We start from the raw sequence: 60,948 nt of genomic DNA, 5'->3' as shown, positions 1-60,948 counted from the left end.
CATAGCCTACTATATTAAAAATTTGCGTTTCCTCTGGTAATATGTAGTATTTTTTTTCTAAGTACACTGTAAAACAAATGCCAATTATTCAAATAATCATATCAAAGGTTTCATTTCTGTCTCAGCCTGCATAAAATATGTATGATTGGATACTTGCATATCAAAGTATCCATTAACCACTTCAAGCTCGGGTGGTGGGGGGGGGACTTACTTAGCTTGATATTTTTTGTGGTACAGTATAATAATAATAATAGTATAGGGTATTTATATTGCGCACATATCCACCTTGTTAGGTGCTCAAGGCGCTCCTATATTACCCGGCTAAGCTAGGCGTTCATAGCGCACACAGCTTTTTAAGGAATTACTTCCTACCGGTACCCATTTACCTCACCTGGGTTGAGTGCAGCACATTGTGGATCAGTTTCTTGCTGAAGGAAATTACGCCATGGCTGGGATTCAAACCCACGACCCTCTGTTTCAAAGTCCGGAGACTAATCCACTGGGCCACAACGCTCCACATATCTGTAATGTATAAAGATTGTGCTGCAATGTTTAATTCTTTCTTTTCTTAGTCTTGCACAACTATTAAGACCAAATTCGCAATGCAGGGGTACGTAGTTCGGAAACATTTCTTAAGTGTAGGTCAGACAAAATATGCCTGAAATCAGGATTTCCTTAAAAATCCAATGCAAATTCTGTATGTAGCCAAAATTCATAAATGTATCATTTTTCTTACTTTTACTAAATTAAAGTGATGAATCTCTGGTTATTTATGACTGAAAAAGTGACACTGATTTCTGAAAATAGCCTAGGCCTACATAGGGTTAAAGTGAAGAATTATAGGAAATCATATAACACTACTCAATCATCAAAACAGCAGTTAACATGAACTTGTCAGACAACAAAGGTTAATTACATTGATAATGACACATGATGTATGTACAGATGTGTAAATAAGTTCACATTCATATATGCATTCCATAAACGTTTGAATGCGCTTGAGTATATCTAAAATTGTTTTACTTAACAAAATTGAAACATGATTAGCTGTAGCACCACTACATCCACAAACAATTATTGTTACTCAAATGGTTGTGTTATAAAAGCAACGCATGTATAGGCAAACCTGCTGACTTGACCACAGATTTCGGACCATCTCTCTATAAACAGACCACAAAATTTAGTTTTCCTTCAACAGTTTCCCAAAATTAAAGGGATGAGCTAAAACACAAAATAAATTTGTGAGAAGCAAGATAGAACAAAAATATACAAGGTTTATATGGTAAAGGTGCACAACTTGTCGAGTGATCATAATCATCACCATTTTGACATATGGAAATGAATTACAATCAATTATTACAAATTTTATGAGGCATAATTTTAACTTTTTATGGTATGCCATTATAGACATTTTACTTTGATTTTTGTTTCTTCTTGTATTAATCAGTTGCATCTTTTTGAACAACTGAAATTCTGTGCTGTACTTGAGCTGGCCTCAAGGACAATTACGTGGCCCTGTCCTTATCCATGGACTCAGACGTCTAGTATTTGGTCTTCATCTTCGAGGTCTAAACTTCTTGGCGTTCCTTACATTTATACAGAGTTGTCAAGATGCTGTCACAAAACAGCATGATTTTTTTTTAAATAGATCATTATTTTGAGATGAACCCAGTCAGTATGTATACTAGTAAGCTAGTCTGTATGTACACACACTGTTATTGCACTACTCTTCAGGTAATGAATTTGTTTTCCTTTGGCTTGATTTTGAATTGAATGGTAAACCTCTGGCAAAATAAGGGCACTGGCACTTCTTTAAGTATTTAGAAGGGAGGTGGTATCCAACTCCATATTCAAGGATGGAGGAGGTGGAAGTACAGCTTCAGTAAATACCTCTATGCAACAAGAAAGGTCAGGAGGTTCAGGGTAATTCTGTTGCATGTCTGGTGTCCAGTGACCCTCTGTTATTACATCCTTGTCAGCTTCAGAATCAAAGAAAGCAGGTTGTGGGACTGAATCACCCAAATCTGTTACAATGTCTGCTTGGATACTCTCTCTAGCACTCTCGGTTAGTGCACCAGGGATCTCTTCAACTGTGGCTTCTTCAATTGGGAGAGGAAAATCACAAGACGGTGTTTCATTACATCCTGGAATATTTGAAGGCTGGAAGCCGAATCTTCCAAACAAGTAATTGTCAGTAATAGGTAGTGGTACAGATGGATACTTCGGAGTAATCTCCTCACATTGATACTTCCTTGGCCAATCTCTCTTTTTTGCCAGGGGCTGGATTGCAGAATCTGGTTCAGAACCTTTTATTGGAGAAACAACACTACTAGGACTCTTATAAGGTTTTTCCTCCTGGTGTTTATACTCTAGTCTTTCAGGCTTTTTCCTTTGTCTTCCCTCTTTCTTTGTCATGAGCTGGATGTCCTGACTTGAAGAACAATTCTCAATCTGTTTCTTTAATTCATTGCATGGCTGAGCACCTTCAGATGTTTTTTCTGGATCTACGGTATCTGCAAGTATAGGATTTTTGCGAGGTCTTCCTCTTTTTCTTTTTACCTCACTGACTGATCTACAGTTCTTTGTAGAATCATGGATATCTAATGTAGGAGGATTTTTTCTGGGCCTTCCTACTTTTCGTCGTATTTTCCCACATGTTACACTGTTGGGAATATTTTTGTGAGATGCAACATGTACCCTTTCCTTTTTCTTCAGATTGTTCAAGGTAATATCCCTTGCAGATTTTCGTTTGAAACTGAACAAACGTTTGCTGATTAAGAGAGGCCCTCTGGGCTGATAGTCATCAATCCTCTGCTTGACACTGGTACCAAATGAAACAAACTTTTTGGAAGGCCTGCCTCTTCCTGTCTTCTCATAACTGATGTTTGTTCTGGCTCTTGCTGTTATTTGTCCAACCTTGAAATTCTTTTGGATTTCTTTATTCTGGAAATCACCTTGCAACATTGCAGCATCCTTCTTGATCCTATCCATGATCAGGCTTTTGGCACTGACTGATGCTCCCATAGAATTGAAGGGTAAGGGTGGATGTTTCAATATTTTCTTATGGGAATGGCTACATTTTCTGATTTCATCATTTACTTGGCTGGATTGAGCATTCTTGTCACCATAGGTCAACCTAATAGTTTTTTGAGGAGAGCTGGAGATGCTTGACTGAACATAACCATGAGCATGAGGTGCAATCACTCGTCCACCTGAGCTTAAGGGAGTTGATTTTGCAGGTAACATCTGATGAGGTAAACCAGACATCGACTGGGACTTGACATCTCTGCATTTCTTTGTCCTGCCCTGGGAATGTTTATCAGGGCACTGAAAGAGTTGTGCAAGCCTGCTTTGGTCATCAAGGTTAAGAGATCCATTAATCAGTCTCTTGGGCAACTTCTTGATACGAACTGACGTTTTTTTCATGCATCTCCTTTGCAATAATATTGACCTACGCTTACTCTGAAAAGATGGCAATGCTCTTGAATCTGTTGTTGGTACATCTGTGGAAAATCTGTGAGGATGTGGTTTGAAGGCATGTTGTTTCCTTCTCTGCTTGATAATTTTAGAGTAGTGCACTTCGGTCTCACTTGAGCACACAATTGAAATGACCCTTTGAACAGTCTCAGGTTTTGTTGATATCCTTGATGCTGAATCCATTTCATTTTTGACCTTTTCTGTTTCTTGGTTTGAACTTCCCAATAAGTTGCAATAAGCCATTTCATTCAAAGTACTTGGAGAGACATAATCTATTATACTGGAATTACTCAAACTTGCAGTGGCATTGGACCCTACATCAAGGTTTTTGTCCTCGTGATATAAAGATAGATGGCTGTCCGAAAAAGCATTATTTGTTTTCTCATTACTAATTATCACTTCTCCAGAAGGTCTGATCTTCCCTGTTCTGCTCCTACCTCTCTTCTCAGCAGGTAGACCACTGTCATCTTTTGTCACCTCCTTATCAATGAGCCTCATCTTCCTTGGTCTTCCTCTGCCTCTCTTTGTAGGGGTTTTACAACTGTCTACACATTCATCTTTAGCTGAAGTTTGCTCTCTGAAGCCAATCCTATTTGTATCTTTATGTGGCTTTTCTGGATGATCATGAAGCAGATTTAGTTGACCTCCTAAATCTCCCAAGGGAAGCACATCTGTTGGAACTGCCATTGGCAAGATCTCTTCTGTCATTTGCTGATCATTGCTTGGTAACATATCTTCATTCAGAGACTGATCTTTGGGTGGTAAGATATCTGCAGTCTTTGTCAATATCTCTTCTTCTTCTGACTCACTTGAGCACACATTAGTTATATCCCGTTGAACTACCTGAGGTTTATTGGTAATTCTTGAATCCATTTTCCTTTCACTTCTCATCACTTCTGTTTCTTGATTTAAACCTGCCTCTGAGTCCCTTCCTGACAATTTGCAATGAGTCATTTCATTCAAGACATTTAGAGAGACATGTTCATACAATTTTGAATCATTTAATAATGTTGTGACAGTAGACCCCATGTCATGGTCTTTATGAATATCTTCTTGATATTCCTTATCAGGCAATGAAGAGAGATGGCTGTCCAATGAAGCAACATTTGTTATCTCAATACCCTGTACAACCTCTTCAGACGACCTGATCTTCCTTGGCCTTCCTCTTCCTCTCTTTTCAGTTGGTAGACTACTATCATCTTTTGTTACATCCTTGTCAATTGGCCTGATCTTCCTGGGCCTTCCTCTGCCTCTCTTCATAGGGGTTTCACAAGTGTCTCTTGAAATGACCATTTCATCACTTTCATCTGTAACTGAACTTTGATCTTGAATGTCCATCTCACTAGCATTGCACACATTCTGTAGATTTTCTGGATAGTCAGGAAGAAGATTCAATTTGCCATTTACATCTCCCAAGGGAAGCACATGGGTTGGTGGCAAGATCACTTCTGTCATTTGCTGATCATTGATTGGTAACGTCTCTTCACTCAGAGAATGATCTTTGGGTGGTAATATGTCTGCAGTCTTCTTCAGTATCGCTTCTTCTGTCTCACTTGAGCACACATTAGTTATATCCCGTTGAACTACCTGAGGTTTATTGGTAATTCTTGAATCTGTTTTCCTATCACTTCTCGTCACTTTTGTTTCTTGATTTAGACCTGCCTCTGAGTTCCTTCCTAATAATTTGCAATGAGTCATTTCATTCAAGGCATTTAGAGAGACATGTTCATACAATTTTGAATCATTTAATATTGTGACAGTAGACCCCATGTCATGGTCTTTATGAATATCTTCTTGATATTCCTTATCAGGCAATGAAGAGAGATGGCTGTCCAATGAAGTAACATTTGTTATCTCAATACCCTGTACAACCTCTTCAGACGATCTGATCTTCCTTGGCCTTCCTCTTCCTCTCTTTTCAGTTGGTAGACTACTATCATCTTTTGTTTCCTCCTTGTCAATTGGCCTGATCTTCCTAGGTCTTCCTCTGCCTCTCTTCATAGGGGTTTCACAAGTGTCTCTTGAAATGACCATTTCATCACTTTCATCTGTAACTGAAGTTTGATCTTGTATAGCCATCTCACTTGCATTGCACACCTTCTGTAATTTTTCTGGATGATCAGGAAGAAGATTCAATTTGCCTCTTACATCACCCAAGGAAAGGACATCTGATGGATCTGTTGGTGGCAAAATCTCTTTGGGCAGTAACTGATCATTGGTTGAAAAGATCTCTTTTGTCATTTCCTGATCATTATTGGGAGTTGAAAAGATCTCATCAGTCAGTATCTGATCATTGGGTGGTAAGTTCTCTGCAGTCTTCTTCAGTGTCTCTTCTTCAGACTCACTTGAGCATATAATAGAAGTGTCCCTTTGAACCATCTCAGGTCTGTTGGATATTCTTGAAGCCATTTTCCTTTCATTTCTCATTACTTGTGCCTTTTGGTTTGAATCATTCAAACTTAATATGGCACTACTTCCCAAATCAAGATTTTTGTCTGAATATACATGAACTTTATTCTCAGGAACTAACAACAGATGGCTGTCCAATAAAGAAGCATTTGTTTTATCAATATGCAAAACCTCTTCAGACCTCTTCTCCTTAGTGAATTGACCACTATTATCTTTTGTCACTTCCTTATCAACGACCCTGATCTTTCTGGGTCTTCCTCTACCTCTCTTTGTAGGGGTTTCACAACTATCCTTTGAAATAACCAATTTATCACTTTCATCTTTAGCTGAAGTCTGTTCTTTGATGCCAATCCCACTTGCATTGCACACTTTCTGTAGATATTCTGGTTGATCAGGAAGAAGATTCAATTTGCCTCTTAAATCTCCCAAGGGAAGCAAATAGGTTGGTGGCAAGATCTTTCCTGTCAGTTGCTGATCATTGATTGGTAACATCTCTTCATTCAGAGAATGATCTTTGGGTGGTAATATGTCTGCAGTCTTCTTCAGTATCGCTTCTTCTGTCTCACTTGAGCACACATTAGTTATATCCCGTTGAACTACCTCAGGTTTATTGGTAACTCTTGATTCTGTTTTCCTATCATTTTTTGTCACTTTTGTTTCTTGATTCAAACCTGCCTCTGAGTTCCTTCCTAACAATTTGCAATGAGTCATTTCATTCAAGGCATTTAGCGAGACATGTTCATACAATTTTGAATCATTTAATATTGTCGTGACAGTAGACCCCATATCATGGTCTTTATGAATATCTTCTTGATATTCCTTATCAGGCAATGAAGAGAGATGGCTGTCCAATGAAGTAACATTTGTTATCTCAATACCCTGTACAACCTCTTCAGACGATCTGATCTTCCTTGGCCTTCCTCTTCCTCTCTTTTCAGTTGGTAGACTACTATCATCTTTTGTTACCTCCTTGTCAATTGGCCTGATCTTCTTGGGTCTTCCTCTGCCTCTCTTCATAGCGGTTTCACAAGTGACTTTTGAAATGACCATTTTATTACTTTCATCTGTAACTGAAGTTTGATCTTGTATAGCCATCTCACTTGCATTGCACACTTTCTGTAGATTTTCTGGATGATCAGGGAGAAGATTCCATTTGCCATTTACATCTCCCAAGGAAAGGACATCTGTTGGTGGCAATATCTCTCTGATCAGTAACTGATCATTCGTAGAAAGGATTTCTTCTGCCATTACCTGATCACTGGATGGTAGCATTTCTTTATTCAGGGACTGATCATTGGTTCGTAATATATCTTCAGTCAGAGCCAGATCACTGGTTGATAAGATCTCTTCTGTCAGTGCCTGATCATCGTCTGGTAAAATTTCTGCAGTCTTCTTCTGTCTCTCTTCTTCAGACTCACTTGAGCACACAATGGAAATGACCCTTTGATCTGTTCCAAGTTTCTTTTTGGATAGTTTTGATGCTTCCCTTTCATTGTTCATCACTTCTGTTTCTGAATCATTCAAAATTGTAGTATTCGACACCATGTCAAATTTTTTGTTTTCATCTTCATGAAATTTATCATCAGGGTATAAAGGCAGATGGCTATCCAATGAAGCATCATCTGATTTCTGTACATCATGTACCACCTTTTCTAATGGTCTGATCTTCCTTGGGTTGCTCCTAACTCTCTCCTTATGGAGTTGATCATGGTCATCTTTTGCTGCTTCCCCATTAATAGGCCTGATCTTCTTGGGTCTTCCTCTACCTCTCTTTTTAGGGGTTTCACAACTGTCCTTTGAAATGACGATTTCATCACTTTCATCTTTAGTAGAAGTTTGCCCTTTGATGCTCTTCCCACTTATATCATACGTTTTCTGTGGATGATCAGGAAGCAGGTTTAATTGGTCTCTTAAATCTTCCAAAGGAAAGACATCCGTTGAAACTGCTGTTGGCAAGATCTCTTCATAAATTGCCTTATCATTGGTTGGTAAGATTTCTTTGGACAGTGCCTGATCACTGAGAGGGTGACTGTCCATCGCTACTTCTGATTCCATCACTAAGGGACATTCTTCATCTTGGTGAACAGCAGGAACTTTGGTATGACTGACTTTTTCTGTTGAGTCTGAATAATAGATTCCTGCTGCAGCATCTCTCTCAATAGAGTTGTCATCTCCATCGGTGGCTTTAAATATGCTTATCAATGATTTGATTTGGTTCTCTCTTGTTTCAGAGCCCATCTTCCTTCGAAGTCTGAGTTTTGGTACTGTATCTTCCATGAAACCTTCATTTGTTCCATCCTGGACTGTAGCAGTGTCTTTCTCCCAAACAGATAATGAGCCACTCTGTTCTTGTCTACATTTTTCTTTATTTTCTTCAATTTTTTCATTTTCTAGAATATCATTATTGACTTTACAGCAAGTGCGTTCAACTGGAAACCCATGATTGTACCCCAAGTCCCCTTCTCTGTCTCCATTTGTTGTCTGAGTACAAACACCCTTTGGCCCGTGAGAGTGTTCATGAAAGTTCTGAATTATAGTGGTGCATGAAAGAGGGGATAAACCTACTACATCCATAGAAGCTGAGGCAACACCTACATGACTGGTATTTGTCACTGGGACTTTTTCTAGTCTTCTTTTAAGGTTTATATTTTGCACTGGCCGTTTCGGTCTCCCTCTTTTTCTCTTAATGGGTTGGTCAATTTTGTTTCCATTTGTTTTTTCCCCCTCCTCATTCTCTTCATGCTTTTCAACATGAGCAGTGCTTGTATTGCTGTTTTGCATAGTGACATCAGTTGCAAAACCTTCTGTTGGTCTCAGGCAGCATTGCTCTTCAGGGAAAGCAGGACGAGTCCTTGCTTCTTCGTTGTTGCTAACAGAACAGATAAATTCGGCATCACCATGGAATCTAAATGACTCTTCTGGTACATCTATTGATCCTACATGATTATAATTAACTTCTTCAGTTAGAGAAACAATGCTACCTTCAGAGAGTATCTGCTCTTGCTGTTCTTGCACTCCAGGTGCCCCCTGATTCAACACAGCTGGAATGCATTTCCTACCACAATTCTGTAAACCAAGAACAGAGAAAAAGTCATAGGTTGTTCTTGGTCCTTCCTTCTCTCCTTCCAAATGGACACTTAATCCAACTCCATTGTGATCATCCAGCTCATCAGATACTATTGCAGGAACTGCATGCTTGGCTTTTGAGCTTATATGTTCTATTTCAATTGGCAAGATGTGATCTAAATCAGAATTAGGAGCAGGATACTTCCTTGGTCTCCCTCTTGGCCTCTTAATTTTTGGAACAATGCTGTTTGGATCAATAATTTTTCTAGGTCTTCCTCTTTTTCTTTTGAGAGGTTTAACGATTACCTCCCCTTCATCCTTTTTTTCATTTCCATTGTCACCATCTAAGAGTAGTCCATATTTAGTGATGGGAACAGCATTTTCACTGCAAGTCTGTATTAAAGGATTGTTTGAAAATACCTGATTATTCACTGCATGTGTTAAAGGTACCGAGTTATTCACTGTTACTTTCCCACATTCTTGAACTTCCCCAACTGATTCCTCCTGCAATGATTCATTGCTGGCACCATTAACATCTTGTGAGTTACTATTAACTGGGTTACATGTTGGGATTGTCATATGGTCAGTCACTCTTACTTCATGGCTCTCTTCTACATGTATTGTCCCTATGTTGTCATGGCAAATGCCATTTTCACCCAACAGATTAGACCCAGTGTCACGGTGCCGAGACCCAACTAGGTCTTTTCCAAATGATTGTCCAATAATCACTCCATGATCATCCTGCTGATTAAGTCCTTGGGATATCAATGTATTGCTTTCATGTTGCAACAAGTCTGATGAAGTCTCTGTATTTTTCTGGATGCCATTACTGTTTGTATCAACCTGAAGAATGTTTATGGGTGCTGGAGTGTCGATGCAAACGAAGGGGCCATACTCATTGGATGTCTTCAAGATATTTTCTAGCTGTTGGACGACTTCTTGTAAAGCACTCATTCTCACCACCACTCCTGGGCAATGTTTATAAATCACCAAGGTCCTCGGATCTGTAATGAACAATAGCAAATATATGAACTATTAATTGGATTGATGGATGAATTCCCTTATAGGCCCAATAAATGCAAATAATATGCTGTAAAGTGCTTTAAGCCATTACGGGAAAGTGCTATGACAACTAGCTATTATCAAATACCTGTATGATGGTACTGGTACCAAGTGTATGAGTTTGTAATGACCTACATACTTCTGTCATCAACTAGGGATGTCCTACATCAAGGGCTATCCCTGGTCTAGATAACCATGCTGATCAATTCCCGATCTTATTTTGATTATTTTGTATGGTAAACCTGTGATTTGTAAAAAGTTTCTGTGCGGCCAATTGAACTCAGGTTGTTTGTAAGGCCAAAGGGTGTTAGAATGCGTCACTGGTTAATAGAGAACTTTGCTCACATATCTCCCACAATGAGTTTGGGATTAAATTTGATTTGTTTTTAATTAATCATCTTAGACCTTACTTTTTAGAATGTTTACTTATCAATTTTTTTTCCAGCATGTTCTCTCATTTGCTGCATAAGACTGATTAATGGGGCAATCTCTATGGGCGATTCCCAATCTTCAAATTGGCTTGAAAGCTCTTTTTGCAGAATGTACACTTTTGTGTTAGTGGGCGATCGCGAGCCAGTAAACAAATCAATTGCACATTGCAAACAGTACATCTAGTGCATCGCTTGTGAAATGTACGGAGGTGCTGCATCTAGGGCTGTTATTCTCTGTTGATATATCACTAAAAATATATTACCGATATCAATAACTAGCGAAAAAAAGAACATAATCAATACAAATTTTTTATGCATTATAGCGATGACACAATACTTGCGTTGGTCAAAATTTGTATCTGCCACTGTACCAAGAACGCTTCAAAATCCGCGTTCATCGAATGTAATCGATAAACATCTGCAGCAACAACAATGAAGTCGACATCATATTCTTCATTTACTTTGGGGTTAACGACTTTCAGCATACATCTCCCATCTGGCTTCATTGTGGCATGATTGTACACTCCAAGTATACTATCAGTTTGCTGAAGCTTTCTTTCATCTAGCTGTATAGCTTGTCGAGGTAGCACATTGCAGGTTGCTCCAGAATCAAGTTGGAATCGGACATGCTGACCTTCCACAAGCATACTAGCAAAGATCCTTTTTGATGACTTTTTCGCTTGTATGGCATGTACCTTTACCTTGTCCACCAGCTCAACTGTGTTGAGCTGGAGCTCCTCAAGATTTTCTTCTAGGTCATGGACTTTTTCCGTTTGTTTAGATTTGCACACTGCTTTGAAGTGGTTAGGTTTGCCACATTCCTTTCTGTATGCTGGGCACTTTTCCTTTACTTTTTCGTGCTTCTTACCACAAAATTTGCAGCAGTTTACCATTTTTTGTGGCTTTGGTCTTTGTTTTGTCCTTTGAGCTCTTTAGCCTAGCGTACTTTCCTTCCTTTGGTCGTATTGCATGAACTCGCTCTTCTTCTGGACCATCCAGTATTCCAGCATTTTGTCTGGAAAGTTCCAAAGCTCTGCACGCCAAAATGCACCTCTCATAAGTCAGCCCAGGTTCACGAAGTAGACGCCGTCTCATATCACCATCCGAAATTCCACAGATAATCCTGTCTCTGAGGAGAGAGCTTTCTAGCTGGCCAAAGTTGCATCTTCTGGCCAGCAATCTCAATTCGGTTAGGAAAGTGTCAAAGCCTTCCCCTTTCTCCTGATGGCGAGTGAAGAATTTGTATCTGTCCACCGTCTCGTTGTTGGGTGACTTGCAATGCTTTCCCAGGGCATCGAGAGCATTCTCCAAGTTCTCCACAGCTGGTCTTACTGTCTCGTAAATTTCCCTTCCTCGGGCTCCTATTAGGCTCCTACATGTATACTGGTAATACAATACGTGACTATACTCATAGTCAGATTCATAGATTACCGGTACTCCCTTCATAGATTACTGCAGGGAAAGCTTGTTTTTTCCCCAATTTATGCTAGATTCTGAGGCGTTGTATAACTCAAATTATTCGTGCAAATCGCCAATAAATGGTGCGAGATTTCGCATTCAGTGAAACTGGAAGAAAGAGAGGTATGCTCTATTCAACTCGGCCATCGCCTCTTTGAATATAGAGCATCTTTCTTTCATCATCTGGTATACGGGAGTGAGGTAAACCTGTAGATCTCCTGGTAGTCAACGAAGTCATAGCGGATAACAAATTGCAAAACTGTTACACGATGCGTGTGTGCGTGTGTGCGTGGGTGTCGTCATGGTACATAGAACTGTTTGCTTTGTCAAAGTTTATCCAAGCCATTTTTGAAAGCGACAATATTACGTACAGACATTGGCAGCGGAAGCCAAAAAATTTAGGGGGTGTCCACCTGAAATTTTGGGATGGACACAGGTAAAATATTGGACAAGCGCCCCAAAAAACGTTATCAACCTAAATTTCAGGAGTTGCTAAGGCCCCCATCTCACTAGGATGGCGATCATGGCGACCATGGCGACCATGGCGATCTGTTTAAATCCCGCAAAGCGTAGCAGAATCGTCCTTGAATTCTATTTTTAGCCTGCGAGGCGATTGCACTACAACTTCACTGCGACGGACCTGCGCTGAAGGCGATGGTAATACGCTGGTAGTACGACGCTGCCACTCTCTTGCCACGATTTGAGGCAGATGTGATGCGCTGCTTCTGCGATCAAAGCGACCGTACAACGAGGCCCATACGCTAATTAGGACCTCGGTACGGTGGTGCTACGAATGGAACGATTGTGTTACGTTCATGATGGGCTCTTGAAACGATTTCAAGCAATCGGCATATTGATCGCGGCACATGAGACATTTTTCAGTCGATTGCCAACCTAGATGGATGTCCAGAATTTGGTTGGACTTATACATCTTAGCATTATACAACAACTTCAATTAGAAGTTGAATACGAGGACCTGATACGAGGACAGTAGAAGGAGGAGGCCAAAAAGATACTGGGTCCGATCCTGGCTGTCACTTAAGTCACAATATACAATATATATTAAAATTTCACTCAAAAGATGTCGATGAGCCTAATAGTTAATATGAGGGATGCATCCAGAATTTCATAAAAGAGCATAAAAATGTTTTATATTTTATTTATTTTTTTCCACAAAAGTTTGTCACTCAAAATTGTTTCAAATTTGCTTTCAAGAAGTAGTCTACTGATGTGAGAGCACTCATAAGGGGGGGGGGGCACAATGCCAGAATCCCCATAAAGTGTGCTTTCCCAATCAATACATCAGTGATCGAATCATTAAAATTTTAATATTGTTTACTGTCACTGTAGTTAGAATTCATTCTATTTTTAAAACATATTCAATTTATATATTTTTTGCGGAGGTAACCCATTTCGTCATCAAGACATGCGAGCGTCTTTTTTTTCTATCTTTCAAGCTGGCTCAGCAGTTAGATTATTTTTCCTCCTACTACACCTCCTCCTCCTCTTCCTCTACCACCACCATAACCTCTTGTTCGCTTCCTCTTGGACCGCCCGCATAAAAGATTGGGCAGCTTCCCTTTTTGGTCCTTTTTCTGGGAAGTATATTTGAAAACGTCGTGGTGTCGCCTCGTAATCTGTTGAAAATGTGATAATCCGCTACCATCGGCACGTTGTTTCATAGCAGCGCAGACGGTCGCTGCTCAATCGCTGGCCAGTCATCAGCGGCGCAGCAAAAGCGCAACGCGAATGCCTGCAGCGGGCTGAGAACGTGTGCCACATGCCACCCAAAGGGAAAGCGTCGTGGTGGAAACGGTGTGAAGCGTGTCGAGCGCAAGGCAGTCGCCTCGTAAACGGAAGCAGCGTAGCAGAATGGTCTTGGGAACGGGCCTGAAAAACACGGGCGATCGGTGCCGCTTTTAATGCGCTTCTACTACGCTTTGTGCGTTGGAGCTTCGTTACATCTACGAATATGTCGTTTGTAATACGCTCTTGACTCGATTATGATGCGCTTTAGCACCTCCGCGATCTCGCTACGTAAGTTTTGAACATGTTCAAAATTTTGTGGCGACCAGGAAGATGGTGGCGATCCTTGCCGCTTCAGAAAAGATCAAGGTACGACGGAGAAGATTGAAAAGATCAAGCCACGTTCAAGCTACGATATACCACGCTTTGTCGATTTTTGACGATCGCAGCGGAATCGCCATCTAGTGAGATGGGGGTATAACCAACAATTTTTGACAAGCAAAAAAGAGAAAAAAACACTACTGCGTACATCACCCGTCCCCCCGCTTATGCGTACAGATATAAGTGATTCAGGCAAGGCATTCCATGAAGTAACTACTTCTAACATTAACTCTCCGATGTGTGCTAAAAAGCTTCAAAGAGTGACCACGAGTTGTACCATAAAGAGACCTTTCGAAAAAGTAATCTGGAGCAAGTCTGTCTAAGCCATTAAGTATCTTGTAAACTTGAATCATATCGGCCCTTTCACGTCGGAAGTGAAGAGAGAAGAGTTGAAGCTTTTTCAATCTTTCAGTGTAGGTTAAAAAAAACATACCAGGAACCATTTTTGTAGCTCTCCTCTGCACTGCCTCAATTTTACGGTCATCAGTTACAAAGCGTGGATTCCAAGACACAGTACAATATTCAAGATGCGGACGGACAAGAGTTTTATACAAAGGTATAAAGATATCCGGAGTTGTATTTACAAAGGCTCGTTTAATGATCCCTAGCATCTGGTTAGCTTCTGCTTTGTCACATAGTATGTGCTTATGGAAAGTCAGATTATTATCAACAATGACACCAAGGTCTTTTTCAGAGTCCACATTCTCAAGATGTCTGTTTTCCATCACATAGGTGTGTTTAGGATTATTGTAGCCAAGATGTAGGGTCTTGCATTTTTGAGAGTTTAAAGGAAGTTGCCAAAGTGAAGACCAGGTAGAAATGTTAGCGAAATCCTCTTGTAATTCATGGCAAGAATTTTGGCAGTTGATGGATGTATAAACTTTAGCATCATCTGCATACATCTGAGTTCAACAAGAAGTAATGTCAGGCAAGTCATTCACAAACAAAACAAAAAGGGTCGGACCGAGTACGCTGCCCTGCGGAATCCCGCTGATGACAGTAGACCAGTCTGAATAACATCCATCGATTGAAACTCTCTGAACTCTATGCGTTAAAATATCTTGAATCCAAGAAAGAAGAGGGCCATCGATACCATATGAAGCAATCTTATTCAACAGTCTAACATGTGGCACAGAGTCGAAAGCTTTTTTTGAAGTCTAAATACACTACATCAACTGGATCTCCATTGTCCAAATACCGAGTCCAATCCTCGAGCTGTGTTAATGGTTGAGTTAAACATGACCTCCCTGGAACAAATCCATGTTGGGCGTCAGTGAATAATGATCGCTCATATGATTAACAATGGTATCACGTATACCGGTAATAGACTCGAAAACTTTAACCACTGCTGATGTCACTTTAACCACTATCTGATTCTCCGTATGCGAAATCTCACACCATCACACTCATGCCTAAATTAAAACTAGTATGGCTATGCCTAAAAAGTATGCGCTATTTGCAATTTTGTATACCGTACTGTTGGCCCTATTAGTATTATACACAGTTGTTGTGTGGCCGGACGATCAATTTTAGAAAGTCATTTGGAAAAATTTACAAGGGAAGTCAGGAAAAGAGAACAAAATAGAAGATGATTACAACTTTTACTAGATCTAGTGTAATCCAAGAAGACAAAAAAGAAGGCATCACAAACATAAAGTTTTGTACACTCCTAGTACCAATGAGGTCCAAACATTACATGTATGGACCTCATAGGCGACATCAGTACTATTTTGGGTTAGAAAAGTTTGTGCACAGGATATTTCTATATTTATATCACAAGTACAAGTTATATTCGTTTTTTTTTTCTTTAATGCTTGATTTTCGAGTGTAAAAGCATTGTTGGCCCAAAACCACTATTTCGGCACAATTGGTCAAAAATCATGTCTCCAGCATTCTTGCTCATCTTTCAGAGAAACAAAGCTTTTTCTGAATAATTTTGTGTTTTAATGTGATGCCAAGGGACATGTAAACAAAAGTTAATTCAATTTCAAAGGCAAAATTCAAGCAATAAAGTGTTGGGGGAGGGTTGAATTTGGGCTACAGGCTAAAAAGTGCATGTCGCCAGCAATAATTTTTCATGTTTTTTCAACTTTATTTGAATATATAAGTACAGAGAAGAAACTCAATCATAGCTTTATAAAGGCAGCTAAATGTCCCATGAATTATACCAAAATTTGTTTAACTAACCGTTGTTTAAAAAAAAATACACCGCTTTAAAATGTGTCTCCGGATCTAGTGAAACCTACGTTACCATTTTTATACTCCACATTCGGCTATGATATTACTGTGAGAACTAAACCACTACATCGTTTTTCTAACCACAAGGGGTGTATATATATGTTTAACAATGCTTTATCATTCCGATTCAAACGTAGTGCGACTTGTAACATGAAGAAGAGAGATAAGAAAAAAGTAGTTTTAAGAGGTGTAACATACGTTACCATTTTTGTAAAAAGTATGAAGGTACAGAGCTCTGAATCATTGCTCATGAGTTGAGACTAACGGACTAGAATCTCCCTTCCCACGGGGGCCTTAGGATTCATTATTATGTTGAAAACTTAACCAATTTAATCTACAGATGTAACATACGTGATGTAACATACGTTACCACACAATCGGAAATATCTGTATTAATCATTAATTCAATAAAAATAAACATAGTTGAGGTATGCACCGTCTGCGAGTGGTCATTAAAAAGCTTAGCAAGAGCTTCCCAGGAGTATTGACTGTACAAAATACAATTGAACTTTCAAACAAGACGTTAAAAAATTTGGGGGAGTATTTCAAGTTGTACATTGTTTTTGTAATATAATCATGTTTTTTATGTGATTGTTGTGGATTTATTTGGTATATAGCTCCCAATGTAAAACATGATCATTACTTTGATCTGCAGGTATATTATTTCCAAATAAATCACTCAATTATCAGGTAACGTAAGTTTCAAATTTTGGTAACGTAAGTTTCAAAATATAGCCACATTAAAAATAGATAATCCACAGAAAAGTATGTAACTTTGAACCAATTTTATTGTTGCAGCTAAGATGTAGAAGAGTTTTTGTGTCAAACCATGTTAAATTGTGTTTTTTTAATTAATTGTTAGGGGGTTTAGTGAAAGGTAAATAAACATAACTGTCTGTTCAATAATTTGATTTGTAAGTTTTGTTGTTGAACCTGGCTTAAACATCATCATACTTCGAGTATAAAGGGAAAATGTACACTATAAAAAGAAAAATTATTGAATAAGCGATAAATAAGATTATCAAGTTTTTCTTTAAACATTAATGGATCAGGCATCTGTAATGATGTGGTAACGTAAGTTTCATGCTTTGGTAACATAAGTTTCAACAATCTTGTGTCATTTAAAAGGCTGTTTCAGAGATTATGCTTGGATAAGAACAGATTTTATTGTTCTAGTATAATTGTTAGTGGGCTTCTCTAGGGGAAGAGTTGTATTAAATAATCGTCTATGATCAAATACTAATAAGGGAATTCCTTACATGACCATTTGTAAACAAAACATATCACTGGAATTAGTGTTTGGAATATCAGTTGTTATCTCATAGTGAAGAAGAAACTATTTTGAATGAAGAAGATACAACAAATGCTATGAAAATACATGTTTCAACGATTTCAACGATGAGCGCCAACAGATTGTATTCTATACCAATCTGTTAGTAATTTAACAAAGAAAGAAGCGAAAATTAAGTCAAGGAATTCACAAACGCAAGAGTAAAAAGGCTCAGGGAACGAGTTCGCCGAATAGCTGGTGTTATAGATTCAATTGCATTAAAGACTGAAGTTATCATTCCCTATCATTGATTGTTAATACATTGTATAACTTAATTGTAATTTAGCATTTAGATTTGCACTAAATTTATATTTATAACAAAGTCAAAACATTAATCCAGGAGACAAATTCATGTGGCTATAACAACTGATATTTTTTCTCACATATTTGCCATCAATTTCGTAATAAGGGTTAAGATACATGTTTAAAATGTTTTAGGCCTACTTGCATGTAAATGAAGACGTCTACTAGTATACACGTAAGGCATGTAAGGATTTCCGCCATCTATAGTAGATTTTGTGAAGCTTAGAAATGTGATATTTCTTAGGCTATTGACATCCAACTGAGGTGATATTGATTATTAAAAAGTGTCAAAATTTGTTTGTTTACCTTTTCCTATAGTTCTTCTTAAGCAAGTTCATGATAGATATTATATTGTATAGGGCGTTATTGTTCATGTTTGAGAGCACATATAACCAAGTATCTCATTTATTGCCATTTCTTGTTGTTCCATGCAAAGGTTTGGAATTTTTGACTTCTTTGTACAATATTGCAATCGCTGTTCTCTAAAGTGTTCCTGCATTAAGTTTATTGTTGTTTTATTCAATCGTTTAAACAGCCTATTAAAGCGACTGGTACTAATGGATTCAAAACATTAAAGATAGCACTTTACAAGATGATTGATAGGTATACTTTCATGCAGATAAAATCAACGTGAAATCTACGTTACCAATTTCTCAATTGAAATCAAACGCAAAACATGGTATACTTATCCCTTGAATACTGAAATAGCATTTTCCCAACTCTCGTGATGTCATTGGCATAATGTATAGTGCCTCAAATTGTCTTCTCACAGGTTATGGATTGTTATTGTGTGGAGTATATACACTGACAATTCAGAAAGTTTTACAGTTTTATAGATATTCGAAGTGTAGTGTTTAATAATTTTATCTCCAATTCATTGGAACATGTGGTGTTATATACGTTCACTTACAATTTATGACAAATTAATGTATGGATATATACCAAAACAAAATCACATATAATATTACCCATGTAACTTACGTTACTTATAATGTGTAACTTACGTTACATGGAAATCATTGAATATAATTCTAAGTACACAGTATCACTTGCGTCCTTGATGTTACTCAATAATTTTCTGGCACGTTGGTACTCCTAAATGATGAAAATAGTTTCTGTCGTAGATTCAGATGTCAAATAAAAAGAAAACTCATAAACCTAAAATTAAATAGGTTTAACAAAATATGACACGCTTATGTTTCGTATCTCAGGTAGGTCATTGGCCATGGTGTAATCTGGCAGAAATGTTTACAAATATTACAGCCGATGGTTACTGCACTTCTGGTTTATTATGTTCTCAATTCTTGACTGTAGTGACAGATTTAAAAGCATTTGGGATTTAATGATAGTGGTAACGTATGTTACAGAGGGAAATTTACATCCCGTGAAAGAAATGATCCCACTATGATAACGAAGTAACATTATGTGCTCATATTTTTCAACTATTAACTTGAATATATGTCACTTCGAATGTTAATAAAATTAATCCTTTTTCGTTCACTTTATTTTTGCATTTTTGTGATTCTCCAATTGTGCCGAAATAGTGGTTTTGGGCCTGTTAGCAACAACAAAAAATGAAAGAAAATAAGGGACTTACATTTTGACAACTTTTTCCTGATTTTCTTGGCAGTTGCCCTTCACTTCTGACTCGCGATCAAAGCTGATATGCAGATCACGTGATACGCATTCTCTTCAGGTGATCGGTTGGTTATTCTTTTCGCCAGATGTTGATAATTATATATTTCATAACGCAGCGTTCATCGCAAATTTAGGTGAAAGAGATTGAAGTTAAACAGCGCAAGCTTTAATTTTTTTCAAAAATAACATTTTAATTGATTGCACAAGTTTCGCCTCGGACATGTAGGCGGGGGGTGTCCCTACCACTACCGTCCACGGCAGCAATTACCTTTTTTCTCTTTTTAACCAAAATGCTTCCCCCCCAGAAAAAAAGGAACCAGGGTTGAAGAGAAAGAGAATTATGATAGAGGAACACAAAATACTTTATTATTTTTCAGCTTTTACTGAATTGACTTATAATCAAATATTAAATGGGGCTTAGAACAGTTATTTTTAAAGTCAATTAATAAATATATTCCTCCTCGGGATTTGAGCTTTCATGAAATACCGGTATCAATCTTTTTCATGATTACCGAAAATACTTAAAATGTCCAAATTTTTTTTATCCGTGTATGAAGCTTTAGCTGATACCTTGCGCCCGCCTTAATTATTTTAATGTTGAGATACTATATGCTTTTAATGAATTCCTAAAAACATTAATTCTCAGATCATTTGTCGCAATCGAATGATTCGATTGGTAAGCTAATGAATAATTATTATGATTCATGTATTGTTTAAAATGTGTCTCTCTATCAGTTTTGAATATTTAAAAAAATGTCAGCTCGTGCTTTTTGCTCGCAATATTTTGATAAGTAAGAAGTTCTTGTGTATGCGAGTTTGATAGATAAATAACTAGAGAGGGGGGGGGTCCCTCAGCTACTTGTCCTCGCTTATTCCATATTTTTTTTTATTATGCTCGTGTTGTGAGTATTTCAAAGTCTTTTCTTTTTCTCACCTTTTTATTGTCTCGTAGCTTCCCTCTATTTCTTTGCTACGATGTATAGCCCTTCTTACTTGTTTCAATTTTTTTATGTTCTCATTTCATTGAAAACATAATTATTAAACTGACGTAGAAGACTTTACAACGAATTTTGATATTGTTTTTTCGTGTTTGTTTGGCTTTCTTTTTTCTTCTCCTCAGTTCTTCTTTTTCTTCTTAGTTTCCCTTTCCTTATTTTCTCTTATTTCATTTCATGAGGCATCCGCCAACTTATATACAACAACAAACATATTTAGAGGCGGATATCCAGTGAGGGGGCGTGGTGGTGTGCCCCTCTAAAAAAAGAGGAAAATAGGAAGGAAAAAAAGAAGGGAAGGGGAAAAAATAAGAAAAGACGATGATGGCAATGATGATGATGATGAAAATTATCTTGGTGAAGATGATAGTGGTGGTGATGGTGGCGGTGATGATGATGATAATGATGGTCGTAGTGGTGAAGATGAGAATGAAGTTGGTGACGATGATGATGATGATGACTAGATGTAGAATTTTGTTATTTTATAATAATAATAATAATAATAATAAGACATTTATAATGCGCAAACATATCCACCCTATTAGGGGTGCTCAAGGTGCTTACAATAAACTTAACTCACTACTGGTACAACTTACAATTTGGCCATTAGATAAGTTTTTAAACTGGCCTTGAAATGTTCTACTGATCTACAGTCTTTTAGTTTAGTTGGAAGATTGTTCCATAGACGGGGAGCTGCTGATGCAAATGCACGATCTCCCCATGACCGTCTGGTTTTTGGAATATAGATATCGAGAGAAGTCTTAGAAGAGCGAAGACCCGAGCAACCAGGTTTTCGAAAATCTAGAAGAGATGAGATGTATTCTGGTGAAGAGAAGGTCAGCGCACGATATACTATCAGAAGAATTTTATAGGTGATACGATGTTGAACAGGAAGCCAATGAAGGGACTTAAGGACTGGTGTGATATGGGAAGACCTCCGCGTATAGGTAACTAGATGTGCAGCGGCATTCTGAACAAGTTGGAGCCTCTTTACTTGAGACAAGGGAATGCCGTACAACAAAGAGTTACAACAATCAATGCGAGAAGTAACAAATGCATGAACAAGCTGCTCGGCGGCTTTTTTAGTGAGATATTTGCGAACAATATGGGGATCGCGGAGACTGTAGATCGCAAGTTTAACACTGGATGATACTTGCGATTCCATTTTCATATTTGAGTCAAAAATTACTCCTAGATTTCGAACTTTATCCACTGGAATAATCGATAAGGAAACAATATGCAAATTTGGAATTGTCAGCTTGGCGAGTTGCAGCTTAGAACCCAGCATAAGAAACTGAGTTTTATCATCATTAAGCTTCAAATAATTCTCCATCATCCAGTTCCTAATTTCACTTAAACAGGCTTCAACACGAGCAATCCAGGCATCAACTTCCTCTTGTGTAGGAGAGCACGAAAAATATATTTGCGTGTCATCAGCATACATATGGTGATTGAGATTATGCCTTTTGATGATATCATGAAGAGGAAGAGTGTAGATGTTGAAGAGTTGTGGCCCAAGGACCGACCCCTGGGGCACAGAGATGGGAAGATGAACTTTGCTCGAGACAGCTCCACGTACACACACTCTCTGTGATCTGTTTGAAAGATAAGACATCAACCACTGGTGAGCCCGTCCACTAATGCCGATAGACTGAAGTCTTTCCAGCAGTATGGCATGGTCAACTGTATCAAATGCACTACTGAGATCGAGCAGGATCAACCCTGTAACTTTTCCATGATCCATTCCAGTGAGGATATCATTTTGCACGCGTAAAAGGGCAGTCTCAACACTGTGTTTCTCTCGGTAAGCTGATTGGAAGTTGTTCTGAAGGTCATTTTCAGTAAGGAAGGACCTAATACGTATTGAAACAATACGTTCAATAACCTTCGATAAGAAGCTTAGATTTGCCACAGGTCGATAACTTGAAAATTCTTGCCTGTCAAGATTTGCTTTCTTCAGGAGAGGCTTGACGAGAGCCTGTTGCATAGATGCTGGAAAAGTAGCACTCCAAAGAGATTTGTTGACAATGTCTAATATATAAAGCAAAGTCATCAATGCATTCTTTTATCAAGGAAGTAGGAACTGGATCTAGGTCACAAGACGATGCTGGAGAATCTACAATAACCCTCCTGATCTCACTTACAGAAGCCGGAGCAAAGTCAGTCATCAATGGAACAGGCAATGATTCACATTGCTGCACATGTTGTTCTAACTGTAGCTCAGCGTCAATGTCATCACGTATCTTGGTGACCTTGTTAAAGAAGAACTGGCAAAAATCCTCAGCCAGTATCTGGTCAGAAGAGGAAACCGGAAGAACGGACTCTTTCTTACGATGAAGCAAAGTATCTACTACAGTGAAAAGACGTCTTTGATTGCCTTCACATTCTTCAACACACTCTGAGTAGTATTTTGTTTTTTCCTGCTCAATTTCCTGAGAAACAACCTGACGTTGTTTCTTAATACAATTTGCGGTCCTCTTCACTTCTTGTGTTTCTCCACTTACGCTCTAGGCGTCTCCTATGACACTTAGCTGCATGAATTTCCTCGCTCATCCATGGACTTGAAGGTTTGATGATAACACTCCTAGTCTTTTTAGGTGCTAGCTTGTCAAGAAGACTGTTTAGAGAAAGATTATAACTGTCGATAGACGAAGAGAGGTTGCTATTCTCAATATCAATCTGCGACAGAGATTCATGGACTCCAGATCGGAATTTTTCTCTGTTCATCGAAGAGGGCGAGTTGTAACAGTCCTACGAGAAGGAGACGGTTTCTTTAAATCAAGCTTACAGTGAACAGCATGTTGGTCAGACAGTCCCAGGATAACAGATACATGGGAAACTATAGTGGATGACTCCCGGGTAATAAGCAAGTCCAGTGTATGGCCATGAAAATGAAAAATTTTGTCTTTTAAAAAGATAAGTAGTGCAAAGGCGAATTCATTTAAAGTTTATTATGAAAATAGCAGAAAAAAATTTGAAAAACTGGTATGCATATGGAAAATCCATCCCCCACCAAAAACGAAAAAAAAAGTAAGATTTTGTTTTATTATTTGTGACGGCGTAGGCCTATGCGAGCAGCTATGGGATATAATTATGATAAAAAAAAGTAAATGAAATGTCAAGAAATACATGATGACTTTTATTGTACAGTCAGTATATCAATAGATAACTTCATACTCGTTCCAAAAAAGAAAAAAGTGGGTAGATATTAGACCATTAAAAATGGGCAGTTGCTCTATATATTATATTACATAGAATATATAGAGCAACTGCTCGTGTGTAGCGGTAAGTTATTCACCTGATAACTATAGACCTATCTATAATTCATGCGGCGCACAGCGCGTGCGCAATGTTTAATAATATATTGCTGTGAATACAATGAATGTCATTAAAAACATAATCTCACAGATCAAACAAATAATAGCTCGACGCGCAAAATCAGAAAAAAATATATTTTCTACCCTGATAATTTGATAACCCTAACCTAACCAAATTTCTAAGTATTTTTATCATAAACAGGATAACTATAGCAGGCCTCGAAATAATCGACGGCCATGGCCGTCAATGCCCCCATTACTGGCCGTCATGCCCTTCTTTTTGCTAAAAGTTACGGCCACTAAAAATGTGCCCTTTTTTATATGGCCGTGGTGCCCTTTTTCTCATAAATGTGCCCTTTTTCTGATATATAATGTGCCCCTTTTGAAAGTCTGCACCTTTTTTTCTGAGCGAGGAAAACTTTTCTCCGATCTCAAAAAGTATTCAATACCTTAGCTCTACCAGCGACGTCCAGTGCATGTATGCAGTCTAGATCGAAGCCGAACGATGAGCTAGCTATACACAGCTGGCCGGCCAGCCACTTGCGCACTTTACATATGCTATGTAAGCTGCAGCATAAGAATGGACGAGCGCGAGCTCCGTATGTGTACTACACAAATGTCGCGCGTGCTGTACTGTCCTGGCGAGCGTGCGCGATGCGTAAGTACAGTACTTTGAATGGGAGTGTTTCATAAAGCTGTTCGTCAGTTACGAACGACCGGTGATACTTTCTTGGGTGCTAATCAGATTCACATTTAATTACATGTAGCTCAAGAAGGTATCACCAGTCGTGCTTAAAGTCGTTCGTAACTTACGAACAGCTTTATGAAACACCCCCCTCCCTCCGATATATCCGTACAAGTACATGTTTAGAATTGAGTGAGTAGCATGTAGCTGGTGCAATTTGATCGAAAGGCACGAGATGCGAGCAAAAAAGATGTACAGCAATTACAAAATTTCTCAGAGTTGTGTTTTGATGTCGATCGTTGGAAGGTTGAATTTAGGCTTATCCAAGTGAACACGTATGAAAGTCACGTGGACACTACTTGAAAGAAAAAGGGCTCAGCTGCATGTAGCTAGCTGTGCACTAGCGCATCGACTATGGAAAGCCCCCCCCCCCCACGCCGCGAAACTGTAACACCTACAAATAATTTATTACATGCCCCTTAAAAAGTGGCCTTGGTGCCCCTCTGTATGGCCTTGGTGCCCTCTGCTGCCTGGCCTCAGTGAAAAAGTGCCCCTCAAAAAAGTGGCCTTGCCCCCCCAAAATCCTATTTCGAGGCCTGCTATAGACAATGATTGAAATTAACTTTATATTCTTTTGCGAAAATGAATATGAAGGACAGCTTTTTGATAAAGAACACAGTTTTTAGAGCGTTAGAGCGCGATTTATACCTACAACCGCTAAATCCTGTCACTGTCGGTAAACATGAAGCAGTGATTCCATCAGCTTAATAATTTTTGCAACAGGCGCCAGTCCAACAAACAGACAGGCATTTGCCCAAACGGACAACATCTCAACCTCTGCTCATTTCTTTTTGCACAGGCATATAAAATCTCGACCTAACCCATCACATTTCTACCTATTTTCTCCTCCCTTTTATTTTCCATTAATTTTTCTTTCGTTCACTTTTTTCTGTCCTCTTTTCCCTTAATTTTTTTACCCATCACATTTCTCCCTATTTTCTCCTCCCTTTTATTTTCCATTAATTATTCTTTCGTTCACTTTTTTCTGTCCTCTTTTCCCTTCTATTTTTGTTCTCGTCTCACCACTTTTCCTCATCCACCAGCCCCCGACGCCCGTGCAGATTCGCAAACAATATCAAGAGTATGTCTACTTGGCAAGGGTGGAAATCTCTCCCCAAAGGTAGGGGGACCAGGGGCTGGAAAATTTGACAAGCGAAAAAAAAAAAAAAAAAAAGGTTTATCACCCCCGAAAGAAGGTCATCTTGACCAACTCACACATTGTACGAGGTTAGTATGTACTAACCTCGTACAATAGACTGTGTTTGACCCTGGATTTCGAAGTAGTCGGCAAACATCGCTTCATTGCTGAAGTAATATTTGCCGAAGCTCCTTCTCGCTACGCACCGGGGCTCTTGCCGGTAAGTAGCAAGAGTTTTTTGAATATAAAATAATAATAAAATAATAATCCGATAAAAAAAGCACATTTTGCTTACCTCGGCCTCGAAAGTGACTTCGCTTGTCTCTTCCACGGAAATACAAGGAAGCCCGTTGGTGGCGCTAATAATTTCACAACCTTGATTCAGCTCCTCGGTAATTTTATAACTGTATCTAAATTCTTTGAATGCGCAATCCTCATGATTAATTTACTAATTATGGGCACCAATTAATAAAATGCCTTCAAAAAACATAATTAATGATTATTATTGGTGATGATAACACTCATTTGCATTAATTTAAAAAGATGACTGATAAAAAAAAAATGAAAATAATATACGTGCCTGGAAAGAAACCAGCAGTACAAGCTTTGACGAACGTCAATAATACGTATACGGTGTACCAAAGTCTATACAATGAAAAGATTGGACACTTCACGGACTTTGCGTAATGCCTTGCGTCGATATGCGTGTAAAATAGTGTAGGTGCCTATTCTTTCCCTTGTCGTGTCTTTGATATGAATATAAATCGCGCGCCCTCTTCAGGAGAAAATTGATATCAACGCTGACTGATTTCTATCTCCGTAAAATCTTCACTAAAGATCAAGAAAATATACATATTTTTAGAAAGAAACTTCAAGGAGAAGTCACGGAAGGATCTAAATGATTCGGTAAGTGTCATAGCAGGATGTGGAATGTTTATTTAAACAAAATATTTTATGTGGGCAAAAGCCCACTGTATTTTCGAAGTGTAGTGGTGTGTCGCGTGCGTATGACTGATAATCCTTCACTCGCGAGACGATATGAACCCATGGGTGATCTTGACCAAAAGAAATTTGACAAGCAAACAAGCAAAAAAAAGGGGTATCCCAAAAGTAAGATCGTCTCTGGTCAATTCCAGCCAAATGTTGCATTTTTCCATTTTCAAAAATTTCTTTTCTGAGCAATTTTGTTTATACTGTTTATAAGTATACAGTTTAAGGTTTACAAAAACACACCTTTATTTACTATACCCTTATTCACTCATAAAATACGCAATGTGCACTCTGTTGCACTTTGGTACTAAGATTTCATAGAAAGTGTACAACTTTCACCCATCCCTGGCACCTGGCAAGCAAAGGGTGCTGATGAAAAATTCCACTGTCCATGTGACCTCCAAGCAACAATTTACCATTAGCTGTGTTGTTTTACACGCTGCAGTGAAACTGTGAGGCACAAAATAGATTTCAAGGTGCGTATGTTTGATGTCCCATAAGTCACAATTTTGAGCATTAAGTTTCCCTCATATGCTGCCATAGACTCCTGCAGACAAGTATTGGACTTTTTTATCTACCACAGTACATGCTTGCATCAACAAATCAAGCTGCATCTGTATTGGACTTGAAATAGCTATACTGGGGGGACATAGATTTAAGTCCCATAAGTCACATGTCCCATAAGTCACATATACAGTCCGTAAACCATGCCACCTTAAAGCTGTCCATGACAGCAAAGAGAGAGACAAGAATGCTTAAAAGCTGGAGAACAGTATGCTGACTGTCAGAAAAAACAGTCTGAATATCATAGGCAGTGCATTGAACAAAAAAAAAGTTTGCATTGTGTGCCCAGTCCAGAAAGAAGGAGAAAACTGAATATGATCGCTAACATGCAAAGCTGAGTGCAGGTAAATTGGGTTTGTTTCACCCTAGCTTTTATTCATTTTTTAGGTCCAGATCACTCTCTTGGTTTTCTTGTCCCCTTGGAGTACATGCATCCACTGTTTTACATATGATGTGAACTTGGTATATACATGTAGTTCCATGGAAACTATTAAAACCTATGTCAATGTCCCATCAGTCACAAATTTTGTAGTTGAGCGACCCTCTGGATCCTGTCAAAATAAGAGCACCAGTCCTCAGATGCATTTAAGGCTACCATGAGCAGAGCTATTAAAGCCCCTGTAAATGCCAAAAAATTGTTCAGAAGCTTGCAATCAAGTTTTCTCAGAATCATTCCTACCGCCTGAGAATAGAAAAGAACATGCGCATTTAAGGAGGACCGAAGTGTGATGTCACAATGTCATGAACATCGAATCGGCCAGTTCTAAACCTAGTCGCAGCTGCATGATCGTCTTACACGTTTGTGTTTGCAAAAATGGTGATGTGTGTTGTCCCTGGTTGTTACCATCATTCTGAGAGTCGTAAAAGGGCACTGGTTCATAAAGCTTTTCGTAACTTAAGAGCAACTTTAAGAACGACCGATGATCCTTGTGAAAAATGTCATCATAAATTGGCAATGTTTTAGCATATAAGAAAGGATCACTAGTCATTCTTAAAGTTGCTCCTAACTTACAAAAGCTTTATGAAACGGCCCCCTGGTTATTTTGTTTAGAACCAGGCCGCCATCACACCATGACAACTGACATCATCACTTTGGTACTCTATAAATGATGATGTCCTTTAAAACAGACATTTAGAATTTCTAAGAAAGAGATGACATATCAGCCCAAGCAGCTGGCAAAAAAAGAAGTTGTGATAGGGTGCACCCCCATGATATATTTTTTAACCAACATTTTTTTTAATGCCTGAAGTCTATAGTTAATGAATCTTGATGTTCCCTTTGTCAAATCGTGTCCCATGGGATTCCAAATTGGCAATTTTTGGTAGCCATCTTGGATTTTTCATGAAAATCAATTATTTTCATATTTTTTGCACAGAGAACAGTAAAATCTTCCATGTAAATGAATACACTTTTGACTATACATGTATACATGTACAGTTTAGATAGTAGAAATCGATTGCAACCGTTTTCTAGACAGTCCAGTTAATAATTTTTTTTTAAAGAATTTATGCAAAAATATGAATATTTTTTTGTCAAAAATTTGCCTGTGCACTGATATCCATCTGTTTTATCATAAACATCAACAACTAATGAAAAATATCAGCATTTGACACAAAAGAGAATATATTAACAAGAATATTGATATACTTCATGACAGCATTAATGTCTTAATTTTCTTACATGTATACACTGTAAAGGTCATTTTCTTAATACCATACTGTACGAGACAGATAGAGAAAAGCAACATTTATTTGCCCCATCTGTAACAAATATGTCCTATCATTATGTCCCATCAGTCACAATGGAAAGTGTGTACATTCTTTCTAATTGTTCATTTTTCATCTGTTTGCTAAATATTTATGATTGTAATTGTTTATTGATTATTTTGTACTTATTTGATTACAGTTCTTAAAACTTGATGACAAGTTAGGAAGCTTTTTTTTGGTTAATGTTCCCTTTATATAAATGAAGTGCATGATAAGATGTTTCTGCCCTTTGTTGAATTTATTTCTGACACAATGGCATGAATTATTAAAGGCATCATCTTATTAGGGAATATTTATTCATGCTGAAATTAAGTTTGACTCAAAAAGTCATCGAGAGGAAATGTAAATTCCATGAAATTAGATAGGGTCCCATCAGTCACGTTCACTTGTCCCATAAGTCACACACGATTGCACACAACTACTGAAACAAATGAAATGAATCAAGTCCAATTCAAGTACTGTTAGTGAGCACTATCACTGGTTAATCTCCAAGTCCAAATCGAAAAACATTGTCATAAAACTGAGATAGATATGGCACTTTGAACAAAAGAGCTCAATTTGTGTGGTCCATCAACGTCCCATAAGTCACAATGACATTTCTGATGATATAGCACCCTATGCAAACAAGCTGAAAGCATACATTTTTGTATATAGTAAGTTTCAATATTCTTCTTACAGTTTAATAAAGTAAATCCATGTTTGTGCAGCTACTATTTCAGATATGCACCTCAGTTATGTGGAAAAAAGTATCAAATGTCCCATAAGTCACAATGGAATTGACCCTCTTCCAAAATACATGTTTTATTTTGATTCAATCGAATGAAAAGGCCAAAAATAGTAGGGGGACTTTTCATAATGTGCCCCCTACTATTTTGGGTGAGGGGGACATGTTCCCCGGCCCTAGGATTTGCGCCAATGTGGGTGGGGGTGTTGTGCCTCCCTATCGGAATCATTATGGAAGTGTATACTCGCTGTGATTTCGATCTCATACCTATAAAAAAATTAGAACAGCTACGCCTTGAACACAGGCCAAAATGCCTAACGATTTCTCTGGGCGTTGTGGCGTGTGCCTGTAATCCAAGCTGCTGGGAAGTTACAAATTGATGCAGAGGTTCGAGCCCTGATCACGTCTTTCGGATGGTGACGTTAAAGGTCGGTCCCAGACGTAAATAATCATACCTGATTGATATACGTCTGACAAAACTCAAATACACACACACACATTCTCCGCGGCATTAACGACTCTCGTAAGGGGAGCTCCATTTATAAAAAAAGTTGCATGTATAGCTGTCTATGACTATGGCGACAAGATTTATCGCAGAATTGTAGCCAGAAGCGTGGGAAATTGCCAGAAAATTCAAGAAAAGAACCAGTGAGTACCGATCATTTAACAGTACTAATGTATTTAGTAACATTTATCGAATTATAAGAATATTTATTTTTTACTGAAACAAAGCTTAGTTCGACTAAGGCAGCTTGGGCGGCCCAAATGCGCGTGACTTTGAGTGGAGTCCAGTTTCTTAACACGAGTAAGTATTGCGGTGTCGCCTAGAGAGGTTTTGTAAAGTGCTGTGATACAATCATTGTGATGAGCACTATAAATACTTACATTGTATGGTATTGTATTGTAATATTGTATTGTATTGTAAAGTGTCCGGACACCCGACCCCCCATCCTACTTATTAATAAAGGCCGGCTTACCGAGTTCGAGTTCGATCTTCAGGTCTAATCTAAGTACCGCTCTACGGTAGGCCTACGAGTACGACTACGTCGCGTCGACTATCGAAACATCATCCTTTCCAATTCCACTTTCTTTGTTTGAGCCAATCAAAAATAGAGGTTTGCAAGATACAGTATGACTATGAGCTACAGTTAGTTTGGCTTTGGTGTCAATAATCACCAGACTTCTAAATCAGATTATTTCAATTCGATTTCAGTATTTGTCAACAGGATGAGGATGCAGCGGCCGATCAAATAGCCTCTCTCATGTATATTTCGAGCTAGCTAGCTCTTTGTGGTTTTTTGTGCCTAGCCTGTGTGCCGCAACGCCTCGACCAGCTCCCTCATGATCCAGCTGGCAGAGCTGATTCGCTCTACAATACTAAAGCGGCCGACCGTACCGGCACTTTGTACCGCTGACCCGACAATAATTGCTCCGCCGACATCTCGGCCTATACTCCGCTTCGCAAAATGCGACAACTGCTCCGCGGCCGCCGACAATTTTATTGCTCCGTCGATAGTTTGTTCCACCAACAATTGCTCCACCGTCAATTGTTCCAACGATATTTTCACCGCCGATATTTGCTCCTTCGACGATTACTAAGCCGATGTTTGCTTCGCCGACAACTGCTCCAATATTGTACCAGGGGCGTCGATCCATTTTCCATATGGGGGGGGGGCGCCGGGGGGGGGGGGAATCATGACTCAACGTTTCAAAGGCGCTCGATCACACAAAACAAACTATATATATATATATATATATATATGAGAAAGAGACACATATCTCATTGCGAGCGCGAAGCGCTAGCTGAAATATTTCTATATATCTATACATATATATATGACTCAACAGTTGAGAAGAGACACATAAATTATCTCACCAATGCGAGCGCGAAGCGCGAGCTGAAATTTTTTTGTATACTGAACTGAAAACAGGAAAAAGGTACCTGTTTAGGACTGTTTGTAGTAACTCATGAGGATGATACATAATTATCTCACCACACATGATAATGCGAGCGCCGAGAGTGAGCTGAAATTTCTTATTGTCTGACCTGAAAGCTTGATATTATATTTTTGGTACCAATGATTAAGATGTGTGTCTAAAATAACAATAGATGCGAGCGCGATGCGCGAGCTGAAAATTTTGATATTTTGATCTGAAACAAATTGACAGTTTAATGGACGTTTTTAATAAGGAATAAGATATATATCCAACAAAAGATTGCAAATCGAAGCGGGAACGAGTTTTTTTTTGAGGTTTAGAACTGAAAACGGGACCTCTTTACCTATGAAAAGTATAAGTTTTTGCTTTAGAAATGATGCGAGTGCGAAGCGCGAGCTGAAAATATTTATTCCAATCTGAAAAGCGGAATATATCTATCTCGCTTGCTGATTTCTGTGTAACATTACAATCTTTTTTTTTTTTGCACACATTAATTTTGGAATTATTTGGGGGCAAAACGATATGTTTACCCCCCAATATTTTCATTGGTGGGGCGATCGACCCCCCCCCCCCCCCAGGATCGACGCCTCTGATTATTGTACGACAATTACTCCGCCAAATGCGACAATAGCTCCGCTGACATTGCTCCGCAAGATTAATTGTTTCGCTGTCAAAGTCAATTTGCTCCGCTGACGTACATTATTTTGCTCCGCGGACATTCGATCGCTCCGTATAATCGCGACAATTGCTCCAAAGGCGACTACCGATAATTGCTCCACCGACATTTTGCTCCGCAAAATGCGGCAATTGCTCCGCCGGCATTTGCTCCTCACCCGTGCTCCTCAAAATGCGACTTTTACTCCTACGACACTTGCTCCGAGGATAGGCCTATTTGCTCCGTAAAATGCTACTAATGCTCTACAGACAATAATGATAGTCCGGGAGCAAAATCTCATAGGGGCCCTATTTACGAAGTTTTCCTTTGCAAAGTAGGGGTTGAGGACATGGCCAGCAGGGAAAAGGGTCAGTGTATGTGTATAGGTAATTTCTTATTAATTCGTTTGAACAGTGTTAATGTGTTATGAAAGCAATTGCTCTGAAAGGGAGTGATTAAGCGACACTTTCTTAAATCTGTAATGAAATATTTTGAACTTATCTCCTTTGCAAATACATAATTATTATAAGGAAATGTACTTGGTGAAACTCTGAATAACGATCCTTAAATGTATATGACGACGCAAGACAGTTGTTATTACTTAAAACTTGCAAGTTGTAAATGCATATAAGATGATTGACTCTGAATAAAAGTCCAATTTTGATCATGTTTGTCATTGCTGTACGTTATGATTATTACTGCTATTATTATTGATTGATTTTTAACTAGCATTCATTGCTTTATTACTGTATAGTTTTGCTTCTTCCCCCACAGAAACCTGGGGGGATGATTGTACACACCATCCCCCCCCCACCTAAAATTCTGGGGGGGATGCATCCCCCCATCCCCCCCCCGCTATCTACGCCCCTGCGTACAACCCACATCACAGAAAAGGTTTGACACCATAGGGAGGTAGTATGGACCCTCTAGATTACTGCAAGGTAGGTATAGTAGTCATGGTAATCTCAAATTGTCGAAAAGTCAAATTTCAAAAGCGATGTAAAATAGCAAAAAATTGAAAAAAATCAATAACCTTAAGGGTAAGGTGAAATGTAGGTTGCCATATCTCCACTTGTATATGTCATAAATACGTTATTTATGTATCAAAATGTTGCTGGGAGACAGCTCTAATGTTACACTAACATTTAAACGTGAAATTCAGATATCAAACCTTCAAAATAGGAATAAACTCATGGCCAATATCCACTTCCATCTCAAGAAGATATGAAAAAAATGATACGATTAAGTGATGTTGTGTTGATAAACATGAGGCGCTCTATACACGTATATAACTACAGTGGGATTGAATATTCGTTATTCATAACTTTTATGAAGAATTTGGCAATATTTCAAACATTTCAGATATAACCCATTTAATATATTATGTACCATATGGGCTATACTTTTCACAATCTTATAGTGCCGTTAGTTTGAGATCAAACGCTGTATTTCTTGTTCACTGCATGGGGATATAATCTGATCCCAACCATAGTCCATTTTCTTTCTTCAAACTCATTTTTTTTCCTTTAAATTGTAAATTCTTTTATAGGGTTCATTGGGGCTGCCAAAGTCACCCCATCCTTTTTCTGAAGTTTGTCTATTTATGTAAAAATCTGATTTTGAGCCTCCATTGAGGCAAAAAGAACATTTCTGCTATGTAAGAAAGCCACTTTTATTGCCATGAAATCACTGTCTTGAAGAAAAAAGTGCTGGGACATCAAAGCCTGTACCGCACAGAGGGGCTGCCAAAGTGACACACTCTACACACTCATTTTCAGTATTTTGCCTATTTATGTGAAAATCTGCCATTTTGGAGCCCCTATTCAGGCAGAAAGCTGTTTCCGCTGGAAAAAACGCAAGCCATTTAAATCGTCTTAAATCTACTTGGAGACAAAAGATAACTTTTTTCTTTCAGCTACATAATAAAGAAGTGCTAGGAAATCGAAGCCTAATCCCCTCTGGAGCATTTTCGTATTTTGCCTATTTATGGAAAAATATTTGTTATTGAGCCCCCATCGAGGCAAAAAGCTGCTTCCGCTGTTACAGTAAAGCAAGCCACCTAAAATCGACTTGGATTTGAAAGAGTAGTCTTTTTTTAGGAAGTGCTTGGAAATTGGAGCCTACCAACTGCCAACCCAGGGGGTGACCCGACAATTGCTCCGCCGATCGACAATTATTGCTACGCAAAATACGACAACTGCTCCGCCGACAATTGCTCCGGACAGTTGCTCCGTCGACACTTGCTCCGCCGATATTTGCTTCGTCGACATCTGCTCCGCCGATATTTGCTCCGTCGACATCTGCTCCGCCGATATTTGCTCCGCCGACATCTGCTCCGCCGAAAATTGCTCCGCCGACATCTGCTCCGATTATTCGACAATTGCTCCGCCGATACTTGCTCCGCCGACATCTGCTCCGCCGATAATTGCTCCGCCGACATTCGCTCCGCCAAAAATTGCTCCACGACAATTGCTCCGCCGACATCTGCTTCGCCGAAAATTGCTCCGCCGATTATTCGACAATTGTTCCGCCGATACTTGCTCCGCCGACATCTGCTCCGCCGATAATTCCTCCGCCAAAAATTGCTCTGCGACAATTGCTCCGCCGATATCTGCTACGGCTGCGCTCCCTAAATATTTGCTCCGCCGCACAGTTGGCCAGAATGAGTTGAGTGTGCGCCAAAATTATATTCCGTTCTAGATTTTTACTTTAACATGTGGGTAATTTTGGACGTAGAATCGACTGAACATAACTTTAAGCCGATATGACGTCACCTTGATACCAAATTTTGCTTGGTTACTTGAAATCCAAATTACACAAGGTAAATTGTGTACTAACTTTGTGTTATGTGCTACTTTAAAGTTGGCCAGAGTGAATGTTAGTTTATGCCTAAAAAGTGTTTAAGAGATGCCGAAAATAATTTTTACTTCATCAAAATGATTATTAATTACATTTATAAACAAAAAAAACAAAAATGTAAAAAGGGTTATGGAGGAAAAGAGAGAGAGAGAGAGGCGGGGAGGAAGGGGAGTGAGAGAGCTTGAGAAAAAAAGGAGGCGTATGACTTATTATTTCTGAATATCACGATTTCTATTTTTTCATGGATTGACTTAGAAGGATAAACTTAACAAGTTCTTGTAATTATCATTTTTTTAATTGTCCTGTTTGTAGGCTTCTTTTTTTTTACGTAAAGAAACCCTTCATTTCCGAGTTTGACCCCCCCCCCCATGTTTTCGATTATTTCCATGGTGTATGTACACTGTACCAACGCCTTGTTTTCACGTAAGACGTATACGCTGTGTAATGAAAATGACCCCCCTCCCCCGGCAACGCGGTCTAACACGCATGCCTATTATGTTCTTCGACGCTCCTAGAAAAAAAAATTGCAGTGGGGCGCCCCAAGTTCCAGGGAATATCATGGGCGTCCCGCCACTGGCGTATAGATGAGGAGGCTTGGGGGCCATGTGCCCCCAAATGATTTACGACCAAGAAAAAAAGAGAACAAGAAAGAAAATGAAATGGAAAGGGTGAAATGGTATATCATTTTTTTAATATTATGTCAAACTCTTTAAAAAAAATCGATTTCTGCATTAAAAATGTCAAAAAAATTTCTCGCTCGCTCCCATCCTTTTTAGGTTCCATCAGCCAGTTTTAGCTCATTATGCCACTGTGAGCGTCAGACCAGTAGGCCTATGATGATCCCAGCTCGCATATTGCGCTATTTAGTAAGATACGGAACATCATTGTGCGTGTTTTTTTTTTTTTTTTTTTATAATATTCCGTTTTCATAAACTATGAAAAAAGTTTCAGCTTAGCTCCCCCATAATTCAATTGGCGAGATACGTATCCTTTTTCTGGAACGGATATCAAAATAATTTGAAATATATTTTTTTTAAATGAAGGGAAGGGGAATGAAATATAATACAAATAATACAATCAATAATAATAACAATAATGATATTTATGATGAAAATAATAATGATAATGATTAATAATAATAATAATAATAACAACAGTAATAATAATAATAATAATAATGATAATAACAATCATTTGATTTGATTTGATTTATTGTTTTCTTCTGCATCCATAACATTCGTATAATACATAATCATAATATAATAAACATAATATGTTAGCATTTTTGGCATGAATCATAAATAAAGAGTACTAAAAAAAAAAAATTCCAGACAAAAATGATGAACTATATGATATTCACAATTTGCAGGAGAAGGATTGTCATCATAAGCAGATTGCTTGAAAAAAAAATGGAAATCCTCTGGTTATCTAATGCGCTTAAGACATTGTATGTATCTAATACCTTGGTCACATTTGCTCTGCGGCGGCCGTACGGCGAGTCAAAAACAGCCGTTTTATTCATTTTTATTCAAACCACCTATATCTAGCTGGTACAAAATAATAAAACGGCTGTTTTCGATTCGCCGTACGGCCGCCGTAGAACAAATGTGACCATGATTAGCGCTTACATATTATTTATCACCCCGTCATCATTTTAATCATCTATTCCCGCACACAATGTATGCACATCCTTCACTCCCTGGGGAGTATCCCAGCCTGTCACCGATGAGGCGCACACAATGCAGGACAAGCTACGATGACTTTCACATCCTACTTTAAACACCTGGGTTGAGAATGGCAAAGTGTGGATGAAAGACTTGCCAAAGGATGCTACACCGCGGTGGGATTGGAAAACACGACCCTTTAAGCCAATAGTGTTGGAAGGTGGAAAAAACATTTTCATCCACATTTTCTAACAGTGTACACTGTTAGAAAATTTATCCTTGAATAATTAAAAGAAGTTCCTGCAGCAGATTCTCGATTTGGGGACCAATTAATCGATTTCTGGATTTAGTTTTAATCCTATATAAGACTTAAATTTAAATCTTAAATGATTTAAATTGAAATCTTTCGAGATTCAAACTAAATCCGGAATTCGATTGGTCCCTAACTACAGTCCATGTGGACTTATTTTAAATCCCTTAAGCCTATTCCCCTCAGGGGCCTCCCGATCCCACCCTTTTTCCTATTTTGCCTATTTATTGGATAATCTGCGATTTTGGAGCCTCCGTTCAGGCAAAAAGCTATTTCTGTTGTAAAGCCACATAAATCGCCTTAAAACTATATTGAAATGGAAAATTAGATTTTTTTGTCCAACCTTTTGTCTAACAGTTTATTAGACGAATTGGATATTAGATAACTGGTTGCAGCTATGAGTTTAGACTATGTGAAGTTGGACGAACTGATAAGTAGACCAAGTGGTATTAGACAGATAATCACCAACCAAAATGAGCGACCATGACCGAAACTAACCATTAAAAAAAATTGTGCTCGCGCTTCGCGCTCGCAGTAATAATCACCTCGTTAAAGGTCAAGTCCACCTCAGAAAAATGTTGATTTGAATCAATAGAGAAAAATCAGACAAGCACAATGCTGAAGATTTCATCAAAATCGGATGTAAAATAAGAAAGTTATGACATTTCAAAGTTTCGCTTATTTTTAACAAAATAGTTACATGAACGAGCCAGACAGTGACATCCAAATGAGAGAGTTGATGATGTCACTCACTCACTATTTTGTTTTTTATTGTTTGAATTATACAATATTTCAATTTTTACGAATTTGACGATTAGGACCTCCTTGCCTGAAGCACAATATGTTAAAATAATGGAATTCCACGTGTTCAGGGAGGAATGAAAATTCATTTCACATGACAATGACGAGAAAATAAAAATATTTCATATTTCAAACAATAAAAAACAAAAGAAATAGTGAGTGAATGACATCATCGACTCTCTCATTTGAATGTAGCTGGCTCGTTCATATAACTGTTTTTGTGAAATGAAGCGAAATTTTGAAATGTCATAACTTTCTTATATTTTACATCCGATTTTGATGAAATTTTCAGTGTTATGCTTGTTGAATTTTTCTGTTTTTATTCAAATCAAGTTTTTGTTGGGGTGGACTTGTCCTTTAAAGATCAGAAACATTGCCAAGAGATTTAGGGGATTTAATTCGGACAAAATAGACGAAATAAGATTTAGCTCCCGCTTCGCACTCGCCCTATTTAAAGGTCAAGTCTACCTCAGAATGTTGATTTTAATCAATAGAGACAAGAATTATGGTGAAAATTTCATCAAAATCGGATGTAAAATAAAAAAGCTATGACATTTTAAAGTTTCGCTTATTTTGCACAAAATAGTTCAGACACGTATGCAAATGAGAGAATCGCGTCCCTAACTCGTTTCTTTTGTTTGTTATTGTTTGAATTATATACAGATTTGACAATAAGGACCTGAAACTTCAGACTGACCCATAAAATGTTTAACGTTTAACAATGGTAATCCATATGTTCAGGGAGGAATAAAACTTTGTTCCACAGGACAATGGGGAGAAAATTAGAATATTTCATATAGGCATAATAGAACTACGAAAAAAATAGTTAATGAGTGATGTCATCAGTTCCCTCATATGCATTCCGACCGACCGGCGCGTACATAGAACTGTTTTGTGAAAACTTAAAAATGTCATAACTTTCTTATTTATCCGATTTTCATTTGATGAAATTTCAGCATCATATTTGTTCGATTTTTTGCTTTTTATTTAAATTAACTTTTTGTTGGGCTGAACTTGTCCTTTAAATAAGGCTTTTGATATTATTATACATTAATGTTAATTTACAAGAATAAAGCTTAGAAGTGACTACAAGGACTATACCACTTCAAAGCCAACTTCGACCGGCCGATAGTAGGTCATTTCTTTTTCTTAAAAGATAATCTATTTAGTTTGTGTTTTTCAGTGATACAAAATGTGGCTGAAAAATATTCTTCCCCCCCCCCTATTGCCGAAGGCTGATGATCCGCCCCTGTTGTATAGCCCCGGCTTTATAACTCGAGCTGCCTCCCAGTGCTCAGTGCATTCAAGGAATTAATTAAAGGTCAAGTCCACCCCCAAAATAATGTTGATTTGAATAAATAGAGAAAAATCAAACTAGTATAACACTCCCATAACACTGATAATTTCATCAAAATCGGATGTAAAATAAGAAAGTTATGGCATTTTAAAGCTTCGCTTATTTGTCGCAAAACAGTGATAGGCACAACTTGATATGCAAATGAGACAGTCGATGATGTTCATCACTCACTATTTCCGATTTTTTTGTTTGATTTACAAAGTATTTCATTTTTTTTTTCAAATTTGACCATAGGGACTTGGCTGAATCATATAGGCCTGGTAGTAAACCAATGCTAATTCCACGTTCAGGGAGGACTAAATCAATGTTTCACTTGACACTGGGAGGAGATTAGAATATTTCATATTTCATATAATAAATACAAAAGAAATAGTGAGTGGATGACATCATCAGTCTCCTCATTTGCATACCAACCATATGTGCATAACTGTTTTGTGAAATTAAGCGAAACTTAAAAATGTCATAACTTTCTTATTTTACATCCGATTTTATAAAATTTTCCGATTGTTATGCTTGTTAGATTTTTCTCTTTTCATTCAAATCAATTTTTTGTTGGGGTGGACTTGTCCTTTTTAATCCTGCCGGGTTCTCGATCGTCCGATCCCTCCCCCCGGCCCCTGAAATGCTGCAGCACTTTGTCACTTCTTCACTGTTCTTGCTATTTTTGAAGTTCTGTTGAATACTAGTACTTTGTTATTTATTGCTGATAAGAAACACTTCTTCAATAATGGGGCTGTTTGGAAAAGAGCCAAAGAAAGATCCGAAAGAACAGGTAAATAATATATTTCCTTGCATTTTCAGTGTGAAGTATTTTCATTGTAAATTCTATCTCAGTCATTGCCAGTGCCAGTGACATCAGTACTCAGTCCCACTTGTATATTTTAGCGTTACTTGAAACAGCAGGAACGGTAGAATTCGTCTCAAGCCAGGGTTAGCCTGGACTAGGCGTCTGAGGAGTAAAATTATTTCTACTATACGTAGGCTTACTCCCCATGACGCCTGGCACGGCAAGGCATTGGGCCACACGAAGGAGAGTTTTTTGAGAAAGCAATGTTGCTCCAAAATATGGTGGTGTGAAGTTAAAGATTAATTCGCGTGTTACCTAATTTTTTGCATGGTTGAATATCTCAATTTCTAAATAGATCTAGGCCTAGGCCTATATCTTGAAAAACTGATATCACCAACAGAAAGAGTGACTTCAATTTACTCAGTTTGGTAATTTTCTTGATGGAAAGGTCTCTATTTGTGAAAATATTGGCAAAACATCGGCAAATTTTGTCAACTTTTGCGTCCGCTCCGAGAAAATAAAAATCTGATCTTCTCGACCAGCATCAACAAATCACCAGTTTGCAAGCAGAGGTCTCAAAAAAGTAAGTAAAATGTGATACCAAGCGAATTTATGACATTTTAACCTCCATCTAATATAATTATCTTATCTTTGTCTGCTTGATTTTTTTTCTAGACTAAAGGCAAGCCTTGCAAAATGATCGTGCGCAATAAAGGTCACACTTTTTTATGACACTTTTTCAGCTGACCGCGCACTAGTAAATCGCCATGGAATTTTGAGATCGCGATACCAGCGAAACCCTTGACCTACTTTGTAATTCCGTCAAGTGAATTTGACTTTGGGATCTTGCCTTCTGTTTGGTATTTATTATTTTGATTAATTTTGTGTGAGCTGTGAGAAATTTTTGATTGAAAATCAACTTCATGATAATTTTTTAAAATGTGCGCAAATTATGGTACCCCATCATACTTGATTTGTTTAACTTGCTTATCACCCGGGGGGGGGGGGGCACTCGACCAAAAATATGGTGGGGGTGTGCCGCGGGCGAGACAAAAAACGGGGGCCTTGGAGCGGGCTTATGGTAAAAAGGAGGGTCCACGGAACGGGCTTCGGAACTACAAACTTGTGTTAATAAACTGGGACTCCACTTACGCGCATTTGGGCCGCCCTAGCTTAGAACTCAGCATTTATTTTACATTGAAAAATAAAAGTACAAGGTATGTATAATCTATTTAATACATGATGTTTAAAGGGGAATCCAACCCAAATAAAAACTTGTTTTTATAAGGAAAAGAAAAATCAGACAAGTTGATAGGTGAAAGTTTGAACAATATTGGCCAAACAACAAGAAAATTATGAATTTTTTTAAAATTGTTAATATAATTGGTAATCACTATACACATTAGGAGACTTCAAATTGGCCAGATATTTGATGTCATAGTGATGTTAGGCAAGGACTACTCTTCCATGGACTCCAATACATCTTATGGCTAAATTGTCCTTTTCCCCCAAAGTTTTATTTCAAATTATATTTTTCTTTCATGAGGACATAAAACAATATACTACCTGGGTTATATTTAGATTACTGCCCCAGGGGAATGGGTACTTAGGAGAAAACCACAAATACCTGATAATAAAGTACATGGCCTATGGGAAAGTTGTCCTTGCCTCTTGTCATAATTTACTTACCCAGTTGCCAATTTGAAATGTACATAGTATTAGTGATCTCAATTTTAAAGCAGCTCTAACTTTCTTATTGCTTGTCCGATTTCTTTCAAACTTTCACCATTCTGTCTAGTTTATTTTTCTCCTTCACAACACAACATTTTAAGGCCAAGACTGGATTCTCCTTTAATCGGTACTCACCAGTTCTTTTGATGTATTTTCTGCAGAATTCCCACGGATTTGTCCCAAATCTTGCGGCAAACAATGTCGCAGTAGACAGCTGCACATTCTTCTTTATTTATAAATAGAGCGCCCCTTACGATATTTGTTAACAACGCGGCCAAATCGTTAGGTTTCTTGCATTGTGTCCAAGGCGTTTTCTTTTTGTTTGATTTTTTATTTTTAATAAATAATCTGTTAAATAGTGATTTTTACATCAAATATGAAATTTATATCACAAAATGATTTTTAATTGTAGAGATATATATAATATTATGCAATACTTTATTCTATATATATTTTATGATAAAATTTATAATGTTACGGTCTTTCAAAAGGGATAGTCGATCGATCAGGTGATGACTACGCGTATCACGTGATCTGAAAATCAGCTATTTTAAATTACATTTAAAGTAGGAGTAGGATTATATTTAATGGGCAATCTTTTAATAAATGATAATTAAATGAGTACAAAACTTGTATTTAGTGAGAAATATCATAAAATACTTGGGTGCAGAAAACAGTAACCGTTTCTAACCCGTTTTTAACGCATTGTCGCCTATGAGGTCCATACATGTTAATGTTTGGACCTCATTGGTACTAGGAGTGGCATGTGAGTGCGTATGCATCCCTATGGAACGGTCATGTGTGCATGATGCAGGTGCGCTCGCGGAGAGCTGAGGTGATGGTCGAACAGCGAGCTGCGGCTGCTTTTCACCAAAATTGCTGCTCATTGTAGCAGATGAATGCAATCAGAACCGCGCAACGAAAAATATGCAAAGCTTTGGAGCGGATTTCTTCTTTTTTCTCCATAAGAAGAAAAATGCTATGCCTTGGAGCAGCTTTCTTTGTTCTTCTTCTCAATAAGACAAAAATGGAAAGTAAATTGTCATTTTTCCACATGTATAAAGAAATAATTATTTAAGAATCAAATTTACTTAAGAGCACTCATTCTATGAACAAGGTTATGATCACTCATTCAATGAAGGTTATGATATAATGTTGTTCTCAGTTACGTCTCCATGTGTGGCAAAATAAGGGTGGCAATGTTTGGCTTATTTTCTCTTTTTCTGTGGGACAAATGCTTGATTTTCTTACGCTGTCAGTTTTCATTACAACTATTTATCACAATACTTGGCTCTATGTAAATTTAATACTTTAAATGATTTTTTCTTAATCAACAATAGAGATTGAAAAATAAAAATTTTCTTGCCATATAACTTTCCACCAATAAAGGGCGTACACGAAAATATGCTCAAAATTCAAGTTTTTGAGCGCTCTGGTGAATACAAAAATTATTCTTACATGTAAGTTACTAATGAAAAATAAATTGCAACTTTATGGAAATTAGTAATTTTGGTCACAAAAGTGATATTTTAATGATTTTTTAAAGTGTGTGCTATGTACAGCATTGGCATACCATAGTCCTACCTGTAGATTCCCCACAGACAGAATGGTAATGAATTCTCGAGTGACTTAGAGCCAAGTTACATGTAGACCAAAGCTTCGGTCTCTGTTAATGTTATGTTGGTTGTTCCGCTAAACTCCATTGGCACCACTCGCCAAATACAGACTGAAGTGAAGTTCTAGCTCGATGTGTACTACAGGGACTCAATGGCTATATGTTTATGTATTAATTTTGGATAAAACAGGGAAGTGAAGTTGTGAAGTTGCGTAAGTAAGTCACTGTTTTTCCCCCTTTTAAGTTTATCTTTCCCCGTTTAGGTGTATTTCAGGCCAAAACGAAATTTAATCTTTATTTCGGTACAATTCTTTTTCTTTATTTTTATGCAATAAAGACAAAAATCAATGAGCCCCGTCGAGGGGGATTTTGCATTTAACCCCCTAATGGTGGCTGCACAATAGCGAGCCGTCTGTGTACGAGGAGAAATTAAAAAAAACAAAAACGTTAAAAAACTTCTCGAAACAGACGGCTGCCAGCTGTCTAAGGTACATGATGAGTAGCTGTAATGGAAACTGACAGTGTACAAAAATTCAAGCATTCAATCAAGCATCAAGCAAAGAAAAAGAGAAATATGCCAAACAAAAATGAAACATTGCTGACCTTATTTCACCACACAGGGAGTAGTAACAGAGATCAAGGTTATATCATAACCTTGTTCATAGAATGAGTGAGTAGAATCTACATAATCATAAATGAAGTGTATTGTTATTATTATCAAGATAGTATGAATGATTGTTTTGCACACGTCATAGGTCTTATGATCATGGTCAAAAGTTGTTTTGAAAGAGTTCCATATGCAGCCTCCCCCCCCCTTAATAACAAAAGATTGTTGAGACTTCCGGTTCGTTCACTTCAGATTTTTCTATGATTTTTTTTTACTGTTGGCACTACTCTAGGCAACATTCAATCATGTCAATTCGCATGTTAAAAAAGGCAGATGTGGTTTTGGCCTTTGATTTCTAGTTGAGTCTTTTAAATTATGGCCTAAATATATAATTAAGAAAATACCAGAAAGCTGTCTCCGAAAAAAATCCCTTTGATTATCTCTGCACAGATAAAAAGAGGTGAAAAAATGATTCACAGATTACGTTTGGGAGGTTTGGGTTTAAATGACTTCCTTTTTAAGACAGGAAGACACACAACTGGATTGTGTGAATTTTGTAATGAAAGAGAAACGATATACCATTTCTTATATGTTTGCCCAAAATTCATTATTCAACGAGCCCTATTACTTGCTGAATTAAATGTTAACAATATCCCTGATGCGGAACGTAAAGTGGAGAATCTCGCAGTTAAGACACAAAGTGCTCTTATCAGATATTTCAAAAGGACTCATAGATAGGGCAGGAGAGGTGGTCTTGCACCCGGGGGGGGGGGGGGGCACTCGACCAAAAAAGTGGTGGGGGTGTGCCGCGGGCGAGACAAAAAACGGGGGCCTTGGAGCGGGCTTATTGTAAAAAGGAGGGTCCTCGGAACGGGCTTCGGAACGACAAATGTTTGTGAAAACGGGGGTCCTTGGAACGGATTGCCAGCGTGTGTGTGCGGATGCATCCCTATGGAACGGTCATGCGTGCATGATGCAGCTAGCGCGGCCTCCGCCGGGGAGCTCTGCGGCCGCTTTCCACCAAAATTGCAGCTCATTCAACGCGATCGGAGCGGCGTAACGAAAAATATGCGAAGCTTTGGAGCGGATTTCTCTCTTCTTCTTTTTTCTCGATAAGAAGAAAATGCTATGCCTTGGAGCGGCTTTCTTTGTTCTTTTTCTCAACAAGGCAAAAATGCTATGCCTTGGAACGGAAATTTGAGTGTAAAAATGGGGGTCCCCTCCGCGGCACATACCCACTATGCATTATATACTGAGTGCCCCCCCCCCCCCCCCCCCCCGGGTCTTGCACGATTTCCTGAGAACTTTTATTTCCTTTCTTTCTTTTACTTTTCGAACTGACATAATTTGAACAAAGAAATTATCATATTTTGGAAAAAAAGAAAAGCATATTTAATTATTTATAAGGCAACAATAGTCAAAACTGACTAGTTTGCCTATTCAAAATAACAACAACAACAACAACAGTCTTTGCTCATTGCCTGACGAAGTCTAGCAGCTTGCAGACGAAACGTCGCTTTCCCACTACGTTTGATCCACCGTGAGACAACTGGTTAATTCTACTACTCAATAAAAAGATGTACATATAGAAAAAGAAAGAAAATGAAAGACAAAAGAGTGAAATATGATATTTTATGTCAAAATCTATTATAAAATTTGATTAAAAAAATAAATAAAATGTTTGCTTGTTTGTGATAAATTTTGCCCGATACGCCGTAATATCTAGCTCCCTCAAAAATGTTAGCTCGTTATGCCACTACCCAAATAAGGCCTAATGCAAATTTTAAGAAACCATATTTTTTTCTACTCATTTCCAATTTTTGTCTCGCCTGCGTAGCGGAGCAAGACATAGGTATCACTATTTCCGGCGTCGTCGGCGGCGGCGTCGGCGGCGTCGTCAACAATTGTGTTGTACACCCAATAACTTTCTACAGCTTCGAGGTGGGATCACCAAATTCATACCATAGGTCCATCTCCTGAAGGCACAGGTCAAGTTTGAATATGAGTTGAATTTGAATAAGGTCAAAGGTCAATGAACTCTCCATGACTGGCACTGTGCTATGTTGTACACCCAATAACTTTCTACAGCTTCGAGGTGGGATCACCAAATTCATACCAGAGGTCCATCTCCTGAAGGCACAGGTCAAGCTCGAATATGAGTCAAATTTGAATAAGGTCAAAGGTCAATGAACTTTCCATGACTGGCACCGTGCTGTGTTGTACACCCAATAACTTTCTATAGCTTTGAGATGGGATCGCCAAATTCATACCAGAGGTCCATCTCCTGAAGGCACAGGTCAAGTTCGAATATGAGTCGAATTTGAATAAGGTCAAAGGTCAATGAACTTTCCATGACTGGCACTGTGCTGTGTTGTACACCCAATAACTTTCTATAGCTTCGAGATGGGATCGCCAAATTCATACCAGAGGTCCATCTCCTGAAGGCACAGGTCAAGTTCGAATATGAGTCGAATTTGAATGAGGTCAAAGGTCAATGAACTTTCCATGACTGGCACTGTGCTGTGTTGTACACCCAATAACTTTCTACAGCTTCGAGGTAGGATTGCCAAATTCATACAAGAGGTCCATCTTTTGAAGGTGCAGGTCAAGTTCGAATGTGGGTTGAATTTGATTAAGGTCAAAGGTCAATGAACTTTCCATGACAATAAGTTTGCCATAACACCTTAATAATTAATTCAATTTTACTATTTCACTCGCATTATTATGAATTACATTCTTTTTCACTAACATTCATTTCCTTACTTCCATGGAAATCATTATAGCTTCATAGTATTAACAGCATTCTTAGTGTTATCTCATTTCCTAGGGATAAAGTAGGCCTATAGCATTATTGCATATGTAAACTGTCAGAACCACAATTCACCCCCTAAACTGCTGACAGCCTCGGAAGTCATATAGCATAGTTTTGACATACATTCTCTTCATGACTGCAATATGCAGGCGAGACAATGCTTGGCGTTTACCTTGTTATCAATTAGTCAGTGTTTTGTTTGTCTCACTTTACTGTTCGAACCGTATTATTTTCTTCAGCCTGGGGCACCCCTTTAGGAAAAGGTATAGCGGGGGATGTTGATTAGTGCCAAGATATATGATCCTTTTCAAAGATATTTTCTACCAAGATATATCATTTATATAGGTGTTTGAAGGCATTTTTATGAATAGACCCTACATTAGAAAGAATAGCTGATGAAATTTATCGCATGATAACCATTATTGGTAAATACTCTATCATGAGCATGATGAGTGAAGTCTGTGAAGAGCATTTTCAAACAAAAGAAACTGATGAAAAGTGGGATTGCATTTTTTTTGTACAGAATCTCCATTGTAATATCATGATAGGCAATTTTTTAAAATCTTTTTATTAAAAGCTTATATTTTTAAAATTAAATTTGTAATACTACCTGATGCCATTTCATGTTTAAAATGAAATAATAATTCAATTTTGTTGGCCTATATGATAATGAATTACATTCCTTTACCCTTTCCTAGACAAGATTTTAAACTTGTAGGATGTGCAAATAATCATAACTAAATCTAAGTTAAATCTAGATCACTACCAAGACTACTACGCACAAATTATAGATTTTGCCTTACTCTAATCCCTTAACAACAGCTTTCTCTGCCTTCTGTGCAGTAATTCTACCCATGTTGTTGTTAAGAGCTCATTTGCTAATGGATAATACTATATAGATTTCGATATCAAGCGTTGATCTCAGATGTAAATAATTCATTATAGCCATCGTGGCGAGATTACTGGTTGTAACAGGGGCCCTTTGTTAGCGCAGTGTTAGTGAAATGTTACGCTAACAGTGTTTCCATGTGGTCGATACTGGAGCAACCATGATTTTCCAAAGTAGGGGGTACAATTTCTCATATAAAATGTGACAGCACCCCCCCCATAAAAATAGGTTATCACAGAAAAAATTTGACGATGATCACTAGAAAATGAAGGTCATTTTGTCTGCATAATATTAGCAAGCACTTCCCAAGGGTTTTGATTAAATGATCAAAAGTCATTTTTCCCCCCAATGAAATTTGACAATTAAAAAAATGTCACTGAAGAAAAGAAGGTCATTTTGTCCTGTTTTGGGCAAGCCCCTGACCCCCTATAAAAAGATTGTCACTAAAAATGATCTACCGCTAAAGTCATTTTGTCCCCCCGTAAAATTTGACAAGCCAAATAAAAATGGAAAGAAAAAGAAAGGAATATGAATGACATATCCCCATTACTATTGCTATGATTCTCTTAAGCATGAGGGATGGGGGCGGGGGGCACAGGACTTTGTATGAGCGACATATTGACATAAAAAGTATTGGCTATGAATCTCATAAATGGGCACGGGCCGGAAATGCTCAACCCCCCCCCTGGATTTGCCACTGATTCCAATCTAAAATTACTTAATTCTGATGCTCTGAAACCAAGAAAATACACAAGATTGATATTCTGTAATATACATGTAAATTATGACGTCTGACAAAAAAAAAAAACCCCGATCACCTGACCGATCAGCTGACCAGCACGCGTATCACTTTGGAGTTGATCAGTCGTCACAGTGTGTGTGGAATGCTCACCGAGAAAATCAACAAAAAGGGCCTGAAATGTAAGTTTAACATTAATCCATTTAAATTTCAAATCATATTGATATGAGATATTTGGGCGTACATTTACCTAAGTCCTGGGTTGCAAATCAAAACAGCAATGTCCAACCCTGAGTTAGGGTATTGTCGCCTATGAGGTCCATACATGTTTGGACCTCATTGGTACCGGTACTAGGAGTGGTTGGCACCTTAGTTGGGAATCACCTCGTTTTATCTGCAATCAAGACCACTTTCATTATGCTAGGAAGAAGCGCTGATACCGGAAGGGGCATTTTAACAATTATCAGCCGATAGTTTGACTAGTCTTGACTCACAGACCCTTTACTTACTAAATAATCTGGTGTCTATGGACAATTACCCACACTTGATCCTGCTCGAAATTTGACGGAATAAAGACACATTTGGTATGTATTTCCACTCCCCCATCATATGTTCTATGTTGGGCTAGATATATTATTCTGAACCGAGACCATTTTTTTTATTTTCAATTGATTTTCAATTTTATTGGGGGGGGTTGCATATGGAACTTCGTTTTGTTTCAATGGACATAGTATTTTATTATCATATGACTGTTTTGTTTTCAAAGTCAGGACTTAAGTTCTGATATATCGAATTGCTTTAAATGCAGGGGAGACTGCCAGAGGTGTTTCATTTGTTTAAACAAGTTTGCCGTTTTTTTCTTTGCTTGTCTTCAGGTACGTGAGTGGTCTGCCGCTTTGAGGAAAGAAGGACGTTTACTTGACAGGCAAATAAGAAGTAAGTGATTAATTCAGCAAGAATCCCTTTTCACCTAAAGGGCAATTTCACCTTAGGTTTAGCATAATGTATTGTAAATGTAATATTTTAGTTACTGTGGAGTCCTATTTTCTGTTCAAGGTTTCTGATTTCTTAAGCCTTAATTCACCTTGGTTTTTGTCTCGCCTGCATACATGTAGCAGAGCGAGACTATAGACGCCACTTTTCCGACACCAGCGGCGTTGTCAACATTAAAATCTTAACCAAGATTAAGTTTTTGAAATGTCGTCATAATTTAGAAAGTATATGGACCTAGTTCATGAAACTTGGACATAAGGGTAATCAAGTATTCCTGAAATTCCTGTCTAAGTTTTAGGTCACATGACCAAGGTCAAAGGTCACTTTGGGTCAACGAACTTTGACCATGTTGGGGGAATCAACATTGAAATCTTAACAAAGGTAATGTTTTTGAAATGTCATCATAACATAGAAAGTACATGGACCTAGTTCATGAAACTTGGACATAAGGGTAATCAAGTATTACTGAACATCCTGCCTGAGTTTCAGGTCACATGACAAAGGTCATCAGAGGTCACTGAGGGTCAACAAACTTTGACCATTTTGGGGGTATATGTGGAATTGTCATAACTTTCCAAATTTATAGATCTAGTTCATGAAACTTAGACATGAGACCATTTAGGTATCCCTGAATATCCTGTTGAAGTTTCAGGTCATACAATCAAGGTCAAAGGTCATTTAGGGTCAACAAACTGATAATGTTGGGGGTATTTCCTGGGGGCGCACTCAAATTATTTTTTGATGGGGGTGTGCCTCATGAAACTCTGAAATGGGGGTCTAAGGAACTTACTAAAAGGGTAAAGTACAGGGTCTTGGGAACTATAAAATATGTACCGTGCAGTGTGAAAAACGGTCTACGGAACAGGATCGCGGCACTGTAGGTATAGCGCTGACATTATATGTTTGACAAATAAGAGTTTCACACATTATATGTTCAATTTTCCTGACTATGAAAATTTGCTTGAAACTGTATATTTGGATGTAATTGTTAAAATGTTCAGGGAAAGTCCGAGAAAAGGTCATCTTAGATGGTGAAATTTCATCTTTATTTTGAGAAGTTATTTTTGATTGGATAAGATAGCCTAAATGTTGAATTAAAGAACTTATTAAGTAAAACAATCAATAATAAGCACATTTATGCAAATTTGAGGCTCCTCATTTGCATAATTGGTATTAAATTGTACGTTATGTATCAGAGAAAAAACTCCTACAAAATCATTTAATCATAGCTGGGACAAATGGATCCTCAAACTACATGTATCTTGTTTTGGGAGACAAAAAGTGGTGTTATCTAATTTAATATGCAAATTAGGTCTTGTCAAAGGATGTTGTTATTTGGGACATTTGTACACAATGTCAATGGGGAAATAAATTATATCAAATTTGTATACAAAGTCAATGGGGAAAAATGTATTACAAGAGTGCTCCAAAAAGTGATTTATTCACCTTTTCTTTAGTTATTTAAGACTTCTTTGTTATAGATATTGATTAATGAAAATAATTGAAGCAGAAAAAGGGTGAAAATTGAAAAATATGAAAAAAAAGAAAAAATAGAAATGCATTTACATGTATGTTTTAAAAGACATTCATGAAGTCATAAAAAATCGGATAAAAAATGCTTAAATTTCTACATGTAATTTCTTTTACAGTCATATCAAATGATATGTCACAATAGAACATTTCTAAAGAAAATCTTGTTTTCCATTTTATAGATTATTTTGATTACTTTAATTTTCGAAACCATGTGTACTTTCTCTATGGAGACAATATGTCCCATGTACGTAATGTGTCATTAATTTGTTTAATTAGAATTAAGAGTCTGCAATTAGAGGGTTTTGCCTCATGACAGGATCCCTGTAGATGCGGCGGTGCACTTGTAATAGTTTTTTTTCCATATAATTTCCAGTGGTCTGTGATTGATTATGACTGTGAATTCTTTCCCGAACAGATATTAGCATTTGATACCAAACATTAGGACTAAGATTTCCCTCTATGTTTGAGTAGTTGGACTGTGCAGTGGAAAGACTTTGGATGCAAACGCAGATGCATTTATCTTGACAGTTCTCTCTCTCTCTGGGTCATAGAATTGTAGACATGCACCTGATGATAACGCACATTTCAGGCTGTTCAAGGAATGTTCATGATCATCTTCCCAGATAAACGGTACTTCCTTGTGGAGAAGTTATCGAAGTGGTGCTGACTTTTCTCACAAATTAGGAATATATGCTGCTAGGTATTTGAACAATATTAGGCATTTCTGAACATCCTCTCTGTCCTTCGGTAATAGTACTTGGGTAATGTGTTGGCTTCTACCTTTGCTAGGATCTGGGTAGATATCTGATTTAGTGCACTTTGAACCAAAGAAGTTGATTTCTTGATTGTGGAGCTGTTGAACAGCCTTCTTGCTTTGCTGTCTCCATGAACAAGTACAGATTATTGTCCTGTTCCTCCTTGCTGATCTTGATCTTGTCCTTCAATTAGTGTGCTGCACTTGTGTGGTGCATCTATGATAGGTTTAGCGATGTCCTTGACATGAAGCATCGCTTTTCCTTTAAACTACCAATAGCATGGAAGTGATCTGGAAATGCTTGTTCGAGATCCTTATCACTTTTGATAGGTGTTTGTTAAGGGTTAGGTGTAGATGTGTCATAATTGTACATTGAGTGAATTGTGATAATTCCAAGGTCAATGCAACCTAACAACCCAAGGATAGCTGAAACCTTGACATCTGGTACATAGAATGTCTGTGTTGACCATTTTGGACTGTAACATTTTATGTCAAGTGTACCTTAACATTTAATTGGAATCTCACCATAAGCTTCAAGTTTTACTGGTGTTTGTTTCACTAATGATTCCCACTTTGAACTTTATATTTCCTTGGTGTACGTACTATGATTGTATTAGTACTTGCACTTGAGTCAACTCTTAGGTAGAGCTTATGTTGACCGACTATGTGGACATATGTCAATGTTAGCAAATGCTACTGTACCTTCTGAATTTACAACTGTGTGTGGCCCATTGGTGTGTATTGTGTCAAATTATGTAAAGTTGGATGGACTGCCTTTAGACTGATAATGATCATGATCTGTGATGGTATCGTGTGCTGTGTCCATTTCGCTGATTGGTTAGTTCTTTCGACCTTTTGATTTTGATTTCTTTTGTTTTGGTAAACGATCATCAGATACCATGTCAGATCTTCGGTCACCTGAACTATGTTATGGTTTTCAACTATGATCACTTTTTGATTGACGACAGAATTACCTTCAATGACTTTCATTGTGGAGAGCCGATTCAATTAATATTGGCCCCCAAATGGTTCATAGTTGTCATTATGAAAGCAAAACGAACTGAGTTGTAAATATAAGAGAAATATACAATAAACAGAATTTTCAAATTTTGGCTCTTCATGAATTTAGAAAAGAGTTAGAACATGTTGGAAAATAAACCTGATTTTGGAATACAGACCAAAATATAGATAAGGGAAGCTTTTTGACATGTTCCTTTCAGTTGTGTATTGATGTGTCAGAACTTCATCTCTATTACCTGCAGTGCTAGTGTATCTTATCACTGTTTCCAAAAGACTTCATTAAATGAATTTCTTTATGATGCAACAGAAGCACCTTTTTTGCATTTACATGTACATCCTTCTGAATCAGATACATTTCTATTACCATGCAAAGTACATACTGTACATTACGATGTGTTAGTCATACTAACACAATCGATGCGAGAGGCTGATCCAAGCTAAATATTGTATTATTTGAATGACATACCATTCATCACTTTGCATTTAGTTTTCACGGGTGTGACTGCCACACTGAGGTTGCTTTTTGGCCTCACTTTATTAGCGCAAAATCTCTTAATACATTCAGCATACTTTCCTTCTATCTGAAGCAAAAGAAGATACTTATGGTGGCATGAAGCCTGCCAATATTCTCGTTAATACATCTTCTTTCATATCGAATGTTGAGATTGTGCATTTATTACTTATATTCATAATAAATCTGATCAATAACAGTGCATGTGCAATTTTTTTTTCCAAAAACATACAAATTTTGGTGAAAAGTCTTAATTCTTTTAAAAATTATATCAACCGACTTTAAATCGAAGAATAAAGGGATTGTAGTAAATTCTACCAACAAAATAATAGATAATTTTGCATTTTATTAAGGCCTATTTCCATTTTCTGGGTTGAAAATGTGATAATATACAGTATCCAAGTCTCCGATATGCAGTAAAAAGCTAAATTTCTGAAAATTGAATTTTCAAGTTTGAGACATAAGTTTGTGACTAAAAATGATATCAATTTGGAATTTCGTCCACTTTTTAGGAAAGTTTTCTAGATATTTTCTAGGCGATTCCGCTATTTTTTTTAGATATATGGTAAATTATGTATTTCACAAATTTTCAATTTTTTTGAAAAAAATCTCAAAATTGCACTTTTCTTATTAAAATCTTAGCCGAATTACCTATTTATCACCCATGAATAGTATCAACTTGTAGAAAATTTATTTATCTTTCATATGACACTAATTTTGTGGCAAATGAATGTTTGTGTCGGAATCTATGTACGAAAATCCAAATCCCATGAATATGGCGGCCATTTTGGACACCATCTTGAATTTAAACCCCATGGGACAATATTTCGTTTTGGGAACATAAAAATTCATTCACTAGACATCATAAGGATTACAAAAATGTAGGTTAAAAGAATATATCATTAGGGTGCGTGGGAACCCTATCTCCCTACCAGACTAAATGGTAAGAGTCATCATCTTCCAATGTCTCTGTGTTAATGCGGTCACATGCAGGACAGAACCACACAGTTTCTCATGTGATACAGTAGATAACACATGTACAACTGTTGTGCAACCATGTGTTATAGTTGGAGCACAACGTTTATCTTTATTTTTAAAAAGCATAATCACATATTGTACATGGATATTTAGGTATTTTTCTCCTTTTCTTTTTGTCACTTTTTCCAAGCTTTCTATCAGAGTCTAACCTTTGCCCATCATTTGTTGGGCCTGGATTTTCTTCAATGTCTCCAGCACGCATAATTGTAGATATCTAGAAGAATAATCATGTGAAAATGGTGACTTATGACCGTGACCTTTTGCAGAGAGACAGCATGCGCCGTTATGTATGGGACACACAAAAAATATGTAAATGTAGAATTACAATGAATTAATAAAATTTTTATTCTCACACCATTTTCATCATATTAGCAATAAGTACTGCAGAGGCAAAGGTCCAAAGGTCAATCAAAGAAGCTGCCAAGAAGAATCAGTTGGACGTCTGTAAAATCCTAGCCAAGGAATTGATCCAGTCCAGGAAAGCAAAGAATCGCATCTACACATCCAAGGCTCATCTTAACTCAGTAGACATGCAGATGAAGAATCAACTAGGTAATTATTAGCAGGTGTGGAATAGGGGGAGTGGCAAATGGGGCACTTACTATTATTTTCATTAATGTCCTTACCCGCTTTTTTTTTCGCTCGTCAAAAAATAAATTGTTTATTGTACTGTCTCGATGAGTGGTAGTAACCTTTTTTTTCAATTGAAAAAAAAATTGGCCCCTTTTTGTAAATTTTGGATTTGCTAGGATCTACATTTCTTATAAAAAATCACATCAAAAACAGTCTGTAACTTTGTCTGGGTCATAATGATGATTGATTATTGAAGCACCTTTATCCAATCTGCAAAGCACTGAAGGCACAAGCTGTTAATACTACCCAGGTTTTCACATGTTAGATCACTGGTCTTTCAAAGAATATGCTCATCTTTACTTGAAAGTGTTTGGATGTAGTGAATACCAGAAACATGATTGACAAGGAGACGTATAAATGTTTTTAATATCATGCCAACCTTTTTTTAACAGCGACATTAAGAATAAGTGGAGCAATGCAGAAGAGTACAGAGGTTATGAAAGTGATGCAGTCATTGGTCAAGGTGCCTGAGATACAAGCCACTATGATGGATCTATCAAAAGAAATGATGAAGGTCTGTTGTATACCGATTTTTCCCCTCAGAATCCTTTGGCACTTATTTCATACAGTGTAGTTATTCAGACACTTGTTTTTGTTTGATTATGTACACACACACACACACATATGACATACCACAACTGGACCCTGTTGCCTAAAAGTTACTATCATAGTCACTTGCTGTAACTACCATGGTAACACTGATCAACAGGTAATCAAGGGTTTCAAACAAGGTACCATTGGATGGCAAAGTTACCGTAATAGTAACTACTACTATCAGTGTTCATACTGCTCATCGACTCTTTTAGCATTGATTGAACTCACAGCAAACTTTTGATGATGACAGGGGAATAAATCTAAATTAGTTCTACACTTTTGATCATTGCTTGGATTGTCAATGGTGACAAAAAACGTTTCCTATTTAGAGTTCCTTCATGACCTTTTTTTTACTCTCAAAACCCCTAATGTATATGATATTCATAAATTTCAGATAGCATCTGTGATGTTTCATTCTATTCATAATACAATTTTTTCTAATAAATCCTGTATGTTTTTATAAATCCTGTATGTTTTTATAAATCCTGTATGTTTTTATAAATCCTGTATGTTTTTATATATCTTGTATGTTTTTATAAATCCTGTATGTTTTTATATATCTTGTATGTTTTTATAAATCCTGTATGTTTTTATATATCTTGTATGTTTTTATAAATCCTGTATGTTTTTATAAATCCTGTATGTTTTTATAAATCCTGTATGTTTTTATAAATCCTGTATGTTTTTATAAATCCTGTATGTTTTTATAAATCCTGTATGTTTTTATAAATCCTGTATGTTTTTATAAATCCTGTATGTTTTTATAAATCCTGTATGTTTTTATAAATCCTGTATGTTTTTATAAATCCTGTATGTTTTTATAAATCCTGTATGTTTTTATAAATCCTGTATGTTTTTATAAATCCTGTATGTTTTTATAAATCCTATATGTTTTTATAAATCCTGTATGTTTTTATAAATCCTGTATGTTTTTAATAAATAATTCCAATCATTGCCTCCATTCTCGCTCAAGTAATACATTTCATTATCCTAAGGTTAAAACACAAATTCTCTTACATGTAGATTCATTAAGGCATTATGGCCCACGCATTCGGAATAATCTCCCCGATGAAATAAAGTACTCAACAACAATTATGTCATTTAAATCGAAATTGAAATACAAATGACTATGCAAAATTATTTTTCTTTCTCCGTGCCAAAATCTTATCTTTAATACCCTTCACAATATGCACATCCTTATCAGTATGCAAATGAGGGGACTGATGACATCATCCACTCACTATTTCTTTTGTATTTTACTACATGAAATATTCTAATTTTCTCATTGTCCTGTAAAACAATTCTGTATTCCTCCCTGAACAGGTAGAATTATTGTTGATTTAACATTTTGTGGGTCAGTCAAGTTGATCTCTATTTATTGCCAAATTGGTAAGAATTGCAATTTTGTATAATTCAAACAATAAAAAAAAATAGTGAGGGACATCATTGACTCTCTCATTTGCATATCATTGAGTTGTGCATATAAGTGTGTTTGTGAGAAATAAGCAAAACTTTAGAATTTTATAACTTTCTTATTTTACATCCGATTACGATGACATTTTCAGCTGTATGCTCATTGGATTTTTCTCTATTGATTCAGATCAACATTTTTTCTGGGGTGCAAACATTAGACAGACTTCATTCAATCTTTGTGAAACGCTCACTGAATGTACTTTTTCCCCTAGGCTGGTATAATTGAGGAGATGATGGAAGATACATTTGAATCATTGGATGATGATATAGAAGAAGAAGCCACCCAGGCTGAGATTGAAAAGGTTCTCTTTGAACTCACATCAGGTAAGAATTGGAAAAAGATACGCAGTGTAAAGAAGGAATCCCAATTTCAGAGATATCTATCAAATCACAAACATTAACAGTAGTTTTTTTACGTCAAATTAAATAGTGGATTTTTTTTATTTGATACTTTACACATTGCAGATAACAAATATTAAATACTGTGCCCTTTCAGAAATGATGTGCTTAGAAACTCAAGTGTGAATCCAAATCCATTCTCATTTTAAAGATTAGTTACATGTAAATTAACCTAAAGAATACAAGAGGAATGAGACATCTCATACCACGTGTTAAGCTTCCATATCATATTACATATAAATATGTAGAGGAAGATCTGAATGATATGATGAAATATTTGCTAGGAATCCTGGTTCCCTTTTGTCTGGGATACACTGTTTTTATTTATAAGACCTCACAGTGTGATATGAATCAGGATAGTGTGCTGAGCTTCCTTAAGTGTTGGTAAATTCCCCAAAGCATTTGTCCTTGTTCAAATTCATTATACATGTACATCTTATTAATGTGTATATCCTTAATCTATTGTTGCTTTGTTGAAATAATTTTGCGATCTTAAATGAAAATTAATTTTGTTTGAGAACCAATATCGAACCACTTCCTAATCATGGAACAAGCTGAATATGATAGGGTGTAATCTTTGTTAGCCTTCTCATGTGCAGTAGTTCAAAGGACCCTGTCTAATAAAAAATGAAAATATTGCCAATAGAGGCCCATTCTAAAGATGAAATTGAAATTTTAACTTATCAGCAGATATGAAAGACCCCTAAACAGATTACGCTTTTGTACGATAATTCACATTATCGAGCTCTAACCAAAATTTGAATAGGCTTTAACCCTAATTAGGCCGGGCTTTTTTGGCTGTTTTGTGGCCGGGGGGGGGGGAGGATCTTGGCCGCGGATCGCGTGAGCGCCGCAAAAATTTGCACGCTGGTAGTGTGCGATGTAATCTACACGGCTGTATGGTAAAATTTTCCAAAATAATGAGATTTTATTTTATATGAATTAATTATGCTAATTTATTAAAAGTTGTGTGCGCTATGAACGCCTAGCTTAGCCGGGTAATATAGGAGCGCCTTGAGCACCTAACAAGGTGGATATGTGCGCAATATAAATACCCTATATTATTATTAATGCATAAATCATACTTTTTGCTTTAATTCACTAAATAAACCTAGAATGCTAATTTTTGGTGAAAATATTCTTTGTAGCATTCTTAACAATTGCAACTGAAAGAAACTTTGTTTTGGAAATCAATTTCTTATGTATTTTATTGTTTTATGAAATTCTTATGTATTTCTTTGTTTTTCAACCTTTGGTTTTTCTTTGTTTTTTTCACCAGATTTATTGCACAACCTTCTTGAAGCATAATTATGCTAAAATCAATTGATTTCAGCTGTTTAATGTAAAAAAAATAATAATATCTTTATGATAAGATGAGAAAACTCAATTTGCATTGACTTTGTACACAAAATCACGTTTTGGAACAATTTTTGGTCTGACATACACTTACGAAATGTTGCGTAATTTGGGAACCGCGTACCCGGGTGTCGTAAATTTGGTCTCAAAAGATGCGCGAGACTGTACAAACTCTGTGAGTGGCGCGTTAAAAAAAGTTCGTGCGGCAGAATGATCGCAGAAAATGTTGAGGGGAGGTTGATTCAAACCCCTCCCGGCCATTTTAGGGTTAAGCATTTTGATTTGTAAAGTTTACTGTTCCTTGTAAAATGAAGAATTTCTGCCATTAAGCTTGTAAGAAAATCTTTACCTTCTCCTATTTCGCCTTGGTAGTCCCACCAGCGCAAGCAACCCTTAGCAAACCAAAGCTTTATATTTCCCATGACAACCCGTTACTTGGTTTGGTGTCGATTTTGTTGGTGTTACCTAAGCATTATGAAATCCTTTTATAAAATATTAAAAAGAATCTGAAAATGACCCTTTGTAAAATACTATGAATGTCTTCTGATGGTTATTACCATGCAGGTGCACTCTCCACAGCACCAGAGGTTGACACCAAGCTACCCGAGGGCGCTACAGCAGGTCCAGAGAGCGAGGAAGAGGAGGAAGAAGAAGATCTTCAAGCAATGCAGGCTCGATTGGAAGCACTCAGGAGCTAGTTTATATCTCTCATGGATTCAATCCATACTCTTATACAAACTATACCCAAGCCTGCAACTGGATTCTTTTTTAGAGTGAAACATTAATGATCTTCAGTGCCAGCCTCATGGTCATGTATTGCTGATCTTTGCTTTTGATAGCATGGCAAAGGATTATCCAGTACAGGGTTGTCCTCAGATTCTGTTGTGGAAATATCTATGATCTTAAAGGTCAAGTCCACCCCAGAAAATTGTTGATTTGAATCGATAGAGAAAAATCAAACAAACATACCGCTGCTAATTTCATCGAAATCAGATGTAACAAAAGAAAGTTATGACATTTTTAAGTTTCGCTTATTTTTCTCAAAACAGTTAAATGTACAACTCAGCGATATGCAAATGAGGGGGTCGATGATGTCCATCACTCTATTTCTTTTGGTTTTTATTGTTTGAATAATACATTATTTTCAATTTTTACAAATTTGACAATAAGGAACAACATAACTTAACCATAAACTGTTAAAATAATGGTAATTCGACATGTTCAGGGAGAAATAAAACTTTGTTTCACTTGACAAGGAGGAGAAAAAAAGAATATTTCATATAATAAAATACATAAGAAATAGTGAGTGGGTGACGTCATCAGTCTGCCAATTTGCATACCGACCAGGATGTGCATATAACTGTTTTGTGAAATAAAGCGTAACTTTGAAATGTCATAACTTTCTTATTTTACTGTACTTCTGATTTTGATGAAATTTTCGGTGTTTTGCTTGCTGGATTTTTCTCCTTTTTTCAAATCAACTTTTTGTTGGGGTGGACTTGTCCTTTAAAATTTAAGGCAAGAATCAAGGTCACGTTTGGCAACCTCAGCCTTGGATTGCATGGAAAACATCTTTGCAAGATACATAGCGGATTTGATCTCAGAAGGGCTTTTGATTTGGTCATGTCTCTGATATGTTCAAGGAGTTATCTTCCAGGATTGTATGCTGGATGGCAGCTCTTAATAGCAAGAAGATATCCAATTGAAATTTATGTCATTCTCTCCATACTAGAGTATAGTTCTCTAAAGTTCTTAAGACATTAGCATTGGGACAGGGTTATGGGCAGCTCCTCAGCGACTCAAACCTCGGTGAATGAGTCATCCACTGGGCCTTCAGGAACCTGATTTAGATTTCTTGTGTTAACCATCATTCTCAGCTGAAATCTTCTACTTCACAGGATTCAAATCAGCAATGTATCATTGGTACATGTATCAGTTAACGCAGTTTATAAAATAGGTGTATTATTTCAAGCATCGCGATTGGCCAATACGCGTCACATGACATCTAACTTTTCCGGTGCATTGCACGCTCAAACAGAACAGTGCGGTCCTAGGTGCGGTAGAAGTCCCGAGAGAAGTTCAACAAAAGTGTACTGTAACT

The 60,948-nt window shown here is 37.4% G+C and overlaps 2 protein-coding genes across 2 annotated transcripts; one reads left to right on the top strand and one right to left on the bottom strand.

The window, feature by feature from the left end:
* Positions 1 to 446: 446 nt before the first annotated feature.
* Positions 447 to 31,101, bottom strand: LOC121425148. The gene is made up of 2 exons (XM_041621142.1): positions 30,757 to 31,101; positions 447 to 9,956 (listed from the first exon to the last, which is right to left on the bottom strand). Exon 2 carries the CDS (start codon positions 9,904 to 9,906, stop codon positions 1,813 to 1,815), a length of 8,094 nt encoding a protein of 2,697 aa, XP_041477076.1. The 5' UTR covers positions 9,907 to 9,956; positions 30,757 to 31,101; the 3' UTR covers positions 447 to 1,812.
* An 8,873-nt stretch (positions 31,102 to 39,974) lies between these two features.
* On the top strand, positions 39,975 to 59,823 carry LOC121424854 (charged multivesicular body protein 3-like). The gene is made up of 6 exons (XM_041620679.1): positions 39,975 to 40,135; positions 49,419 to 49,479; positions 54,765 to 54,944; positions 55,418 to 55,539; positions 57,305 to 57,416; positions 59,412 to 59,823. The coding sequence occupies exons 1-6, from the start codon at positions 40,091 to 40,093 to the stop codon at positions 59,543 to 59,545; spliced, it is 654 nt and encodes a 217-aa protein (XP_041476613.1). The 5' UTR covers positions 39,975 to 40,090; the 3' UTR covers positions 59,546 to 59,823.
* The last annotated feature ends 1,125 nt before the right edge of the window (positions 59,824 to 60,948 follow it).

The sequence above is a fragment of the Lytechinus variegatus genome, chromosome 12, assembly GCF_018143015.1.
Source record: "Lytechinus variegatus isolate NC3 chromosome 12, Lvar_3.0, whole genome shotgun sequence".
NCBI lineage: Eukaryota > Metazoa > Echinodermata > Echinoidea > Temnopleuroida > Toxopneustidae > Lytechinus > Lytechinus variegatus.
The sequence above is the reverse complement of the archived record's forward strand: the minus strand, read 5'-3'. Positions and strand labels throughout refer to the sequence as shown.

Bases quoted from the DNA above. Each gene is read 5' to 3' on its own strand.
- LOC121425148 (XM_041621142.1), bottom strand. From the start codon at position 9,906: ATGAGTGCTTTACAAGAAGTCGTCCAACAGCTAGAAAATATCTTGAAG.
- LOC121424854 (XM_041620679.1), top strand. From the start codon at position 40,091: ATGGGGCTGTTTGGAAAAGAGCCAAAGAAAGATCCGAAAGAACAG. The intron at 54,945-55,417 runs GTAATTATTAGC...TTTTTTTAACAG, and splicing joins GCAGATGAAGAATCAACTAG to CGACATTAAGAATAAGTGGA. The intron at 55,540-57,304 runs GTCTGTTGTATA...TTTTTCCCCTAG, and splicing joins TATCAAAAGAAATGATGAAG to GCTGGTATAATTGAGGAGAT.